We start from the raw sequence: 72,089 nt of genomic DNA on the forward strand, positions 1-72,089 counted from the left end.
AAAGTTCAGAGACCAACTGTCTGATCATGCACTGTACATTGAGGACGCTCTGTTAGCTAGATTTCTAAACGCCCCCAATCAACGTTTTTCACAACAATGGTTGGAGGGCTACATAAAGACATTTCTAAAAAACAAGCAGTCCAATGTGCGGCACGCAGCAGCCAACCAGGTCAGAGATCCATACAGGAGTTACCGCGGTGACAACATGGCAGACGCGGAGTGGGAGTGGGCAATTCAAGAGAAAAGCAATCAAGCTGCCATGGGCTCATCATATAGGCAACAATGCGAGGCCCACACAAGACAAACTCCCACGCACTATGGCTCAGGAGGCAAGGGAGCTTGGAAGAATAAATAAATAAGATTATTTGAATTATAACGTCGATCGTTGATTATAAAGATTGTAGTTTATAATTTTGTATTGTTATTGCTACCTTTAAAAAATGTCACTCTCTCTCGACCAACTAGAGAGATGGTCAAGTATCAGGAGCAACATACAGAATTTGATACTTGGCGATGGTTGTTTGAAAACAACCACATCTCTCGCGAGCAATTCGACGCGGTGGTTAGACCACTACAAGCGGTAAGTTTAAACAAGTAATTTTATATCAATTGTTTTGAGCTGTGGATAATTGTTTAATTTGGTTTGGGTTTATGTAGAGTCAAAGTGATCTAACATACGTGCCTCTGGACGACGACGAGGATTAGATAAAGAAATGTTTTGTCTAAACTTTTATAAAGTCCCAATGTGGCACAATGTATATACAACTATTTACTTTTTATTGTAACTTTTTAAAATAGTTGATCTTCTACATTTTTAATTGTCAAGGTAAAGTAAATTCAATTTCAGTTCTTTGGTATTTTTTATACTCTTCCAAATTTGGGTGGCCCAAATGAGCACCTTTATTTTTGAATTGGCGTTTAGCGGTAATATACGCGGTAATAACAGTGACAAAGGTCGCGGTAATAGCAACGGGTATATTGCCGCGACTATTACCGCGCTTATTGTTGAGAAACCACTACCGCATTCATAGCCGCGGTTATTGCCGCCCACGCAAATTTTTCTCTCTTTTGTTTCCTTTGTTTCTCCGCGACAATGAACGCGGTTATAGACAACTCCTCTTATAGTGGGTGGAGTTCAATCGCGACACAACCGCATGCTCCAAGGACCTGGCAAGATTTCAAGACAGTTTTTGCACATAGTTACATGACTTCTATGTTTGAAGTGCGGATTTTGGCAGAGTGGGGCAACTTGAAAATGCTTCCCATTGAAACCATGGATGACTGTAACCAAAGGTTTCTCGACGTGTACCTTCCGATGTCCTTCTTTAGATCTGTTCCATTGGAGGCCCAATGCGAGCGACACACCATTGGACTACCATCACCATTGTAGGAATATTGTCTATCCAAGCAAGTCTCTACCATGCAAGAACTTCTGGACCATGCCGCGGTCGACTACAAACTGATGAAGGGAAAGCTAGAGTTTACCACAGAAGAATCTCCGGCCTCTAACCACAACTCTCGGCAACAACAAACAAATTCTTGAGAGTCTCGTGAAAATCAACCGCAAAGGCCTTGTTTGACGCCTCAACAACGAGACACCTTACAAGAAGGCTGATGCTTTGGATGCTTTTAAATAGGGAATAATCATTCTAATTGTCCCAAACACACTGATAGACCAGAGGAGCCGACGCCTACGCCAACAGTCGACAGAACCCCAGCGCCACCTCCTACTAAGAGAGCTAGACCCGCTATTGGACTAGTTCCTGATATTTATGGCATACGCCTTGAGAGTACAAATGAATTGTGTCGAGCATATGGCAAAGTCAATGGTTTCAAAGCCCTTATTTTCTTTGACCCTGGAGCTACAGAGAACTTCATACATCCAGAATTATGATGCAGAGGGTGGAGAAATTGAAGTTGAGCTAGCCACAGGGAAAACTCAGAAAGTAGTACCGCTCGTTGGTGCTCTTCCATTGACTATTCAAGATTATCATGGAAAAGTTGATTTCCACATCATGAAGTTGGGCAATTGTGACGTTCTATTAGGCATGCCTTGGCATGACAATAATGATGCAACTCTTTAAGTCCGGAATTGAACCATCTCCGTGACGCAGAAGGGCAAGCCAGTCGTCCTCAAAGTTCGCTTGTCCGAACAAAATCCTGAATGAACTCTTTAGTTGTTTTATAATTACATACTTTTGAACTTTGTTTGAGAAAGTATTGTTTGAAACTTTGTTTGAAATGGATGGTATCTATTTTGAGCTTGTCTTGGTGCCAATTTGAAATGTTTGACTCTAGTTTTAATATTGGTTTCATTGATTTGTGACTTTACTCCCGAGTGGAGAAGTGAGAAATACTGTTTTGGTATTGTTTGAACCTTGGAACGACGCAGGCTGATGCCTAAGGAGCGTTTTGTTGTATGCTAGAAAACCTTCGAATGACGCAGGCCGATGCTTGGGGAGTGTTTGGTTGTATGCTTGTAAAATAATTGTTGTTGTGACTTCCGGCCCGAACCTGGATGGTTATGCGAGAGGAGTATTAAGAAGTCTGAGCAGTGGTTACTCTCAGCACTTCCAAACTATGCAGGCTGCGGTCTGGGGGGGCGTTTGGTTGTAAAAGGCCTCTATATCTCCCGACCCGGATCTTTTTAAGTTATGCGAGAGGAGTGATGAGGGAGTCGTTGAATATCTCCCGGCCTGGACCTTGTTAGGTTATGCGGGAGGAGTGTTCATCGGAGGCTTTATGTTTCCATGTCTTGTAACATGCATATGTGAGCATTTGTGTTGCATTGTGATGTGCCAACCACTGAATATTCCTAATTGGATGAGATTACCTGGGTATGTAATTTTAGTGCATCAAGACACCCGTGGAAGATCAGTACGGTGTGGGTGTGATGGCTAATTTTACTACGTCGGAATATCAAGAGTTCCAATCTGGACGAACGGAGAAGGTAATTCCTTCATCAAAACAGTCGAAAGGAGAAGCTAACTCCTTGATTAAAAGAGCAGAAAGGAGAAGCTAACTCCTTGATCAAAACAACCGAAAGGAGAAGCTAACTCCTTAATAAAAAGAGCAAATTGATTGTCCCTCGGAATGTCCCTTGGAAGTTTTTGAGCTAACTTGAGTTGTTTTGCATATATGTTGTAATCGCGGACGATTACTCTCTTTCAAGAAGGGGAGATGTAACAAACTGCTGACGTGTCAAAGCCTAAAGAATGGATCCAACTTACAGATACCGACCGAGGGGCCTAAACGCTAAGAAGAACAAGTAACAGAAGAAGTGTCACAAAGTGATGACGTGGTTGCCCGAGAGCAGAAAACCCTAATTTTGACAACCCTAACCTTAAAACCTACAAACCCTAATTTTGGAAACCCTAACCCTAACCCTAAGGGCACCGTGGTAGAATTTTGAAAATTACACTGGCGATGTGGCAGGCTGTACAGATTTTCGTAAATTATGCTAGCAGCTTTTCAGCTTTGCTTTTGGACCAGAAGCTTTTGAGTTTTAAAGGATTTTTTTTGTAACTGCTTTTCAGGCGAAGGGCCTTTAAATATGAGGCTAGGGCTCATTCTTTGGCATGCTTCCTCGAGAAGGTGCAGAGTCTGGAGTACCGGTTTGTATTATGTTGATGCAATATAAAGAAATACCGAAAGGGGCGCCAAGGTTTGGGGCCAATACTCTCTGGGGTGGAATTCCATCACTCCGTGTCGCGTGCCATCTCTATCTTTTAGTTCACTTGTTATTGAAGTGCTAAAAGTCTATTCAGTCTGTTCTTTTCTATTGGCACGTGGTGCCCGTCGTCTTGTGACAGATAGATATAAAAAGTAGACAAAATTTGAAATGAAATGTTATATTAAGATTTAGGGTTAGGTTAGATTTAAAATTACATTTGAAATCAAGTTAGATTAAGATCTAAGATTAAGTTAGATTACATTTAACTTATATTTAAAATTTATGCTAAATTTAAAATTAGGTTAGACTTAAGATTAGGTTAAGATTTAAATTAAACTTAAGATTAGGTTAGATTACATTTAGGTTTAGGTTAGATTTAAGATTAAATTAGATTTAGGTTTATGTTGAGTTCAATATTATATTAGATTTATATTTATGCTATATTTAAGATTAGAGCAAGATTTAATATTACCTAGGTTAGATTTAAGATAGATTGGATCTAGATTTGAGTTAGATTACATTTAGGTTTAAGATTTAATATTAGATTACATTTAGGTTTATATTAAGTTTAAGATTAGATTAGATTTAGATTTACGTTAGATTTAAGATTAAGATAAGATTTAAGATTAGCTAGGTTAGATTTAAGTTAGATCACATTTAGGTTTATGTTAGATTTAAGATTAGATTAGATTAGATTTAGGTTTATGTTGAGTTTAAGATTAGATTAGATCTAGATTTATGCCAGATTTAAAATTATATTAGATTAGATTTAGGTTAGATTTTAGGGCATGTCAATGAAGACTTTGCCCAAAGAGAAAACACTAGGTACGCAACAATATGTATATTCCCATCAAAATCTGATACCTATTAACTCACCCACTAACCATGTTCAATTAGCTCAGAATCATCATATGTTTAATCAGGTTAGATTTTGGATTTAGTTTTTATATTAAAGTCTATCTTCGGGACTACAAAAAAAAATTAGAGTTAGGCGAACGGTGATCCCTCTCTTCCTCTCTACAGATGCGACCTTAAGTTGGAAAGCTTTCAACGGCATGATACTGAGATTGGAGGCCAACATGTAATGTGCTAAGTAATCCCTTGAACAAGGATCTGCTATGAAGAGATGTTAAGATGTTGTAAATTGATACAGCTAGAGAAGAAGCAAAGGGGTTTTGTCCACTATATGCACTGTCATGTAGACGTGGGTGTGTAGATTTCTCGTACCCATAAATATAGGCATTGACCAACAAAGACGGGATTATAACCCGGTGGTTTTGATCTCCATGCACCTCTAGACCAAGGTGTGCGGGGATCGGACATGACTAGAGAATGTGAGGCAGTTTACAATGTGAACACAGAGAGAGAGAGAGAGAGAGAGAGAGAGAGAGAGAGAGAGAGAGAGAGAGAGAGAGAGAGAGAGAGAGAGAGAGAGATAAAAGACGGAGGATACCAAAAGAAGATTAAGTTTATGTCTAGGTTATAAGGTTTTTATATTCATTATGAGTAGTGACGACGATGTGGGGCCGTCCAACCGAAACACCTATCTCTCAACAAGGATCTTATGTCCTTGTAATCAACGCAAACATGTTGTGTGACGGACAAGACGCGTTTCTTTGCAGCGCGTTCGCGAATTTGGCGAGTTTGATCCATCTATTATAGATCGAGTTGTTGCCAATTATAAGTCGTCGGTCTCTGACACTGGCCAACATGCAGCAATCTTGCAACCCAATAGATGTATTCACAGACGCTTTGGTCAAGCAGTATACGTGAGGCCACAAGATGTAGCCTCTGACAGCTCGGAGGATGATCATGCAGACCACATTTCCAATGAGGCAATGTTTGAGCCCAAGATCGATAATGATCGAGACAATCATTGATTCAGAAAGGCTTATCTATAATGATCTGAAAAGTACAGCTGATACGCCATTGTGTGATGGATCACGTGTGTCTGAGATTGAAGGCGCTCCTGGTTCTTCTCAACATGCAGGCAAAGTTTGGATGGAGCTACATTAGCGTCATAGTGCTTTTCAAGTGATCTATCACTACAAGAGGTTGTGTGCTCTTGTGACGCTGTTAGCGACGGAAATACACTGGGTTTTTATAACCCCCGGCGTCGCTAAAACCGTCGCTACGAGCGTCGCTACGAGAGCGTCGCTATATGCGTCGCTATATAGAGACGCTCATAGCGACGCTCATAGCGACGGTTATAGCGACGTTTACACAGAAGACTATAGCGACGCTCATAGCGATGCTACAGAGCCATAAATAGCGACGGTTATAGCGACGCCCGAGAGATTTTTTTTTTGGTGACAGGGCATTGAATGCCTTGCCACCCATCAACCATATTGTACTTGATTCACTTTTTAAAAAAAGTGCAAGGGTAGATAATAGACCCAAAATAGTCACCCACAAGACGCATTGTTTGCAAAATTGACAAGCGTAAAATTGACAATTGTACACATCATAGGCAAAATGAATTGATTGGCAAATGTAATAATGACAATTGTACAACATCATAGGCATAAAGAATTGATTGGCAAAAGGAACTGCGGTGACAAATGTAATAATATACATGGTTCAAAAAGACGTATAAAATTCGTCTCATGATACATAAGCTATGAGAAACCCTAAACTAATGCTATCTAGCTACGGCTAAACTGACGTCGTCTAGTCAGACGTCTCATCGCGTCCAAGCGGCGTATCTGTCGGATTCTGCAAAAAAAGACAATAAGACAGCTTTCAGTAAGTATAAACATATAACGACATTTATAAAACAATACAAAAAATAGAAAAGAGTAAACCCTAATACTAACCATGCCGCCGCGAAAACTGAGAATGTCCATCAGGGCGTTTAAGCCCTTCTTGCCTGCGTACTCGCGCTCGTACGGTGTGGGATCACGTCCTGTCATTGACCACTGTCAAAACATACAAAGATTTCATTATGTTAGAATTAAAAAACTTATAAACCCTAAACTATCGAACATAAAGAGCAATGCGAAAACACTTACAAAATCGGCCTCAAATGATGCCCATCCACCGCTCCCCAAGTGGTGCGAGCTCCCTGCCTCTACTCGTGCTTTGGCTGCATCCTTTTGTTGCTTCCACTTGTCGGGATTCTCGCGCGCTGCTTTCTTCGCATTCTTCCAATCTTCTTTGGCCAGCCAATCTGGCCTGTTCCACCCATTCTTGATTGCTTTTTGCACTTCGAAACGCTTGTGTTTGTAGTATTCGCGCATTCGAATCTTCATCAGGTCTTCATTGAAGCGCTGATCCCGTGTTGGAACGGGAAACTCATCATGAAGTATGCTGATGACTCTGTTTTTTAAATCACTTGGTACTTCACTCCATTTGTTTAGTATGTAGTGTCTAAACAGCTGAGAGCAAAGACCACGCATGCGCGAGATCACCTTCTTGCCATCATCATCCATGATGATGCCGCTGCTGAAGTCGACGGAGTAAGGCAAGCCCTCTGGCCGGTGACGCGTGAACCTGGGTGTCCCGGCAGGGGTCTCTAGTGGCGTGTCGATGGGGGTACGGACGTCAGGTGTCTCCACCGGCGTCTGGGCCCCGAAGCGAGGAGTGTCGAGTGGGGTGGCTCCTGGCGGAGTAGGTAGAGGTGTGTAGCTACTAGGAACAGTCAGCCGCGCAAAACCTGGCGTAGATGGTGATGCTGTGGCTGGTGTGGGGGAGGGCAAAGAAGGGGAGGGTAAAGAGCCTCGTCGAACACGAGGCGGTGTGGAGGCATCGGTGGCGAAATCCCCACAACAACCGCCACCGCCACCACTAGAGCGCCGGTGTCTAGACGAGTGTGAAGATCGTCTCGTCGACGCCGAAGCTTCGGAGCGCGTTGAGAAAGAGAGGGAGATGTGGATGGAGTAGGAACGCGCGATGATGCGCCAGAGCGATGACGCTCCACGTACCACTGTCTCTGCTGCGGTGACAAAGAAGAAAGAAACTCCTCATCATCCATACCTGCATTAAACACACGAATATTTAAACTTAATATTGAATGAATAGAGTAGACAATGACGCAAAGACCATTAAATACAATGACGTAATGACGCATATAAATACAATGACGCAATGAATTGAGTGATAGAAGAGGCAAGTCGAAAACTTAGAATTTTCAATCAAAAGATGTGAGCGCGAGTAGAAAAGAGCGTTATACACCATGGAAGGTACTTAGAGAGCCAGAGCTTTTACAACACGGAGCAAAATTGTTCAAATACAATATTTGTGGCTTTAAGAGATCTCTCTCTCATCCTCGCATAACTCAGCATAACTTCCTATATCTATATAGAGCTCTCCGTTTAAACACATATCCTCTGTTTCATTTTGTAGCTCCTCTGCATGCACTCCATATAGAGTAGTAGCATCGTGATGCTCGTCTGGCACCACCGCAGCGGCTTCTGATTGAGCATCTTCTCTGATCTCCTCCATTGATGCCGTTGTGATTGGCACATGGTAGCCTTCATACGTCCTTGCACTACGAGGGGCTACCTCTATGACGTACCACCAGTTTGATGTAGACTTTGTAGGATGAAATATTACCTGCCAGAGCCACATAACTTATATGAGAGCCACATAACTTACATAACTTGTAGTACGAAAGTGTCTCTTAGGTCAATCCATTTCTTAGTAGAATCCACCTCAAGAAAACCAGACTCTCCTCTACGCACAGTAGCGTTGCGACCCTCCATGATTATCTTGAACCATTGCACGTCGAACAAGTCGACAAAAAATCCTCTGTAATCGATCCTCAAAATCTCTTGCAGCGTGCCGAAGTAAGTGAGTTCCGCCACCACAGGATCTGCATCAGAGGAACGTCGTCGACTAGACTGTTCAAATTTTGCCATGATTCCACAATCTTGAGTAAAAAGCTTTTTGTCGATCCGTTCCACCCTAAAATGTCGACCTTTACACCATGCTGCTGTGTATGACTTATACTACAACAAACAAAGATTGCAAACTTACCTTGGTCGCGTAACCACGAGAGTACTCCCACTCTTCCTCAGTCACTTCGTCACCGCATTGTTGTGCGCTTTTCAATTGGTTGTGCAACCATCTTAAGCTCATGAAGGTTGGTAGGCTCTCCAGACCCGTCGGATAGTGCATTGGTGGTCGTCTTCCCTGTCTCCACTCGATTCGTGCCCTTTGTCGCTCTTGCTTTGCATCCTCATATTGTGAAATCCACTTTTGCATCACTGGATTGTGAAGCATGCAAAATCGGTTGATTTTAGCATCTAGATCTTCCGTCATCTTCTTCTCAACACCAAGATTGCACATGACAATCCCAGATATGCGCTCATCATCTATGGTTCGCCATAGCGTGTCCCGGGCTTTATCAAATCCGTCTAGCCACTCTCCAATGTACACTAGGGACTCTGATACCAACCAACCTTCTGCCATGCTACCCTCCGGACGTGCCTTTTGACGCACATATCCCTTAAGCGTTTTCATGAAACGTTCTAAGAAGAACATCCATCTGGAATGAACTGTGCCAGCTATTTCCACCTCATCAACTATGTGAACAAAAAGATGCACCTGAATGGTTAGCATGGTAGTAGGAAAATGTTTCTCAAACATGCACACAAGCTCCGCAACATTTAGTTTGGCGAATGGTATGGAGTCTACGTTGATCTCCTTTTGTGAGATCCATTGCACTAGCTTTGCAAGTTTATAGATTGTGTTACGGATGTCGAGAGACAAACATCCCTCAATGGCAACCGGTAAAATAAACTGTAAAGTATGTGCAGCAATGATATTAAAGTCCACATTTTATGCAATGATATTAAAGTCCACTATGAACGTACCTGACACATTTTATGCCAATCATGTGACTTCAAACCAGTAAGCTTTCCGTCTTTAGTAAAACATGTTCGGAGCGAGTGCATTACGCCAGTGGGGGTCCGCAAAGATCGAATGGTCTCTTTTACTTTGCGTTCTTGGGCTCCTGTGAAAATCCATGGTGCTTTAGGGAGTTTTATCAATCCATCAGACGCTGTTTGCGGCCAATATTGCTCCATACGATCCACATTTCTAAGGTCAACTCTGGCTCCCAAAGTATCTTTCTTGCCGGTCAGATGGTCCCATAATCACCCACATTGTTGAATATGTGCATTGGATCGAGCAAGTGATTGATCATGAGTCGGGCCAGTATGGTAACTCGTACCATAGAGATAGTCTCTTCATCCCTGGAGGCAATCCGTCATCGCACATCTCCTTCTGCTCTAACCATGCTTGTGCAGACATCCTTGGTGGCTCTCTTCCCAAAAAGCCGTCGCGTAACACATGATTCTCTGGAAGATACGCTTGATGACCTTCGTAGATTTGCTTCTTCAATGAGGGCGCCCTACGTGCATTCAGTGTAGGTCCACATGTGACACATGCTCTGTATCCGCTTGTTTGAAGCCCTGCATGTATACACATGACAATAGATCAACTATGGGAAAAAACAAGATTTACAGTGTCTGAGTGAGGAGTGTCAATAGATCATCTGAGCATTCTGTTAGCCCGGGATAGTCATGCATAGTCCACATTAGAATGCCTCTGATCAAAGCATTCCGTCGTCCTGTGTGTCGGCTCATATCCACCACCTCTATGCCAATCCACAATTGTTGTAGCTCTTCCAATAATGGACGAAGATACACATCCATATTCTCCACTTTATATCGCCCTGGCACAATCAAGCTTAGCCATAGGTGCCCCTTCTTCGTAGTCAACCACGGGGGAATGTTGTAGTTGACGATGACAACGGGCCATACACTGTAAGATGTTGATCTTTGACCAAATGGATTTACGCCATCCATAGCCAGGCCTAAGCACAAATTTCGAGCTTCCCTGGCAAAATCCGACCATGTTCCATCTATATGTTTCCAGGCTGCGCAATCTGCAGGAATTCGTAGCACACCATCCGAAGATTTATTCTCCTCATGCCATGATGCTAGGGCGGCCATGGACTTACATTCGAAGAAATGCTTGATGCGAGGAAGCAGAGGAAAATGTCGCAAAACCTTTTGTGGAATTTTTGTCCCGTGGAGATCTACTCGATATCTTTCGAATCACATTTCGGACACTTCTCCATGTTATGTATTCCCCTGTGAAAAGAATGCAGTCATTAGGACAAGCGTGGATAGAATTGTAATCCATCCCCAAGTTTCGCAAAATCTTTCTTGCTTCATCTCGGGAATCTGGCATCACATTGTCAGCTGGTAGTATGTGCTCTTTAAGCAATCTACACAACATAAAAATACGATACAGTCGTGTAAAAATCTATCAGATCATTATACATTTAGAGTTTTATTAAAGTAAACTAATTGTAATAGATCACCTGAAAAGCGCTGTGACGCTAGTGTCACTCCATCCAAACTTTGCCTGCATGTTGAGAAGAACCAGGAGTGCTTTCAATCTAGACATACGTGCTCCATTATACAATGGCGTATCGGCTTCACTTTTCATATCATCATAGATAAGCCTTTCTGAATCCATGATCGTCTCGATCATTTCATCAATCTCGGGCTCAAACATTGCCTCGTTGGGAATGTGCTCTGCATGATCATCCCCCGAGCTGTCAGAGGCTACATCTTGTGGCCTCACATATGCTGCTTGACCAAAGCGCCTGCGAACACGTCTATTGGGTTGCAAGATTGCTGCTTGTTGGCCAGCGTCAGAGTCCGACGAGTTATAATTGGCAACAACTCGATCTATAATAGATGGATCGAGCTCGCCAAATTCACGAACGTGCTGCAAAGAAACACGTCTTGTCCGTCGCACAGCATGCTTGCATTGATTACAAGGACATAAGACCCTCGTTGAGAGATAGGTGTTTCGGTTGGACGGTCCCACATCCTCGTCACTACTCATAATGAGGATAAAAATCTTATAACCTGGACAACAAATTTAATATTCTATTGGCATTCTTCGTCTTATCTCTGTCTCTCTCTCTCTCTCTCTCTCTCTCTCTCTCTCTCTCTCTCTCTCTCTCTCTTTACCTCACATTCTCTAGTCATGTCCAATCCCCCCACACCTCGGTCTAGAGGTGCACGGAGATCAGAACCACCGGGTTATAATCTCGTCTTTATTGGTCAATACCTATATTTGTGGGTACAAGAAATCTAGAGACCCACGTCTACATGATACTGCATGTAGTGGACAAAACCCCTTTGCCTCTTCTCTAGCTGTAGCACTTCACAGCATCTTAACATCTTTTCACAGTAGATCTTTTCACTGTTCGTCTAACTCTAAACCCTAAACCGTAAGTAATTCTTGCGTGGACTCGATCTAACGTAAAAAAGCGTAAATCTAAATAAACGTAAATCTAACTAAAAATAAACCTAAATCTAATTTAATGTAAGTCTACATCTAACTTAATCTTTAACGTCTTTTGGGATAGTTTCCTACGACGTTAAAACTCTCTTCTTCTTGTGTGTGTGTGTGTGTGTGTGTGTGTGTGTGTGTGTGTGTGTGTGTGTGTGTGTGTGGGTAAACCTAAATAAACCTAAGTCTAATCTAATATAACATAAATCTAAATCTAACGTAAATTATGTTATATTGAAAACAAAGAACTAAACTAACAGGGATTATAAGAACCTTAAAACTGATTTAACACATAATTTTTCACATAACTCGGCAAGAGTTGGCATTCTCATCACTAAAGATGTGAGAGTTAACTTCCGGCGGTGACGCTGCCTCATCTCCATCCACATCTGACGACGGCAATTGGCCCTTTAGACCGTTCTTGCTCTTGTTACTAACTTTGAAGTTGCTGTTGAATGACTAGAGGTTGTCTAGATGGTCATTGTGTCGGGGATGTAGTGACTCTTGCCGCCCTGAAGATCCACCTTCTTCCCTATCTTCTGAAGACATTTCACCAGTACTTTTGGATCGACGGAGCCCACCATGAGTGAAGGCAACAATACCCTATATTCCATTGAGGGCTTTCTTCACCCGCTTCATGCAGGCATCGCAGTCTATGGAGACCTAAATCTAATCTAATATAACGTAAATCTAAATCTAGCGTAAATAAACATAAATCTAATTAAAAATAAACCTAAATCTAATCTAATTTAACTTAAATAAACCTAAATCTAATTTAACGTAAGTCTACATCTAACCTAATCTTTAACGTCTTTTAGGATAGTTTCCTACGACGTTATAACTCTCTTCTTCTTGTGTGTGTGCGCGTGTGTGCCAATAAAAAGAGATAAATGGTATAACCTTTCTATCACCCATGCCAAGTATGATAGATTGGTTATGCCATTTCCCTCTTGAATAATAGGTCTTGAGTTCAACTCCTCGTCGGCTAGATCTTTAGGTCTTTTAATTTTAATTAGTTTCCTACGGCGTTAAATTAGTTTCTCTCTCTTTCTCTCTCAATGTGTGTGCGTTTTTTGGATCGTATGCATGTTTTCTCTCTCTTTTCCTCTCTCAATGTGTGCGTTTTTTGTTTATGCATGTTCTCTCTCTCTTTTCCTCTCTCAATGCGTGCGTTTTTTGTTTATGCATGCTCTCTCTCTCTTTTCCTCTCTGAATGTGTGTGTGCATTCTTTGTTTATGTATGTGTGTGTGTGCGTTTTTGTTTATGTTTGTACTCTCTCTCTCTCTCTCTCTCTCTCTCTCAAAAACACTATGTGTGTGTGTATGTGTGTGTGTGTGAGAGAGAGAGAGAGGGAGAGAGAAAGAGGGGAAGGGAACATGAGAGTGAGGAGAGGGAAGGAGCATACCTGGCTCTCCTTCCTCTCCTCGTGTGTGTGTGTGTGTGTTTGTGTGTGTGTGTGGAGAAGAAAAGAGAGAGAGAGAGAGAGAGAGAGAGAGGGAGAGCGTTACCTGCTCCTTGCTTGAGGGCGCCGAAAAACTCAGATCTGAGATTTGAGTTTTTGGGCGCGCTCTGTTATTTTTTTAGCCTAGTCGGCGTCGCTATGAGCGTCGCAAATTTCCAAAGAAATTTGCGACGCTCATAGCGACGCCGGGATTTTTTTTTTGAGCGTCGCTAATATGAATAGCCTCTTGTAGTGTATTACAATGTGTTTACTTCAATAAAAACCTCTAGATGTATAATGATCTGATAGATTACTTACACAAGTGTATCATATATTTTTTGTTGTGTAGATTGCTCAAAGAGCACATACTGCCAGCTGATAATGTGATGCCAGATTCTAGAGAGGAAGCAAGAAAGATCTTACAAAACTTGAGGATGGATTAGAGTTCGATTCATGCTTGTCCTAATGACTACATTCTTTTCAAAGGGGAATACATAGACATGGAGAAGTGTTCAAAATGTGATTCCGAGAGATATCGAGTAGATCTCCACGGACCAAAAATTCCCCAAAAGGTTTTGCAACATTTTCCTCTACTTCCTGGTACCAAGAATTTCTTCGAATGTAAGTCCACGGCAGTCCTAGCATCATGACACAAGGAGAAAGATCTTCAGATGGTGTGCTACGGATTCCTGTAGATTGCGCAGCCTGGAAACATATAGATAATACATGGCCGGATTTTGCTAGCGAAGCTCAAAATTTGCGCATATGCCTGGGTATGGATGGCGTAAATCCATTTGGTTAGAGGTCAACATCTTACAATGTATGGCGCATTATCATCGTCAACTACAACATTCCCCTGTGTTTGACCACCAAGAAGGGGCACCTATTTCTAAGCTTGATTGTGCCGAGGCGGTATACAGTGAAGAATATGGATGTGTATCTTTGACCACTATTGGAAGAGCTACAACAATTGTGGATTGGCATAGAAGTGGTGGATATGAGCCGACACACAAGTCGACAGAATGCTTTGATTAGAGGCATTCTAATGTGGAGCATGCATGACTATCCTGGACTAACAGAATGCTTAGGTGATTTACACTCAAACTCAAACACTATAAATCTTGGTTTTTCTCAAGCTTATCTATTGTCATGTGTATACATGAAGGACTTCAAACAAGCGGATACAGAGCATGTGTCGCATGTGGACCTAGACTTAATGCACGTCGGACGTCCTCACTTAAGAAGCAAATCTACGAAGGTCAACAAGCGTATCTTCTAGAGAATCATGAGTTACACGACAGTTTTTTGGGAAGAGAGCCACCGAGGATGTCTGCACAAGCATGGTTAGAGCAGAAGGAGATGTGTGATGATGGTTTGTCCCCAGGGATGAAGAGACTCTCTCTATGGTACGAGTTACCATATTGGCCCAGAGTCATGATCAATCACTTGCTCGATCCAATGCACATATTCAAGAATGTGGGTAATCTGTTGTGGGACCATTTGATCCGCAAGAAAGATACTTTGGCAGCCATAGTTGACCTTAGAAATATGGATCGCATGGAGCAATATTGATCGCAGACAGTACCCTATGGATCGATAAAACTTCCTAAAGCGCCATGGATTCTGACAGGAGCCCAAGAACACAAAGTAAAAGAGACCATTCACGACCTGTGCGGACCCGACGTAATGCACTCGCTTCGAACGTGCTTCAGTAAAGAAGGTAAGTTTGAAGTGGAATATATCATAGGGGGAATTGTGTAACAAATTAATGTGTGGACTTTAATATCATTGCTAGACGTGTTTTATAATTTATTTTACCGGTGGCCATTGAGGGATGTTTGTCTCCTGACGTCCGTAACAAAATATACAAACTTGCGAAGTTGGTGCAATGGATCTCACAAAAGGAGATCAATGTAGACTCCATACCATTCACCAAACTAAACGCTGCGGAGGTTGTGTGCATGTTTGAGAAACACTTTCCTACTACCATGCTAACCATTTAGGTGCATCTTCTTGTTCACATAGTTGATGAGGTGGAAATAGCTGGCACGATACATTCTAGATGGATGTTCTTTTTAGAACGTTTCATGAAAACACTCAAGGGATATGTGCGTCAAAAGGCACATCCGGAGGGTAGAATGGCAGAAGATTGGCTGGTATCTGAGTCCCTAGTTTACATTGGAGAGTGGCTAGATGGATTTGATAAAGCTTGAGACACGCTATGGTGAACCATAGATTGATGAATGCATATATGGGATTGTCATGTGCAATCTCGGTGTTGAGAAGAAGATGATGGACGATCTAGAGGCTAAAATCAACCTATTTTGCATGCTTCACAATCTAGTGATGCAAAAGTGGATTTCACAATATGAGGATGCAAAGCAAGAGCGACAAAGGACACGAATCGAGTGGAGACGAGGAAGACGACCACCGATACATTATCCGGCGGGTCTGGAGAGCCTACCAACATTCATGAGCTTAAGATGGTTGCACAACCAATTAAAAAGTGCACAATAGTGCAGTGAAGAAGTGACTAAGGAGGAGTGGGAGTACTCTCGGGGTTGCGCAACCAAGGTAAGTTTGCAATGTACAACTCGCTACTTTCTAGATTTTTGAACGGCCACACATAATCTTTGTTGGTTGTTGTATAAGTCATACACAACAGCATGGTGTAAAGGTCGATATTTTAGGGTGGAACAGATCAACAAAAAGTATTTTACACAAGATTGTGGAATCATGGAAAAATTTGAACAAGCTAGTCGATGACGGTCCTTTGATGCAGATGTTGTGGTGGCGAAACTCACCTACTTCGGCACGCTACAAGAAATTTTGAGGATCGATTATTGAGGATTTTTTGTGGACTTGTTCGACGTGCAATAGTCAAGATAAACATGGAGGGTCGCAACGCTACTGTGCGCAGAAGAGAGTCTGGTTTCCTTGAGGTGGATTCAACTAAAAAATGGACCGACCTAAGAGACACTTTCGTACTACCCGAGCATTGTGAACAAGTCTGTAAGTATTTAACATCCAATTTTAGAAGTTATGTGCGTGGAAGAACTCACGTAAGCTATGTGGCTATGGCAAGTGATATTTCATCCTACAAAGTCTGCATCAAACTGGTGGTACGTCATAGAGGTAGCCCTTCATAGTGCATGGACGTATGAGGGCTACCATGTGCCAATCATAGCGGCATCAATGGAGGAGATCGGAGAGAATACTCAGTCATAAGCCACTGAGGTGGTGCCAGACGATCATCAAGCTGCTATTCTCTATGGGGTGCATGCAGAGAATCTACAAAATGAAACGGAGAACATCTGCCTAAATGGAGAGCTCTATATAGACATAGGGAGTTATGCTGAGCTATGCGAGGATGAGAGAGAGACCTCTTAAAGCCGTAAACATTGTATTTAAATAATTTTTCTCTATTTTATAATATATATTATATTCACGTGGCTTTTTGTCATTCTTGTCTATATGTTATACTTGAGAAATTTAAATTGTGTTTAATTGTCATTGCTTCCACTCCAAGCCAAAAGAGTCCTCAAAGGACAGGCAGATCTTGTTCTTCTAACGAAGAAGCAGGAAGCGTGCATTGCTACTCGCTAAGGTTTAATTTAAAGCCGGCTTGAACTCCTCTCTATCTCTCTCTCTCTAGACATATATACACACACACACACAAGAATCCCTCCCCCTATTATCTATAGTATAGATTATAATTTGTCCATATTTTCTTTTCCATTCAATGTTAAGATTAAATGTGTGTGTGTTTAATGCAGGTATGGATGATGATGAGTTTCTTTATTCTTTGTCGCCCCAGCAGAGGTGGTGGTACAAGGAGCGTCATCGCTCTGGAGCACCATCATGTCGTTCCACTCCTTCAGTGCTCCCTCTATTTAGGAGCATTCGGTGCGCTTCAAAGCTTTGGTGTCGATGAGACAATCTTCACACTCTTCTAGGCACCGACGCTCTAGTGGTGGCAACGGAAGTTGATGTGGGGATGCCACCGCTGATGCCTCAACAACGTCTCATGTTCAACGAGGCTCTTTACCTTACCCTTCTTTGCCCTCCCCCACACCAGCCACAACATTGCCATCTACGCTAGGTTTTGCACGGCTATCGGCCATTCTTGGCTACACACCACTAGCTACTCCTCCAGGAGTCACCCCAGTCCGACACTCCTCGCTTCGGGGCCCAGACTCCAGTGGAGACACCTGACATTCGTACCCCCATTGAGAAGACGCTAGAGACACCACTCGAGACCCCTACCAAGACACGGAAGTTCATGCGTCATAGGCGAGAGGGCTTGCCGTACTCAGTTGATATCAATGGCAGCATCATCTTGGATGACGATGACAAGAAGGTGATCTCGCGTATGCGCGGTCTTTGCTCTCAGGTGTTTTGACACTACATAATAAACACTTGGAGTGAAGTGCCAAATGAATTAAAAGATAGAGTCATTAGCATGCTGCATGATGAGTTTCCCGTGTCAAGTCGGGATGAGCCTTTCAATGAAGACCCAATGAAGGTTCAAATGCGCGAATATTGCAAGCACAAGTGTTCTGAAGTACAAAAAGAAATAAAGCATGGGTGGAACAGACTAGATTGACTGGCCAAAGAAGATTGGAAGAATGCAAAGCGAGTAGTGTGCAAGAATCTGACAAATGGAAGCAACAAAAGGAGGCAGCCAAAGCGCGAGTAGAGGCAGGGAGCTCACACCACTTGGGCGGATGGGCATTATTTAAGGCCGATTTTGTAAGTGTTTTTGCATTGCTCTTTAGGTTTGGTAGTTACATCTATTTGTACTTTTAAATTCTAACATAATGTATTCTTTGTATGTTTTGAACAGTGGTAAATGACAGGACGTGACCCCACACCATACGAGCGCGAGTACGCAGACAAAAAGGGCTTAAACGCCCTGATGGACATTCTCAGTTCTCGCGGTGGCATGGTTAGTATTTCACTTTACTCTTCTATATTTGTTGTATTTTAATGATAAGATAAGAAAATAGATTGTTTTGTAATTATATGTTTATACTTACAGAAAGTCTTATTGTTTTTTTTACAGAATCCGATAGGTACGCCGCTTGGACGTAATGAGATGTCTGATTAGATGAGGTCAGCCTAGCCATAGCCAGATAGCATTAGTTTTATTTTGTTATAGCATGTATAATGAGATGATGTCTATACGTGTTTTTGCAACTATTGAAAAACGATGTATTTTTCACATAATGACAATTGTGTTGTAACTATTACATTTGCAAAGCTTAACAATCAAGTGATTTTGCCTATGATGTGTATAATTGTTATTGATTTACTTTCATTGATTCACTTTCATCCAATTAATTTTGTAGGTTTTGTCTCTTTATTTTGCAAACAATACTATGCATGATGGAGTTAAAGGTTATATTGTCTTGTGAGTGACTACTTTGGGTCTATACCTTGCACTTTCTTTCAAAGGTGAATCTTGGCTTATCTTGGATTCATTAGGTTTACTTTATTCTGAAAACATTCAATATGGTTGATGGGTGAATGCCCTGCCACCCAAAAAAATTTACTCTCGGGTGTCACTATAAGCGTCTCTATATAAGGGTTTGCAATGTTGTTATAACCGTCGCTACAGAAGGACTACAATCGTTTCTATAGGCATTGCTATATAGTGGCGCGTATAGCCACGCTTATAGCGACGGTCATAGCAACGTTCCTGAAGGATGCTTTTAGCGACGATCTTAGCGACGCCCGGGAGTAAAAAAACCCAATGTTTTTCTGTCGCTAAAAGCGTCACAAGTGCACATAACCTCTTGTAGTGTCAAATGAGTGCCCATTATCTTATTTCAACCAATCAGCATTTTTGGCCTATCAAAAAATGTTTGAAAATACAACTCAATTTTTTTTCTATTTTAGTCAGCAAAAAGAGAAGGCATCTCTATAGCCTTTGCCCTTTGGGCAGGCCAAACAGTTTAAACTCATAAGACTATGGTGTAACAGAGTAACGCTGTAGGGAAGCGGGCAACCACGCCACACACAGACCACACATTGAGAAGGCGAATGCAGCTCAGCCGCCGCATACCATGCATACGATTGGTGTTGCCTTCCACTTTTCCTTCCATGCATGGCTTTGGTGGTGCCACTAATTCCTTTTCTCCTGTCGTGGTCTCCGCCTTATTTTCCCCTTTTTCCACCTTGGCGCACACACATACACACCTACTCCACTTTTCTCTTTCTCGCTCCCGTTTCCAATGGCCATGCACCTACCACCCTCCCCCACTTGCTGCAGTTCATTGCCACCCCTTTCCAGTTGACTCCTAGCGCCGCCCTTCCATGCAAACCTGTCTCGAGTTGTACTCGATGGCCCCTATTTAGACCCTCTCTATTTGCTCCTACACAACCACCACACACACATGCTCCAGCGCAGACCTGCATTATTTTTCCCCCTCACCCCCTTGTCTCCTACTTCCACACACACACACCCTTTCACAATCAGCAGTACGCTTTGAACTCTCTCCCCCTGCGCATTACCAAGATTCCTTCTACAAACGTCGCCAGCTTTGCGCGACTCTCTCTCTCTCTCTCTCTCTCTCTCTCTCTCTCTCTCTCTCTCTATGTCTGTTCTTTAGGGCCTTGGCACTTGAGAATTGGCTGTCCAGGACGAGTATCACCTTGTATACCCTCCCCGCTCTCTTGTAGAAGACTACGCTGCAAAACTATTTATTTAAAAAAAAATATCTCTCTTCATATTCCCAAGTAATTATGGGATTGTTCCTGCGCGGCTGAGTAATATTTCTATGAATTTACAGCTTTTCTTTTTTCGCTTCACCACTATGGTCTCCTTCTCCATCTCTTCCTCAAGCTATGCAACCATCTTCACACTCAGGCATCTCCTTCACGAATTGATGGTTTCTCCCGATTTCATCACCGCTCATTGATGTACGTTGAAGACATCGCCTACTCCATCGAACACTCATCCCCGCAGCTTCCAACAGAGGCAAATTGCTTTGCAACTACTCGCCAAAGCGGCCGTTTTGTCTTGCCTCACCTACGACTATAGTACCGAGAATACCATCACGCAATTTTCACGCACTGCATCATGCCGATCAATGATTCTCTGCTGCTTGACCCACTCTGTACTGATTAGTAGATCGAGCTTCTCCAATAGGATGTTCAAGAGCTCCAAAATCAACTTGCTAAACGCAAAAAACGCGACCACAACACCGAGCTCAGCGACAAGTGCCTTGCCAAAATTCTCAAGGCCAACTTCGACAACCAAGCCGACCACAAAGAACAAAAAATCAGTCGTCGCGCTTTCACTTTTTCCCGCTATGATGGCCACAAAATTGGTAACATCGTTCTTTCTTGGCTTAGTCAATTTGATGATTATTTTGCTGATGAATCATTCTCTGAGAAGGACAAAATTGATTAAGTGTGCTAGGAACCACATGAATGGTAAGGCTTCACTTTGGTGGAACGTCACCTGCAACAGCAAACAACGCCTAGTCACTTGGCTCAAATTTCAAAGCCAAATCAAGCACAACCTTCTCCCATCACAAGTCCACGTGTAGGATTGACGTGCCTGGTCTGCTTTCTCTTGGATAGAAGGCGAGACTATGAGCCAGTACACTGACAAATTTTGGCAAGGCCTGCTGCTCCTGCGCATGATGGAGGATGTTCCTGAAGATACGCTTCAAATGAAGTATGAAAACGAACTTCAACGTGGTATTCAATCCAAGCTCCATTCTTTGAAGTCAGCCACTCTCTACGAAGCTATTTCTTATGCACATGATGCTCAAAAGGAGATCAATTTGATCACACATATGCTGCAAGTTAATCCACCACGACACCAACCACCTTCTTTCAACAATTTCTCGCACTTCAACAATCATTGCAGGTATAACCCCAATAGCTATCAGACACCATGCACTCGCCATTTTGCACCTGCACATGCTTTGACTGGTCCACCTAATACATCACCTCCACGCACTATCTTTAATTCTGGTCCACGACACCCTACATTTAGGCAAACACCTCATAATTTTGCACCTCCAAGGCTGTGCCCACCATTGCACCTCCCACAAACAATCGTTCTTGCATAGTGTATCATCGCTGCCATAGAATTGACCATGTCATGGCCAATTGCCCTCTCAACCGCCAACATCCCAATCAAGTGGCTCAACTACATACTCTTGACACGAATACAAAAACCTACGATGAGTGGACTACCAATCCCTCCCCTATTGATCTCAACTTTGTCGATGCACCAGGTACTCCTATTACTCTACACTCTTTGTTGCGAATCACTGCTTCTATACATGATACAATAGTATCTCTTTTGCACGACGATGGCAGTACACATGATTTTATTTCTAAATGTCTTTCACACAAATTACAATTCCCTAAAGTAAAATCACCCTTTAAAGTGAAGAGTGCATTCCAAGATACACGATTTAATGGTATTTACATGGTTAATGATGTTGAAGTTACTTTAAATGCCTACACCCAAAAGTGTAATTTTCTCGTTGCACCACTGCAATCGACCAACGTAATTTTAGGTATGCCTTTTCATCATGAACATAACCCTAACATTGACTACACGACGCACACGATGTCTTTCACTTTTCAAGGTCAACACATCACTCTCACAGGTAACCCAAAGCTTGAGACACACGGACTCCTTTCCCACACACACTCAAGTTAAACGTGCACCTAGGAAAGAAAACAAAGCGTATATGGTATATGTCACACAGGTTGAGGAAGAGCAGTAGCCCCCTCTCTCTCCTCAACAACAACAGTTTTTGCATGCATATGATGATTGTTTTGCTCACAATTACCCACCTCACTTACCTCCTTCTCTAGGCGATAGAAATCATCCTTGGCAGTCAACCACCGCACCGTGTACCATACGCCACAGTCCCATGCACCAACATGAAATCCAATGCCAAGTCTCTGACATCCTCAAAAAAGACCTTATTAAACCTATCTCTTCTCTTTTTGGTGCTCCCGTTCTACTTGTCCAGAAAAAAGATAAAAAATTTAGGATGTGCATAAACTATAGGTCTCTCAATAAGGTCACTCTGAAGAATCGCTACCCTATTCCCCATGTAGATGACATCCTTGATAAGTTAAAAGGTGCCTCTGTGTTTAGCAAGATAGACCTCAAGTCCGGGTATCATCAAATTCGTATGCACCCAAATGATATTTTTAAAACCGCATTTTGCACACAATTCGGGCATTATGAATTTATTGTACTTCCCTTTGGTCGCACAAATGCACCAACAAAATTTTCTCGCATGATGAACAAAATCTTTTTGGAGCACCAGTATTTTGTTATTGTCTTTTTCGATGATAATTTCATTTTCAATAAGTCACACACTGAACATGAACAACATTTGCAAATTGTCTTTGCGCTTTTTTGTGATCATGATCTCTATGCTAACCCTACTAAGAGTCACTCTTCCAGACAACCATAGAGTACTTAGGTCATATAGTCTCTAGTGATGGTATTCACCTCGGCCCCAAGAAGATAGAGACCATCCAAAATTGGCCAATCCCCAAGACTCTGCCACTAACAAAGCTCCCTTCGAGATTGTTTATGGTAAGAAGATGCTTGTCCCTGTGACCACCCTCACTAGTGATGTTTCTGTGGCTAACCCCCTTGCACAAGATCATGTTTGCATTTTACAAGAAGTCACTACATCTATCCAAAAAGCCCAAGCACGCTACACAGCACAAGCCAACAAAAAGCGTAAGTTCATTGAGTTCAATTTACATGATTATGTTTGGTTGCGTATTGAAAAGTGTCGTTTGAGGAACATTCAAAAACACCCCAAGGTCAAGTTAGACCCTAGATTTTATGGTCCCTTCAAGACCACCAAAGTCATTAACCCCAATGCATACAGGCTTGACATTCCACATCACTGGTGCATCCAAAACTCTGTTCATGTAAGTTTGTTATGCAAATTTAAAGGTACCCCACCTATTGCACCTAATTTTGACGACCCACCCTTACTCGAAGATGATGAAGAATTATTACTTTCAGAATCAATCGTTGACCATGATTTCTCTATTACACGCATCGATACACAATATCATAGATATATTGTTAAATATAAGAATCACTCTATCGAAGAATGTCGATAGCTTCCTGTAGCCACTTTAAGTCCCATGTACCAACACTTGATTTCTGCATACCACAATCACAATAACGCATTTAGGCCTGACGAAGCACCTTTAGGCAATGCATAGCACCAAATTTTGTGGAATGGTTTGATCATTAGTAAATGGAATGTAATACAATGACTGGACTTGATTGGTACATCGATTGGTTTCTATGGACTTGATTCAAACACATGTTAGAGTTCCTACACCTGTGATAGGTAGGTCTCTCCGTTATGCAAGTGATATGAAAATTATTGTTGTTGTCTACATATGTGTTAGAGTTCCTACACATCCGATAGGTAGGTCTCTCCGTTATGCAAGGGATATGGAAATTATTGTTTTTGTCTACATGTGTGTTAGAGTTCCTACACCTCGTGAGGCAGGACTCTCCGTGATATTTACATGTGGAACTGGCCCACCACATCTTACTTTGCTAACACATGTTAGAGTTCCTACGCCTCTAATAGGTAGATTTAAACACATGTTAGAGTTCATACACCTCTGATAGGTAGGTCTCTCCGTTATGCAAGTGATATGGAATTATTGTTGTTGTCTACATGTGTGTTAGAGTTCCTATGCCTCGTGAGGCAGGACTCTCTGTGATATTTACATGTGGAACTGGCCCACCACATCTTACTTTGCTATCGTTATGCACAATTGAGGTCAATTTTTTTTGTTACCCAGGGGTATGTTATGGAATGGATTCTGAGAAGTTGGATACTAACACTTATGGTCATGTGTGCGTGATGTAGCAGGTCAAGCTAGCTAAGTCATGGGCAGGTGGCTGACATCAGATAGCAAGACATGGAATAAGTCAATAAGAATTTAGTTATTTCAATAAAGTCTTTATCCCCAAAGTGGGATTTAAATAGCCTCATTTATGAGCTGTCCCTTTTTGGAAATAATATAAATACATGCCTAGAGGAAGCCAGCTCACTCTAGGCATGGGGGGATGATTGCACCCATTTCCGTTCTCTCTCTCTCTCTCTCTCTCTCTCTCTCTCTCTCTCTCTCTCTCTCTCTCTCTCTCTCTCTCTCTCTCTCTCTCTCTCTCTCTCTCTCTCTCTCTCTCTCTCTCTCTCTCTCTCTCTCTCTCTCTCTCTCTCTCTCTCTCTCTCTCTCTCTCAGCATGGAATCCTCATTCTAGAGGAGCATGCAAAGGCTTATGCAGTGTTTTTCCGGTATCACAACTTCCAACCCCACAACACCCGCGCTCTTCAAGTGGTATCAGAGCACATGCAGAGCGACGGTGGCACTAGCTCCAGCTCCGACTTCTTGCATGCACGATCTTCATGTCAACTCTATGTGTAGAGGTTTAGTGTGCAGAGACTGGTACATCGTGTGGAACTTGAATTCAATTGAACTGTGAATTTCTTCATGGAGTTTGAACTGCACTCAGTGGGATCTTTGAGTTTCCATCCGCATTCACTCTCAAAATCGTGCTCACGCCATGGGTAAACGGAATCCAATACTACTTGCCAGGATCAACTGTTCTCATAGGTTGACACAATCTCACTCTACCTTCTCCGAATCGCACTATGGTTTTCCTTCTTTGCCCAACATCTGAGGGTTCTTGGCATCCGACCACCTTGACAAGCACATTACAATATCACAATAAGAACAAAGAAGAGAACAATTGACAATACGCACGCAATGTGAATTGGAGTGCTGGTTATTATATCTTTTCAGCTTCTACATCTCAAATGTAATTGCCGTCTACTAGGATTTGTCCATATCCCACAATCAATGATCTAATGCTTTTCTTTTGCTAAGCCGCACTATCTGTGCTTCCGTTATCTTTGGCAAATACGCTTCACTATGCTCCATAATTGTGAAGTATCAACCCATGTGGCTACCAAGCAATGCAAGAACACCTGTGTCTCCTTTATATTGCACATCCACATCTTCCTTCTTGGTGTACACGTTCAATATTTGATACAGATAGCAATGTTCACGTTCCATTCCTCTTGCAACGAGAGGACCTGTAAGATATGGACTTACCTCTCAATGGTGTTCCATCTTCTTGCATGGTGTCCTCATCTAGTTTCAACACCACTTCAACAATTGAGGTTTTGTTTTTCTTGAACATGTTAAGAAGAAATGGTCTTATGGTCCTATTAGCATCTTTGCATACTGGTGTCTTGAAAATTGTGACTGTAGTGTATGTTGGCTCCCATCCTGTGGCTCCTTCAAAATCATGGACCATTCAATGTTGGCTACATATGCAAACAAGATCAAATATGCCATTGTCATCTATTGTCAAAAAACTCAGACATGCAACTTTGCCGAATGACCAACATCCATGTTGTCACAAACTTGGCACCCCCAAGTCGGGAATCGGACACGACACACGCAAGAATCAATTAAAATACTTCACAACTTTATCACACTTTAATAATTGAGTTGACATGGTCCGACATTGTTCCGTGCCCAAAGGTATTGGTCCCAAAAGTTGGCGCCCCTTTTGGTATTTATTTTTATATTAATGCTTCAACAAAGTACAACACCCAAGGGTGGTCCTCTGCTCTTACTACTTAGACTTTGTGTCTAGATGCTCTAAAGAGTGAGGCTCCTTGGGTCTATTTATTCTTACAAGGTATGCCCAAAAGAAGAGCCCCAAAAGCAATGACTTACTCAGAAGCAATTGGTCCAAAAGCAACTGGCTCCAAAATCTAGCCCAAAAAGCAGCTTACGCAATTTGCAAAAATTCGTGCAGGCTGCCACGTCAACACTTGTCATTGCAAATCACAGAAAGTTGTATTGTCTGCCATGTCAGCTGTTGTATACCTTGTCCATACAATTTTCTTCGCATCATCAACTATGAGCCCATATTAACTAGGACCATGATTCGTGGAAACGTATTTAGCAATCGCATCTAGATCTATTGCAGATCTTGTTGATATTGGATTGACTAATCCCATATTACAATCATGTCGATAGATTTTTGAGACGGAAATGTTGCACTCATTTGGTCAATCATTCCATCTGCACTCAATCAATATCAGTAATCATTTCCAGGGATCCCAATTTATCAATCACACTGAGTTCATACTTAATGGAGTGGTTCAATCATTCAATTCTAGCTGTGTGGCCATTTGATCTCGCAGGAGCTCTTGATGCGCTCACACGAGTTCCATTGAATCATTCATGATTCAAAATTCATGATTTGTTATTAGGTTCATGTGGGAGCTTTCATTGCTCCAACATCTCATCATGTTCTCTGCTCACAAATAGCAGGATCTTTCATAAAACATTTGTTTCATACTTGAATTAAAATCATCTTCAAAAAGTCCTTTTTCATTTATATATTCATAAAGCAAAATAATGCTAGTTAATCCATAATTTTCTATCTAATATCTGTTCTGGAATGAGTATCTCCTCGCCCCATTGTATTTTCAATATGTCAGTCATCTTGTGCCTTTTTGGGGCACCGTGCAGAGATATGTCCTTGTTCTCCACATTCAAAACATTTTTTGCTTTGAAATATTTGTCTCTCTGTTCTTCTGTTAGTCGAGATCGTGTGTCTCTCTGTCGTCTGCTTCTTTTTTGACTCATTGAAGGTTCATCTGGTGGGTAAGTCACGTTACCCGAATGCATAGCGAATCTCTTCTTAGCATGTCCCCATCAATTGTTCTATGGATTATGACTTCTTCTCAAGACAGTAGTCTCAAATTTCCTTGGGAAGTCCACAACAAAACTGCTCGATTTCCTCTTCAAATTTGATCTTCTTGAAGGATGAAGCAGGTAGATAAGTATCCCAAAATCTCTCACAATAAGTATCCAAAGGTTTTTCCTTGACCATCCGAATGTGATTCCAGTTAGTAATCATGTCTCATTCGTATTCTTGAGTGTGCCATGAAGAAATAAAGAGTTTCTTAAACTTCAACCACTTTGTCGGTGTTTCTTTCCTTAACAAAAGAGTAGACCACCATGTTCGTGCATTACCAATTAAAAAGGATGTTGCCCGTCTAATCTTGAAGTGCTCTGTATAGCAGCCTCCAAAAAATGCTATATCAAACTGTTGGATAAAGGCTAAAGCCTCTTGGGAGCATCTCAAAACCCTAAAAAGTACTCAAACTTTACTGCATGTCCCCCCTCTTTGAATTCCTTGGCCTTTTTTCCCTTGTCGTCGAGAAAATCATACTGATTGGCTCTGTAAAAGTGCTTCCTTTTTTAATACAATGTAAGGCTTTATGTATACATTCCCTAAGATTGGTGATTGAGAGGTCAGGAAAGAAGGGTAAGAGGGAAATACTTCAATAGGTTGATGTGAATGAAGAAGGGTAAGAGGGAAATAATTCAATAGGTCGTACTGTTTGAAATGTGCTCATCACCCTTTGAAACCAATTTTTCCAGTTGGTAATAGGTGAGGATTTTTGCCATTAGTTTTCTATTACCTTAGGTGCCTCATCGAGTTGCAAGGGTGGTAAGGTACTCTCCCAGGATTGAACTTGAAGTGGTTCTCAGGTGATTCTTGAACACTGGGAGGTGTGGATTCCTTTGTAGCTTTATGGAGGTCCACTATTGTAGGTGGAGGCTGTGGAGAAGGTTTTACCTAGAAGCTTCATGGGACTCCCCCCTTCTTGACCTAGGTGGAATAGATTGTTCTTTCTTGGGTACCCAAACTAGCTCTCGAGCGGGTGTGTAATATTCTGTAATTTTTTTCTTTCCATGATCGTAAACTTTTTTTGGAGCTACAGGATTGGGCGCACATGGGTCAGGTAACAGGTAAGAACATAATCTACGTTTTGACACCCAGATGTGATGATTTCCTTGATAGTAGCCTTGGGCTTCCAATAGTCGTTTAGGAATCCAACGCCCCATTTCCTTACATTTCTTGGAGCGAGTGGGAAGTTTCTTACAAGGTGCCAAAAATGTGGGCTTCTGTTTTTTAGCATCAACTATGGTCGCTAAAGAAGATTTAGGGACCCACTTGTATGTTTTCTTTGTTATATGAGGATGAGTCTTGTCAGAATCTATATGCATTGATTCTAGCATATTTAAGGGTACGGGAATTTCATCCCCCTTAGGTGTTACCCAGGTTGCCCCCCTATTTCCCCAAGTGTCTATGGTTGCTGCTAGGTGGACCCAATCCACATTGTCCGACTAGTCATCCCAGGTAGTACATCCATATAAGGAGAATCTTCCCCAACATCAATGCCTGCTTTACACGTGTAACAATACTGCAATGGGGCTGAGTGAACTGTGGTGTCAGATCTATGATCAATTATAAACCTGTTTCCTAGAGGATGTGCTCGACCAGTTACAAGATCCACTCGAATGACAGAATTTTGGAACTGCAAGTAGACATGGTTTTTAGACCAGTCATGCACCATTTTTTCTTCCCTCATGAAAGGACATCCTAAGATCATCTCCGATGCCATAAGTGTGCTTGGAGAAATCCATAACAATGAACGTAACTCTTATTTTATGTCCAATGATCTTGATGTTGAGATCTTCTAGCATCCCAATAGGTTTAACAATAGACCCATTGGCAATCTTCACTACTATGGTTGTGGTCGCAAGGTGACGTCTTCCCATAGTTTCCCATCAATTTTTAGTCACAATGCTAACCCCAGCGCCACCATCAAGGATTCCCTTCACAGTTAATCCCTTAGTAGTGATTGGTATGGTCGCATTGGATTCATCACCCTCAACGTATTGTCCCAACTTTCTATAACAAGGTTCTCATCTAGGTTGAGTTGTGGATCTAAGTGTTCCTACTCTATTGGCATCTCCCCAACTCCATCCATCTGTGCAAATTGTGGTAGCCCAAACTTCAGTTCTCCATTGAGGAAGGCTCGAAGAGCTGAAACTAGCTCAGGGTCTTCATATAGTTTGGACATGATGGTGGTTCTAACTTCTAAAGACATGAAATCCATCAATTTGGCAATGGTTAACGGCACCTTTTGGGCTTCAGTCCCTTGACGTGGGGAAGATGGGATATCCATTTCTTTGATAGGATCAGATAGTCCCTTTGTAAACATTCTTTCCATCAAGAAGTGAGTACGCCCACTTTTCCATGACTTTAAGTCACTTTCTTCTTGGATGACACTAGGTATGGCTAAGGGTCTATGGACTTGGTGAGGTTGTTGTTGCGTAGGGAACACGATGTCTATAATCTGGATCTGCCTAGGTGCTGGTTCTCAATCCCTTTGGGTATCTTCTACCAAACTCCTTAATTGTTTGACTCGCTCGATCTCCTCTGTAGGGTTTGGATAAGTTCCTATCTTCTTCTTAGATCCTGGCCATTGTGGCTCATGCAGATCTTCCTTGTTGGTTTCTATCTTAGTGGTCATTTTGGTCTTCATGGTTTCACCTGAATCAGAATCCTCTTTAACATCGTTCATATATACGGGGTCATCACGAGTCCCTATGTTGGTCTTTGAACTAGGGTTTGACTTCGCTACTTTTTGCGATCTCTTCCTTCGTGTTTTCTTCTTTTTTTGAGATTGGGCAATTGATTCCATGTCTCTTTCCTCAAGAATATAATTTTGTTTTTGGAGCATCGATTGTGTGAGTACATTTACTGGCACAATTGTACTTTGTGATGGCTCCTCGGTAACCTCAATCAAGTTTAATGGCGTGATCTTTGGTGCATTTGGATTATTTGGACATTGGGCAATCAAATAATCTATTCCACATCGATTACACATTAGTATCGGCATTGTAGACGTGCTCACTTGATTGGTTTGCATTAGTGTAGTGTTCTTTTGTAACCTAATAGGACACTTGGTCACACGATGTGGACCTCCACACTCATAGCATTGAAGAGGTGGTTTCTTAGCAGTGTAATTGATATTTTGGCCTCTTGGAGCAAGAGCAGATACTTGATAGACAGGTTTGACTTGTCCCCAATAGTCCTCCATGTAGTATTGTGGACTTTCTTCAAGCGCATCCATCCCATAGGCAATATTAGGGTCTATATCTTCCTCACAACCTTCCAAAAAAGCAATGGATGACTCACAACCCACTTGATTCACATAAGTGATTATTGGATGTGGTGGTTGCGGTCCTAGCACTGGAGGTGGTAAGGATGTCGTTTGAACAACATTTTGGGCCCTAGGGACCATGTGTTGTGACGTTTGTTCAAGAGGTGGGGCCGGCATCAAGGGGCCGGCATCAATGCAGGCACTTGAGGTGTGTCTATCCATGCTACGTTTGGTCTATTGGCCATCACACGCTTAAATATTATGCAATCCTTAGCTTGATGACCATACCGTCCCATTGATTTTACTCTAAAAGTAGGGCATTCACTGGTACTATGCAGTCCATAGCATACTGAGCACCATTGTTGCTCCCTTCTTGGATACATAGGATTGTTTTGCGGAGCGCGATTGTCTCTAAGACTCTCTTGAATGGCCTTGGTGAGATCTGCCAAAGTCATCTCAGATATCTTTGGCTCCTTAGCAACAAGATTGCGGGTCATTGGCTGATGCCCCGATGCTTGCAAGCTAATAGATTTAGGCTCAACAGACACTCTTTCTCCTTCAATCATTAAATTATCCTCCAATTGGATCGCATTGGTGGTGACTGCTTCCCAAGTGGTGATACCTCTAATGACTAGGCCATTGTAGATATCCTCATGTCGTAATCCCCTAATGAATCTATCAAGAAATTGATTATTATTGAAGCGCTCATTTGGATTACAACGAGAATTCAAATGCTTCAAGCAACTAATAAAGTCTCTCAGCGACTCTCCTTCCTCTCGTTGGGCTTTCTGGAGCAGAGAGGCTACACCCCAAAGCACTCCCTCTCGTATGTATTCTTTTAAGAACAGTCTCCTAAGAGTAGGGTAAATTTTTTTATTCTTCCACCTTTAGGGTTCTATACCAATCCCCAGCCTTTCCACTTAAGGTTAGGCTTAAAGTATTACTCTTATGCAGGTCATTGTGTTCTCCTAGAGAATCTCATATTTGTTCAAACACTTTGATATGCTTTCTCACATCCTCATCTCCACTAAATTTTTGTGTGAGCTTGGCTATTTGTACTGCTTTACTTCTAGGTTCTCTATCAGGCGTGTTACGCATATTCTCACCAATAGATCGATCGATAGCTTGAGCAAACGTTGCCAAGTAACCTAAGTGAGCAGGCACCGTGGGTGAAGGTGCTCCAGAGACTACATGTGGAGTAGGTATTGGCATTGGGCTTGGCATGTAGGAAGCCCTTGGGTTCCACGTTTGGTACGGTGTTGTGCCATGTGGCGGCCCAAAGTTCATATGTGTGGCCCTAGGCATAGCAAACGTCGGATGTGACATGCTAACGCTAGCCAGTATGGTCCCATGGAAATAAGAACTTGGGTGTTGTGGTTGCGGAGCATAGGTTGTTGAAACAATGGAAGGGGTAGGAACTACATGCATACGAGGACCCATGGGTGTATACGATTGGTACACACTTGTAGGTACTGTTGTACGCATTGAGCTACCATGTAGTGGTGCTTTACTAACAAATGAGATCCATGGCGTGTTTCTCGGCATGCCCATCATTGGGGTAGGCATGGTAGCCATGGCGTCATCAAGGGAAAGACGAGCTAGACTTGGAAAAGTAAAGCTATCATTGGTGGGCTCAGATTGCACTGAGACCCCTGGCGAAACAACATATGGGGGATCCATCGGACTTACCGGGGCAGTCTCCATTTGCGATAAGGTTGGTTGTTTAGCCTTTCCTGTATCCAAGAATCTCATGTGACCCATTGAAGGCATGTGGATCTCCTTGTTCTGTCTCTCTAGCTCAATAACCCTATGGATGACCTCACAAACTCTTTGTTGTTGATCCTCCATACTAGTAGAACCCGTTGTGGATTGTAGGACATCTAACCAACCCACGTGATAGGTGTGACCTATGTATAGGTCGGTTAGAGTTTTTGTTTGTACTTCGTACTCCCAGTTCTCATTTAAGAACGCTCCATCTAGGTTTGAGGTGCTAGGGGTGTCCTTTGAGCTAGATGCAATGTTGCTCTCTATGGGTTGGCCCTTAGTGGTCGCTAATTCAGGAGAACTCGATTGCTCTCCTAGCAATGATATTGACATAGGAGCTTTTTCTTTTAACTCTCTTTGTTGCTCTACCTTGCGTAAGCTCTCGATTTCCTTTTCGCTAGCCGCAATGATATATCGCTCAACCTCTTGCACTTCAGCAAGGCTTCTACCATCAGGTAATATGACCTTGAAGGGGAATGTCTCTGAAGAGTCAGGGGGTGCAGTGAATGAAGTATTCACGTGCACACTCTCTAAGAGCATAGGGTCTACGTTGGTCATGAATGGCAAATTTACTTCCCCACCCCCCTCATTTACATTGTTAGCTCCGTGTTCGGAGCGAGTGGTTCTACTAAAGGTTTCCTTCAAGCGGCTAAGCTCGCTCGGCCCGGACCATGGACGCATGTCATGCATATCTTGGCTTGAGCTATCGGGATTAGGCATTGTGAAACCCTCCATGACGTCGTAGTCAGAGGAAGAGTCACTAGCCGCTATGTTTGGCTCTTGGTTTGTACTACCTTGGGTCCCTGTCGAGGGCGCGAAACCTAAGATAGGTGGATATTAAGAACTCCCATAAGTCAAAATGCTCTCTAGTTTCTCAGTCTCTAGAACACGACCACAATGCAGATGCAAGTGCCTTTGGCACCCTACAAGCGTCGGTGAAGAACCTCAAAGGTTAACCGCTTACTTTTTTAGGCGTCCGTTTTCACTCGTTTTTTAATGTTTTTTAATGATCGGTTTTTTGAATTAGAGCATGTGATAGCTTGAAACGAGCGTATTTCTTAGGGGGTCATGGTGTGCTTTACAACACAACATTCGGTTACCCGAAGCTTCATTGGTCCTCAAAACGATCAATTTTTACCTACACGTGAGGCTAAAGTACGTAATTTTAAAGGGGCAGTGAGGCATGAGCCTGAGCATGGGCTTGGGTCTGGGCTTGGGTTTGAGGGATATGCCCGATCTCGGTCCTACCTTTAATTTTGTTTATTTATATTTTTTTTGGATAAGGTCGCCGCGGTTGTGCTGTGCGTGCGAGCACAGACACACCTAACCTACCTACTTACAACTAATGCAACTAGTGTTACACACTAACACACTACTACAACTCATTAGCTAACAGAACTACTTACTGTACTTTACACAGAACTAACATTATGAATCTACTACCTTAATCCTAACACCTTATCACAGAGAAAACACCTTAGGAAGAGAAAAAATATAGTACCTTTTAATACCTTATCAACAAAACAATACACAGCAGCAAAACAAACTCCTTCTCAACACACACACCTTCCTTCTCTACTTTTTCTACATATCAAAATGCACCACAAAGTAGCATAGAGTGCTACTCGAGCTTAATGGAGGGCATTTCCCCGACAATGGCACCAAGAATGTGCGCGTCTGTCGCACGTGTCAATGCAAGGGACTTGTTGATACACTATGTGCGAGCCACAAATGGCTCCAAGCACACAACTGGACTAATCTAGCAAGCTCAAGAGAGCAAGGGTGTGTCACTCACCGCCCTACGCTCACCGTCGTGGAGGATTCCTCGGAGAAGGAGCCGCCGCTGCGCTGCACTCAACCTCTTCGTCCCGCCATGCCGTCATGGCAATGCTCAATTTCACTTTCTCTCTCTCTCTCTCTCTCTCTCTCTCACACACACACACACACACACACACACACACACACACACACACACACACACATACACACACACACACACGCATACACACACACACACACACAAGGATATGAAGAAGAAGAAGATGGAGATGGAGCAAGAGCACTCTTCAATTGCACAAATGAGAGAATGAATGAATTTTAGGTTTAGGTGACTTTTATATGAGCTCGCCCCATTCACACTTGGGCACCCATACTTAGCCAACTAACCCTTGAATGTTCCAGTTAGAGTGCACCTCTCATTGGCGATCACACTTTACCTTTTTCCTATTGGACCTACAAGCTCGGTACCTGAATCTACCAAATAAATAATACGGCGCCCGTTGTAGGTGATAGGAATGTGCATGAGGGTTAACACAACTATAGGCTGAAAAGGACACTCTATTGCGTTCAAAGTCGTTACAAGAAGGTCTTTTTTGAAGCATATGGTCCCAGTAGAAGGAGGACAAAGTAGACACTCACTATTGTGGATCCCAATCAATGAAGAATTGTAGCATAATAATGATGTCAAAGAGAGGGAGGAACGTGCACAAAGAGCTGTCCAAGTAGAGACGTCAGAAACACCTACAAAACCTACTTATGCAACAAGAAAATCCCTAGAGTCCGAGAAGGTTGGTGAAGTATCGTATTCTAGAGTAGGTTTTGATTTTAGAGCATTTTGAACGCATCATTTTCAAACTTGGACTTCGCTAATAGTATTTGGTTGCAGACTAGAACTCCAAAAGACATAGGAAAGAAACCCTCTTCAAGCAGTCTAAATAAAAGAAGTGAGTTGCAAATTTCTGGCGTTATTCTAGTTAGAATAGAATCCAAGGATCTTATCTTTGTGACAATTGTTTTGATTGTTCTATACTATAGAGCATGATGGAGTTGAGCCAATTGAGAAAGAGCTCCCAATCGTTGGAGCAATTGTTAGATCAGGAGGGAGATCTGCAGATGGTGACAAGCACTGAGCCAGGTTTTTGTAGGACCAATTTTAATATTTAAATGATGTCGTTTTTGTGGGCGTAGTTACCAACCAACTACTTTAATTTGCTGGTTGTGTTAAGTGTTCAACGAGCAAAATGTGTATCTCCTATTTGGATACATGTATGGAAGAAATGGAGATTGCTAGTTTCATGTTGGCAATTATCAAAGGGCATGTAAAAAAGAACGATTGTGTGTATGTCCAAGATGGGTTTTGGGTGGCTGCCTGGTATCTACTTCAATCATATTTTTGCCACCAAATTGCTTTGTGCACGGCATCCCGTCATCAACTACACAGGAATGGAATGACATGGAGGTTTGTCATTTCCACAAAGTTGCATGTTTGAGTTTTTACACAACAGATGATAATGGCATGTTTTTTGTTGTTTGCAATCCTTGCCAACATTGAATGGTCCTTGATGTGCAGGAGCCATAGACTAGGATCCAACATACACTACAATTACAATTTGCAAGACACCAATATGCAAGGATGCTGATATGACCATAAGATCACTTCTTTTTACCATGTTCAGGAAAAACAAAACCCCAATTGATGAAGTGGTGTTGAAACGAGATGAGGACATGTGGCTAGATACAATCCAAGAAGGTAAATGGACCATGCAAGAAGATAGAACACTATTGAAAGGTAAGTCTAATTCTGCACAGGGTAATTGCTTTTTCTACTTTCCCTCATATCTCACAAGTCCTCTCATTGCAGTAGGAATGGAACATGGACATTGATATCTGTATCAAATGTTGAACGTGTACACCAAGAAGGGAGATGTGAATGTGCAATATGGAGGAGACATAGGTGTTCTTGTATTGCTTGGTAGCCACATGGGTTGATACTTCATGATTATGGAGCATAGTGAAGTGTATTTGGACGAGCTTCCAAAGATAATGGAAGCACATGTAGCACGACTTAGCAAAAGAAAATCATTAGATCATTGATTGTGGGATATGGACAAATACTAGTTGACAACAATTACATTTGAAATGTAGAAGATGAAAAGATATAATAACTAACACTCCCATTCGCATCACATGCGTACTATCAATTGCACTCTCTTTTTTGTTCTTATTGTGATACTGTGATGTAAACCAATATGATAATGTGCTTGTCGTACCATTTTTTGGAAGCTACCTGTGGAAATGTTCTCTTCTTTGTTCTTATTGTGATATTGTAATGTGAACCAATGTGATAATATGCTTGTCACAAAAAATGGCCATTCCTCTCATTGGTGAGCGGTGAGTGGTTCCATTGGCAAACAAAGCACATGCATTGCAAGTTTCTAGAGTATTGAGGAAGCAGGTTTCTATTAGGAAATCCGATCTTGGAAAGTGGTGTTGTGTCCCATCTACCCATGGTGTGAGTAGCACACCATGGATCTGGCTCCGTTTCGATTGTCATAGCACCAAGAGTCGGCGGTCGGCGACGAAAACAGGCAGGAGACGCCTAAAACCCTAAGATGTTGGTCAAAGAGGAAAGAATGCAGTGTTTCAAAGGGAGTAGAGTGAGGTTGAGTCCACCTATGAGGAAAGCCGATCTTGGCAAGTGGTCTTGGATCCCATCTACCCATGGCATGAGCAATATACACAGCTAATATGGATCCGTTTGGATCGCCGTATCTCCGAGAGTCGGCAGTGACGGGAAAACACAACGGATTTCAGAGAAAATGGGCATTCCTCTCATTGACGAGTTATGAGTGGTGAACAAAGCACATAAATTGCATTTTTCCAGAGCGTTGAGTAGGCATGTTTAGTGTCTAGGTGGTCGGAAGTTTAGAACCCTAAGATGTTGGTCAAAGAGGGAAAAATACAGTACGTTTCAGAAGGAGTAGAGTAAGGTTACGTTGGCATATAAGGAAAGTGATCTTGGTAAGTGGTATTGGATCCCACCTACCCATGGCATGAGCAGCACACACATTGATCTAGTTCTTTTTGGATAGCTCCAAAAGTCAGCGTCGACCGAAAAGCGCAATGGATTTTGAAGAAAATGTGCAATCCTCTCATTGGCGAGCCACGAGTGGTTTCCTTGGTGAATGAAGCACATGAATTGCATGTTTCTAGAGTGTTGAGTAGGCATTTTTAGTGTCAAGGTGGTTGGATACCTAGATCCATGGCAGTGTGTTTTAGAGGGAGTAGAGTGAGGTTGCGTCGGCCAATAAGAAAATCCGATCTTGATAAGTGTTGTTGGATCTCGTCTTCCCATGGCATGAGCAACAAACAGTTGATTTGGCTCGGTTTGTTCCAAGAGTCGGCGACGACAGAAAAACGCAGCAGATTTATAATAAAATGGACATTCCTTTCATTGCCAAGCGATGAATGGTTCCTTTGCGAACAAAGAATATGAATTGCATGTTTCCAGAGTGTTGAGTAGGCACGCTTAGTGCCAAGGTGGTCGGACGTCTAGAACCCTTATATGCTAGGCAATGAGGGACAAATGCAGTGCGTTTCAGAGGGGGTTGTGTCAGTCTATAAGGAAAGTTGGTCTTGGCAAGTGGTGTTGGATTTTGTCTACGCATGGCATGAATAGCACACACCGTTGATCTGGCTCTATTTGGATCGTTGTAGCTCCAAGAGTTGGCGGCGATAGAAAAACGCAGCGGAGTTCAGAGAAAATTGGCATTCCGCTCATTGGCAAGGGACGAGTGGTTTCCTTGGCAAACAAAGCACATGAATTGCATGGTTCTAGAGTGTTGAGGAGACATGTTTAGTGTCAAGGTGTTCAGATGCCTAGAACCCTCAGATGTTGGTCAAAGAGGAAAAAATGCACTGTGTTACAGAGGGAGTAGAGTGAGGTTGCATCGGCCTATAAAGAAAACCAATTTTGGCAAATGGTGTTGGATCCCATCTCACCGTTGATCTGGCTCCGTTTGGATCGTTGTAGCTCCAAGAGTCGGTGTCGACAGAAAAACGCAGCAGATTTCAAAGAAAATGTGCATTCCTCTCATTGGCGAGCGACGAGTGGTTCCCTTGGCGAATGAAGCAAATGGATGCATCTTTTTAGAGTGTTTAGTAGGCATGTTTAGTGTTAAGGTGGTTAGACGCCTAGAACCCTAAGATGTTGGGCAAAGAGGGACAGATGTAGTGCGTTTCAGAGGGAGTAGAGTGAGGTTGCATCAGTCTATAAGAAAAGCCAATCTTGGCAAGTGGTTTTGAGCATGAGCAGCACACATCATTGATCTGGCTCCGTTTGGATCGCCATAGATACAAGAATCTGCGGTGATGGAAAAACGTAGCGGATTTTAGAGAAAATGTTCATTCCTCTCATTGGCGAGCGACGAGTGGTCCCTTGACAAACAAAGCACAAGAATTGCATGTTTCCTGGCAGTGAGATCATAATGTATATCAAGCTTCTCACAATCCTCCGATACACGGTAACACCCTTTAATGCTTCTTCCTCATCAACTTGAATCCTTAATTGTTGATTGAAGGGTGTGGAAATAGGCTTACAATTATCGCTGGAAAGGAAGGGTCACTTTCCTTGGATGCTTGTCACTGTCAAACGCACAAGGCAAGCAACATCACCAAAAAAATTACTTTGAAAGCATATCCACCCCATAATTTCTTTGCAAAACCATATGGCATGTTTGGTATGTATTACATCAATCCTCAAAAAATAGTGTAGACACTCAAATATTTTATGCCAAATTATTTCCTCAAAAGAGCCTTAACATGCTCTATATCATCCAAATTATCGCTCCCTAATAACAAGATCATCTACATGGATAATAATGATCACACTCCTGGCATCTATGTTTTTCACATACAATAAATGGTCTGCATTAATGATATAAAAACCAACAGTGATAAGATAGTGAGATATCTTATTATGCCATGCACGGGGGATTTGCTTCAGCCCATACAAAGCTTTTTGAAGCTTACGTACATGATTTGTGTGACAAGTGTCCGCTAACTTGGTCGTTTCTCCTTGCAAGAAGGCATTCTTGGAATCCATTTGATGTAGAAAATTGACATGTTGTAGCATCCACTACAACAATAGCTCTAACATGTTCCATCTTGGCAATGGGAGCAAATATCTTCTCATAATTAGTCCCATACTATTCTCACATATCGTTTGGCTACAAGTCTTGCCTTAGTACCTTCTCAAACTACCATTTCTATTGTGTATAATTTTGTACATCCATCCACATCCAATAGTTTTTTGGCCTTTAGACAGTGACATCAACTCTTATGTTTTACATCCATAGAAGGCATCCATCTCATCATTCATATCCTCTTGCCATTTCACATTTTTAGCCACCCTCATCAAAACATGTAGGCTCAACATCCTATGCCGCTTTTGCCATATGTGCACTATGCATAGCTGCAGAACTATCATGCATCAATCTCTGCATAGGATTCTTGTTTCTTCTAGATCTACTTGGCCTTGGATTGCTACCAAGCATTTTATTTTTTGCATCCGAATCCTCAGACCTAGAGACCTAACCGAGAATATACCAAGCTCTATCATATCTTGTAATAACAGTCGGCATTCTCATGCCTTCACCAACCTTCTCTTTACCTTTTTTAGATACATTTGATTGCAAGACTCATTGTTTCATGCAATACTCCATGCCATGGATTTACAACATGGATGCTACCTTGTGACCGTTGCGGTCCATAACACTTTGTGATTGCGAAGCAAAATTACTAGCAATCAAATTTTTGTTACATCAACCCCCATATAGTCTCTTACATTAGCATACTAGCTTGCTATTTCATCAAACACAACATCTCCATTCACCCTCACTTGATGCATCATATAAATTGTAGCCTTTATAACGTTTTTGCTTAATTGAATAGCTAATAAACCCTTCTCTCTAATCAAGTTTTGTCATCAAATCATTTGACACATGCACATAAGAAATTCATCCAAACACTTTGAAATGTGAAGCATCAAGCTTTCTAACTCTAAACCTCTCCTTAAGTGTTATATCACTACAACAAAAAAAGGTGTCATCGATGTATATATCGACGCTTAACGTCGCTATCTGCGTCCTTGTAAAACTGTCGAAATCTACGTTGATATATGCATGGAAAGGCGACGTAGATATAGACACAGATAGCGACGCAGTTATAGACGCAGATAGCGACGCAGATTCTGACGAAAATATAGACGCAGATATAGACGCATATATCGACGAGCATAACAAAAAAAAAATGCTGGGCAGAGGACAGGTAGCCTGGCCTCTGCCTAGTGAAAAGATGGACACAGTCACCACAACCAGACTTCCTGCCCTCTGCCCAAGAAAGCGAGCAGCACCAAAATCAACCGTGCTCCCGTAAAAATTTTGGCAGAGTTCCCTTCGTTTTTACATAAACTTTTAAAAAAAAACCATATCATGTATACGCCTCCTACATGCTATCCATGTAGGATCTCAGATGAGATTAAGGCCAATGAAAGAAATGAAATGAACTTTGTACAAAACCATAACCGTACCAACTTAAAACCATAACCATAACAAACTTAATTTGTGCAAACCATAACCGGCCATAACCATATTGATCAAAACTATAATGCAGATAACCATAACCATAAACAAAACAATAACCATAAGCATAACCCAAAAGTTAAACATAACCATAAACAAAACAATAACCGTAGAATTAGTTTTCGAAGTTCGTTTGCGTTTTTTCGTAGAAAAACGTAATCGGATCTGACCTACGGCTTGTGTATTTGGTGTTTCTTCTATCCGTTTGACCTACGGCTTGCCATACACGTTCTTGACATTCCTTAAAGACTACCTAATAAACTACGGATGGTTTTAGTAGGCATAGAAGTCATTTCCGAAATCCGTTTGCGTTTTTCCGTAGAAAAACGCAACCGGATTTGACCTACGGCTTGTGTATTTGGCGTTAATTCAAACCCATTGACCTACGGCTTGCCATACACGCTCTTGACATTGATTTAAGACTAATTAATGGACTACGGATGGTTTATGTAGGCATAGAATTCATTTCCGAAGTCCGTTTGCGTTTTTCCGTAGAAAAACGCAACCGGATTTGACCTACGGCTTGTGTATTTAGCGTTTCTTCTATCCGTTTGACCTACGGCTTGCCATATGCACTCTTGACATTGTTTAAAGACTACATAATTGACTACGGATGGTTTCGGTAATCGTAGAATCAGTTTCCATAGTCCGTTTGCATTTTATCGTAAAAAAACGCAACCGGATTTGACCTACGACTTCTGTATTTGGCGTTTCTTCTGTCCGTTTGATCTACGGCTTACCATACACGCTCTTGACATTGCCTTAAAACTACTTAATGGACTACGGATGGTTTCAGTAGGCGTAGAATTAGTTTCTGAAGCCTGTTTGCGTTTTTCCGGTGAAAAACGCAACCGGATTTGACATACGGCTTGTGTATTTGGTGTTTCTTATGTCCGTTTGACCTACGGCTTGCCATACGTGCTCTTGACATTGCCTAAAGACTACCTAATCATCTACGGATGGTTTCAGTGGCATAGAAGCCATTTTTGAAGCCCGTTTGGGTTTTTTCGTAGAAAAACACAACCAGATTTGACCTACGGCTTGTGTAGTTGACGTTTCTTCTGTCCATTTAACCTGCGGCTTGCCATACACGGTCTTGACATTGCCTTAAGACTACTTAATGGACTACGGATGGTTTTGGTAGGCGTAGAATCAGTTTCCGAAGTCCGTCGACATTTTTCCGTATAAAAACGTAATCGAATTTGACCTACGGCTTGTGTATTTGGCGTTTCTTCTATCCGTATGACCTACGGCTTGTCATACGGGCTCTTGACATTGCCTAAAGACTACCTAATGGACTACGGATGGTTTCGGTAGGCATAGAATCAGTTTTTGAAGACCGTCTATGTTTTTTCGTAGAAAAAGGCAACCTGATTTGACCTACGGCTTGTGTATTTGACATTTCTTCTGTCCGTTTGACCTACGGCTTGCCATACACCCTCTTGAAATTGCCTTAAGACTATGAGCAATGAGCCACCATCTTTGCCTTTTGTGTTTTGTTACTCCTCCCTTCCCCTTTTCTTCTTCTATTCTGCTCTCCTACTAGCCGCGGCACTGACGGAGCGTGTGTACGTCCGGGCCGCTGGTTCTTTGCACACACACACACACACACACACACACACAGATTGTGTGTGCAAAGAGAGAGAGATTGTGTGTGCTTTACATGATGTCACTAAGAATGCCGAATGATGGCAGTAAGATGTAAACGTTTTCGTTGGTCATGCAGGGCAAGGCCAAAGTGTGGTTCAAAGCACTGGAAGGCGAGCCAAAGTAAATGTGGCCGGCATTACGCACGAGGTTTCTGCATGACTTTCGCAAGGAAGTGCCCCGCTCGACTTGGACACCAAGGTGAAGGCTTTGAAGCAGGATGTGGGCGAAGATTTCAATGTGTTCTTGGATCATTTCGAAGCTTGTCTTCCTTCTCTCTATTTCTCTTTCTTTCTCTCTTTTTCCCTCTCCCTTTTTTTATGTTTAATTTTGTTTCTACTCTTTTTTTTTTACTACTTTTTGTAAATGTATTTAAAGCTTTTTTATTCTATTTTTAGATATACAAAACCCTAAAACTAATTAACTTTAACCCTAAAATTAATTTCAAGAAACCCTAAAATACAATTAACAATAACAAATTTGAATATAAAATTAAATAACAATAACAAATTAAAATTAAACAACAATAACAATTTGAATTTTAAAATTAAATAACAAATTTAAAATTAAAATTAAACCAAAATTAAAATTAATGTGTGTGTGTGTGTGTGTGTGTGAGAGCAATGAGATTGTGCACTCACATACACTCATATCTGTGCACAAAGCTTCCGGAGTAGCTTCCACATCTGTAAAAAAAAAAAACACACACACACATTGTGTTACACACACACGTACAAAAATAACCAAAAAACAAGGACAATAGGCTTACCTGCAGCAAGTAGAGAAGATGTGATGGTGTTTGTCCAAGCCCGTAGTAGTCCAAAGGTGCAGATCTGGCCGCGAGTTGAGCGAAGAGAGAGAAGGAGTTTTTGGAAACGTGCAGAAAATAAGCCCGCGGTTTCGTTTTTACCAGTCGGCGTCGATACACGCTGTTGGATACGCGTCGGTATACACTGCTGGATACGTGCCGGTATACACACTTCTCTCTCTCTCTCTCTCTCTCTCTCTCTCTCTCTCTCTCTCTCTCTCTCTTTCCTACACACACACACACACGATGTAGAGAGAGAGAGAGAGAGGGGGGGGGGGGGGGGGGGGGGGGAAGAGTGACATAATACCTGCGCAGCAGGTTTCGGCCAAGATATGAGCTCACGCGTTGCAGTCGAAAATGGCCCCTACGCGCGTGTTTCCCCTTTTTCCCCCCAAATTTGTTTGCGTCGCAATGTGCGTCGATATACATGTGGGAATTTTTGTCGATATACACGTGGCAAACAATGCCTTTCCACACGTATATCGACGCACATTATGACACATATATCGACGAATATATAGACAGGCTGCAATTCCGTCGATATACGCGTGGAAAGACATGGCCATCGATATATGATGCGTCGATATCTTCATAATATGTTGTAGTGTATCATGCTCAACTTGCTTTTCAACCATAGCCTTCAAATTTGAAAATGAGTGAACACTTCACTCTTCTCCTTCCAAATATTATACTATATCCAACATGCATCTTTATGCATGAAAAATAGCTCGTATCTCATTACCCCTCCTACATGATGAAGTTTGTTAATAATAAATACTATTTACTCACTTTCTATGTAGAGAGAATTAGAGAATCTTATGAGATAAAAGGTAAAACTTAGCTCTAGGCTTGTTGCACACATAGAAACTTGATCCTCATGATTAATACATCTTTAAGAGTGTTTGTCTAGTTTTGATACCAGTGAAATAGTGCGTATGATGATCAACTTACAATCATCTGTGGGGGCTACACTTGGTAGGTATGTAGGTGTTTTGCATGCTCTCCCATAGGGTATATCATAGTTCATATTGGCTACATATTTATACTTACAAGAGGTGCATTTTAATTCAAATTTTACAAAAAGTAACAAGATGAATAATTTTCCAAAAAATGCTAGCTAATCTATTGGCATAGACTGTGTAAGAGTGTGCTCACCATCAATGTCCAAAAGATAGCCAAACCATTGCAAACTAGAAGCCTTTTGGCACATAACTAGAACCTACCACTCACTCATCTGCTAAACACAACATACCATGTGATTGTAATTAACATGTCAATTCACATTACAATCATCACCACAATATATACGATTTTTTTATAAAAATTACTCAAATACCCATTTACATTACAAGGTAGACACAAATCAAGCTTAACTCCACATTCTTTTGGCAATATAGACAATAAAGAGATTAAACTCAATGGTTAATTACCTTGTAGTCAAGTGTGCTCATGCCAGAACACTAATCATTAGGAAAAGTTTGGACTAAAAAATGGGCCTTGTAAGAATTGTTGATGTGGCATAGCTTTCAAAAAGTGGGGATCGGTAATTTATTTGCAAATAAGATCCAAACTTGTCGGAGGTTGGATATTTAGAATCTACTCTTCAAATGCTATCTATTGATATATAGCATGCATGTATCGGACATTGCCTTCATGTAGATCTAGAAAAAGGTGATTTTAGATTACCGTAAACGGTAACAAAACCTGGCTAATTGAAAAAAAATGGCATAACTTTCATAGAAGTCATCTAAACTTTTTGGACCTTGGCTCTTTAGAATCCATTTTTCAAGAACTTTCCAATGATAGGTCATATCATGGGGTTCTAAGCAATATTTAGAGGGGTCTACCGGGTTGCTTTCTTTTGTACAACTTTGATGATGTGGCACTCTTAAAAGGCCCAAAAATGAGTTCAAAAGTTTTCTAATGCAGGTGGGTGACCTTCTGGGATATTTTCACTTTGCGTGAATTGTTGTCCCTTGCGTGGAATCTACAACACCAATAAAGTCTTTGTAGCCTCATTGCCAAGTATTAAGGAATATGCCTTGGTGACCACCTTAGTTGATTGCCTTGGAGGGAGTCGTGGGGAAATAATTGCAAGCTTGGTGTGCTTTAACCCACCCAAATAGAGAGTGGTTTTCCTCTTATGAGAAGGACTATCAAGGTATAGTCGAATTGGGTGATTCTCAAACACTTGAAATTGTTAGAATTAAAAGACACAAAGCTGGTACTTCCAAGTGGCATGGAATTTTTGCTAAAGAATGTCAGACATGTTCTTATGTTAACTAAGAGTTAAATCTCTAGACAACTAGATGACTTGGGATACCCAACCATGTTTGGAAACAACTCATGGATTGTCAAGAAGGAAAACCTTCTAGTTCTCAAAATTAAAAAACATGGTACTTTGTACTCCATACACGTGTCTTCTAAAAAAACAAAATTTAGTTCTATAATTGAACTATCATCTAATGAGTTGTGGCATAGCGAGCTCGGCAATATGAGCCAGAAGGGAATGAAAACTCTTGCATGTTTTTATTTTAGTGCTGAGTTTTAGAGACTTTTCTATGTGTGAGCATTGCATTAATGGCAAGCAAACTAGGAATATTTATATTCCATTGAATAAAAAATGTGTTGGGCAATCGGAGCTGGTACATGTGACATATGTGTCCTATGCTGACCAAGTCTCTAGGGAGAGCTACTTACTTTGTAGCATTATAGATGATTTTAGTTGGAAGGTGTGGGTTTACCCTTTGAAACATAAGGATGAGCTATTTTTTAGGCTTCAAATGTTTCTTGCACTCGTTGAGAATCACTCAGGACAAAAGCTTAAGGACTTGGGGACATATGATGGTGGGAAAGGAGGGATTTGGTGGTAATTTATTATGCCATACACGGAGTAAGTGAGCTATGAATTGCAATTCAAAAGCATGTGACAACTATGCTTGCCATGAAAAATTTGACAGAAGTATCTTGGGTTGAAGCTATTTTGACAGCGGTTCACATTATTAACAGATTGGCTAGTACACCTTTGAATTACAAGGTTCTAGAGGTCCCATGCAAGAAACCACACTATGATCATTTACGTGTCTTTTGTTACAAGGCATATTATCATGTGCCAAAGGACATTAGAAACACCCATTTCACACAAATGCATCTTTGTTGGATATGTCACGGATAGAGAGATGGGCTATCATCTTTGACACCAAGATATTGTAAGGTTATTCATAGTTCACACATGATCTTCAATAAATAAAATATATCTAAGAACCTTTTCAAAGAGTTTGAGTACATAAGAGTGACATTTGAGGATTTTGCCTTATATTTGATAGGAACATAAAAGTCCAATGAAGAGCCTTCCACTAGCAACACTCTAGAGAGAGTAGAGTGCAATAGTCAGGGTTTGAGATGATTTAGTAGAGCCTCACATACACCTAAGTGGTTTCAGTTAGGTGTGGAATATGTCATGCTGACTAAATGCAAAGAGCCATCTTGCTTCCAAGAAGCCATGTAGATGGATGACAAGTTGTAGTGGGAGCAAGCTATTCAATCAGAATGTGATTCAATCATTAAAAATGAGACTTGGAAATTAGAAAAAGCACCTACGCTGTGACAAAAATGAATATTAGTTCATATACACGATTTTTATTAGTGTGGCGTTCCGAGAAATTCTAAGATGTATACAAAGATAGACAATGTCACTACTACATGTAAGACCGAAACAAAAATCAGTATGGTGAGTGAGAAAAGTTACGAGAACATTGAAAATAGAAATGAAGCTCGCTGTTCTTACCAACACATGTGTTGAAGAAGCCTAATAATCTTACCCAACAATGCTCTTATTCTAAATCTCCAAAATGGTGTGGATGAGAGAGGGGAGTTTGTTTTGGATATAGATGAGGAACAAGGATTGAGGAATTTGTTGATAAAAATAATCAAGAAGCAGCTATTGCTTCAGATCTATAGCTTCATGTAGAGGTTTCAAGGTGAGGTTGAGTGATTAACGTCACCTTCACCCCTAGATGAGGAAGAAGGACCAAGCAAGGTGTCAATGAGGATACTCCAGCAGCAGTCGTGCTACAGATCTGTATCTTTCTATAGAGGTGTGAAGGTGAGGTTGAGTGATCAATGGAGAAGGGAGGTGTTGATGAAGATACCATAGAAGTATCCAATTTTGTAGATCTACTACAACTTACTGTAGAGATGTGAAGGTGAAGTTGAGTGATGAATGGAGAAGGGAGGTTTCAAACCTCTATTGCAAGAGGTATTTAGAGGGAAAAGTGGGCTTGAGGAAGGAGATGTAGGTCTCATTGCTAGAGGGGGGAGAGAGAAAGTAGATGTGGCAGCCTTAGGGAGAGCAAAAGAGGAGAGCGAGAATGTCAGCATGTTTTTTGAAAGACCCCCTTTTAGGGACAGAGGGGGGGAGTCAGTAGCCTCTAGAGAGAGAAATACTGGATTTTTACCCTAGTTTTACGGAAAAAGGTTCAATTTTTTAATATTTCTTCATTTTATTAATAAAGAAAAGACCCCTCCACCTCTATGACTATAAGTTTGACCACTCACGTTTAGTAACTTCCACACCCACCATTTCAACCCACATGGTAGTCCCCATTTGCTCATTCCTTAATCTCATTTTAAATTCCCATGGCTAATAAAGAGGCCCTTCTATACCCCACTCCCTTCCTAATGACAACAAGAGGCTTTCTATCAACCACCTAAATATGGTTTCAACACACCTTTCATATTAGCAAATGAAAGTCTTGGACCAAGATTAATTAGCAAACTCATTGGCAAACTCCTAGTGGTTCCCTTGGGGAACGAAGCACATGGATTGCATGTTTCCAAAGTGTTGAGTAGGCATGTTTAGTGTCAAGCCTAGAACCCTTACATGTTGGTCAAAGAGCGAAAAAAGTAATGTGTTTTAGAGGGAGTGGAGTGAGGTTGTGTCGGCCTATAAGGAAAGTCAATCTTTGCAATCGGTGTTAGATATCGTCTACCCATGGCATGAGCAGTACATACCATTGATCTAGCTCCGTTTGGACCATTGTAGTTCTAAGAGTCAATAGCAATGAAAAAACATAACGGATTTCAAAGAAAATGGGCATTCCTCTCATTGGCGAGTGAGGAGTGGTTCCATTGCCAAACGAGTGGTTCTAGAGTATTGAGTAGGCATGCTTAGTGCCAAGGTGGTCGAACGCCTAGAACCTTAGATGTTGGGCAAAGAGGGATAGATGTAGTGCATTTCAGAGGAAGTACAGTGAGGTTGCGTTAGTCTATAAGGAAAGCCGATCTTGGTGATCTGGTCTACCCATGGCATGAGCAACACACATGGCTCCCCTTGTATCGCTATAGGTCCAAGAGTTGGCGGCGCCAAAAAAATGCAGGCAACTGATTTCACAGAAAATGGGCATTTCTCTCATTGGCAAGCGACAAGTGGTTCATTGGCATTAGGGAAATTTTCAGCTCATTTTTGGGCCTTGTAAGAAATTTATTATGTGGCAAGCTTTCAAAAAGTGGGGACCGATTTTTTTTTTTTTTTGCAAATAAGATCTAAATTTGTCAAAGGTTATCTATTTAGAATCTACTCTTCAAATGCTATCTATTAATATATAGCATGTATGTACATCAGACATTGCCTTTATATAGATCTAGAAAAAGGTGATTTTAGACGGTAATGAAAACCAATTGATTGAAAAAAATGGCATAACTTTCATAAGACTCATCCAAACTTTTCGAAGCTTCGCTCTTTAGAATCTGTTTTTCAAGAGGTTTCCAACGATAGGTCATATCATGGTGTTCTGAGAAATATTTAGAGGGGTTTATCGAGTTTCTCTCTTTTGGGTATCTTTGATGATGTGGCACCATCAAAAGGCCCAAAAATGAGCTCAAAATTTCTTGATTTGAACCACATGGATTGCATGCTTCCAAAGTGTTGAGTAGGCATGTTTAGTGTCAAGGTGGTCGGACGCCTAGAATTCTCAAATGTTGGTAAAAATTTTTATATTGTGGTTCTGTTAGGGGGTACGAGTAGCTTGTAAGTACTTGGCAAGTGGTCTTAAAGTGCTTGTTATATGATTGAAAGTGATTTACAAGTGGTCTTAAAGTGATTTTCAAGTGGTCCTAAAGTGCTTTGTAAGTGTTCTAAAGGTGCTTGTCTAGTGGCCTAAAAGTGTTTCTCAAGTGCTTACCAAGTGGTCAAAAAGTGCTTATTCAATGACCTACAAGTTCTTGTCAAGTGGTCGGAAAGTGCTTGTCAAGTCAGCGAAAAGTGGTTGTCAAGTGGTCTAAAAGTTATCACCAAGTGACTGTCAAGTAGGCTAAATGTACTTCCAAGTGGTTCACAGTGCTCTCCAAGTGGCTTGAAAGCACTCATATGTGGTGCAAACACGGTAGAAACTATAGTCAAAGAGATGGAATGTGTTAGGGGAGTGCTTCAAAGTTAGAACTTACAAGTTCTCTTCTAGATGCATTCTATTATGGATGTGTTCAAATATATTATTCGACAATTCATATACATTAGGGCTCACCTTCCACAAGGCACATCAAAAACCCAATGCATCACACCAGGTGGGAGTAGATAAAAGCAGGGGGCTTGTCATCCAAAAGGACGTAGGTATCATCATGCACATTTACCTTGTTGTAGAAGAGTCCCTCAATGATAAATGAGTCTTTCTGAATAGGGCTATGACATTCATCCCTTTCAGATTTTATGGTCAAGCGCTTGGTTCTAGTGCACTTGAAGAGGTAGAGGTCTTCACCTAGCTCTTCTGCATTCATTGCAAAGTTTTGACCAACCATCAATGCATCGCTCATGTCATCATGGTGGCCAACGTACATGGGCTCTCCTGGTTGACAGTGGGTTGTATCCAGAAGTACTCCCACCCCTTGACGTGATCTTTGTTTACACATCTTCTCTATTGTCCTTTCATCATGCAAGGCAAATGCACGATAGTGGTCTGCACCTTATCTTGTGCATATCTAATTGATTGTATCCATTGACACACTGGAAGGATCAAGATCCTTTGATCCGCATGCAAACCAACTCTTTGTCCCTTTGTACATCATCGAGCTTGAACTCCTAGAACATACAATTGACCCTCTTCCTTGTCAATGGACATTGTTTCCAGACGGTGGCATTGAGGAATGCAACTACATTTGAAGCATTATGGAACACACATCTGTAAGATTTCAATTGCTCCTATGTGAGAGCTCTTTTGAGCACCACATCAGTCCCATCGTGCTTGCCCTTTCCATGGCTAGATGGAAAGAAATTTTACATCATCTCAATACCTATCATACTGAAGTATCTAGCTACAAAATAGAATGGATTCCTTGCTTTGAATTGTGAAGCATCACCATCATAGACCCACCACACCCAGTGTCATTTGACATTGCATCCTTGACCTTTCAGTCACTCATTATGCAGAAGAAAGAAGTGATGCACAAATAAAGTGTCATGGATTTTTCCATCAAAGATATAGAAGTGTGCCATCTTCTGAATGACACCAAGTGCATCACTTAAGTACAAAATGTGAACAAAGATTGTCACTTGCATTTAATACCAATGGAAATCATTGAGTGAATCTCATTCTACACCTTTAAGGAGTAATGCTCTGCAAAGTCCACTACCAATACCACTACATTGTTTGGAAAGTTACCCAAACACTCTTTGAATTGTTGAGTTTTCCAACTGTACTTGTAATTGTGTTGGATGTAGTTTGCCAATTTTCTCTCAAGCAAGGAAGTAAAACTCCTAGGTCTGACTTGGCGAGCTACAAGATCCTTTTTTTGTTTGACCTTTCTCATCCACTTCCTGTGTACAAACATCATCAAAAATCTTGACAGTAATCGTAGAGCTACCATCACTTTTTGTGTGTGGACACAATGAGAGTTGTTTAATGCCACAATGTTTTCATGTTCCCAAAAGCCATTTTCTATGGTGATAAGGAGAGTAAATGGATTTTGGGCACAATACACACTCCCACATGTCTGTTAATCTTGGAAATGTGGAATTAGATGTTGTGCATTGTGTCGTTCCATCATGGGGATTGCAAGCAAGGCATCTGCAACTACATGAGTGGCCATGTATCCCATATGTTCCATGGCGCAATTGATTGAGGGATTCTTTGAAGTATACAAGCTTCACATGGTACTCACAAAAACAAGTGTTTTGGTCCTTCAACTTGTGTACAAAGTATGGCTTTAGACCCTCAAAACATCTGAGGGAGATGCTTATGTCTAGATGAGTCCCCTCGGAACCGCATATAGAAGTCTCTTTATGAAATAGAAGACACATTTAGAGACACTATCAAGCATTATAAATCACTTTTAGGCATTCTATAGCATTGTTAGTCATTATAATGCACTCTCAAGCAGTATCAAGTAGTATAAAGCACTATGAAGCACTAGGCCCCACTAACAAGTACAATTTGGAAAACTTACATTACTTGTACAGCTCTTGGGCACACTTGGATGCACTTCAGAGTACTCGTCAGGACTTGGAAATGCTTGTAAAGATCTACCAAGCCCATTAGAGCATGATTAAGCACTATAAAGCACTATAAAGCACTATAAAGCACTCTCAAGCACTTGGAAGCACTAGGAAGCATTTAAATGCATTTGGAATGACATGGAATGACCTAGAAGCACTAGGAATCACCAGGAAGCGCTATGAATTACTCAAAATTTTTATGAAGGACCTAGAAGCTTTTAGAAGCACTTTGAAGAACTTATTATCATTAAACACTTAGACACACTTAGTGGCACGTAGAAACACTTAGAAGTAATCATAAGTACTTCAAAGCTTTGAGAACCGCTTAGAAGCACTTAGAATTTTTAGAAACACTTAGAAGTACTATAAAGCACTAAGAAGCACTTAGAACCGCTTAGAAGCACTATAAAGCAACTAAGAAGCACTTAGAATCACTAAGCACTTAGAATCACTATGAAGCACTCAGAAGCACTTAGAATCGCTCTTAAGCACTCAAAAACATTTAGAAGCACTATGCGGCACTTGGAAGCACTTCAAAACACCTAAAAGTGCTTAGAATCACTATGAAGAACTCAAAAGCACGTGGAAGAACTCAAAGGCACTCAAAAATATTTAGATGCACTTGGAATGACATGGAATTACGTGGAAGCACTATGAACCACTCAGAAGCACTTGTACTTGTAATCACCTAGAAAAGTATGTCAAGAACTATAGAGCATCGTTAAGTGGTCTAAAAGTTCTTAGAAGCAATAAGATGCACTCAAAATGACATGGAACGTCTTGGAAGCACCATGGAGTACTTGGAAGAATTTGTAATCACTTGGAAACATTTGGAAGCATAGCCAAACACTTAGTAAACCACTATTACACACTATCAACATGTTTGGAGGGATATACTTTGAGGAAAATCGAGTAGATGATCTGGATGTAGCACATGCGTACTCTTGCATATCCTCTTTCAAACAACATCTTTCTTGTTTGGGAAGATCCGAGTTTTCGCCAACCAGAACTGAAACATGATTGAAATTCTTTCACAAAATTGTTCTCGAATGGAGCCCAATCCCATGGAATCTTTCCTTATGCCTTGAGACTCATCCACCATTGGTAGGCTTTTGGCCCCAATGATAGACTCAGGTGTGGTATTTTTTAACCTCTAAAGGTCTTGCCGTTTCTGTAGAAAAATATAGATGGCATCTTTGTTTCTCGTTTTCTTCAACATTAAATTGAGGAGGTTTTATATTTTGAGGACATGATTTTTCCTAGGTCTAGACTGGGTGTCAAGAAAATTATATCAATCTCTTTATATATGGTTCCATCGTCCCTAGACGTGGAAGGCATATTTGATCTGATGGCACAAAAGATTGTGTCACTAATTGCTTTCCTTCTGTATGTACTCAATCAATTTGATCACTTGACCTTTGCTACCATCTAGAGCAGCCATGCAATTCTATAATTTCATTTCAATGTTTTCTACTCTATGTACTCATGTTTCTCACGAGATAACACATCCCACTCGTCCCCTATGTAATCCATCCCATACATATTGTTGATTTCAGATAGTTTTTTATTTTGTTCTTTTTCCATTTTGTAAGTTTTAAAAGAAAAATTTGCACAAATGTACATGGTTTTCCTATTGTTACTTCAAGTGATCATTGATCAAGATGTGGAAGGGGATTGTCTCCTGGTCGATCTTCACACGGATCCTTTTGCTTATAATATAATTGATCTATGATTGCTTCCTCCCTTGGTTGAATCTCCTCCCTAATTTTGACTTTGTTTTGAACCCAATTTACTCACAACCAAGTGTGCTCCATCTTTATCTTACTTTGTGGTGTACAGTCGCGGGTAGCAATAATTTTTACAGGCCTTCATTGGTGGGAACAAGCCCTTATGGGAAGCACAAGTCTAAGAGAAAAAGAAGAGTTGGTAGTGGCTTCGATGACGACTTCCCAGTGGTGGCGAAAGATGTAATGGAAGTATTGCATAGCATGATACTGAGTTTTGCTTCAGAGAGTTACTCAGTATTGTGTATTGCAAGAGCAAGTAGGATTCCGCAAGTGTAACAAAAGATTTCACAGCTTGTTGGCTATGGTGAGAGATAGATAGAACCAAAAGGATTGTGTAGCTTACTGGCTATTGTGAAAGACACAAAGAACTAAAAGGATTGCATAGTTTTGATACCAGTGTAATAGCTATGGCGAACTCAGGCACGAGCTTAGGCTCAACCCCATTGTAATAGCAATGGCGAACTGAGGCACGAGCTTAGGCTCAACCCCACTCTAACACACATGGACCAGCACGGCACCTCCGCTCCCCTCTCATGGCCAATCTTGTGCCGCCCTTGTGAATGGGAAAATTGCCCCCCATTTCAACACATGGCCCTCTTGGCCATTATCAATACTTAAAGGCGGTTCCCACAGTAGGCCATGATCCCCAGTCATGTGTAGAATGCACATGCCCCTAAACTACAGGATACTTCACAGGTGGTCACCTTATTCCCACCTCCAAGGTAAACTTTCACCAATGAAATCCACCAATTTTCTACCCAAAAAATAAGAACTTGCGACTTCTTAGAACACCATGGTTCATCTTCAAGAGAAATCCTACTTTACACACTAAATTATGGGACCAAGAGAAATGTTACCATTTCAAAAGATGCCGCTAGGTAGTGATATTGGGGCATTATGCACCCCCACATCCGCCTTAACCACTAGGCTAGATCCCATTGGAACCTTAAAGAAAAGAAAAACAAAGAAACTTGCTAGCTCATACATTTCTCGGGGGGTTCACGTAGAATAGCACGTGAGTTCAACAAAAGAGGTTGATTTCTCTTATGAACTTACAGAAAATATACATACCGAAGGATGTTTTAAGTTGAAAAGTGAAAATTTTGGCACATAAAGGGCCTTTTTATTAAGAAAATTAATTTATAAGGGGTCTCTATATACCTCAAAAAATGTTGAATAAGGGGTTTTATAAATACCACTTGAACGTGTGCGCTATACTAGATCTCTATATAGTGGACCCCCCTTTTTAGCTATTGATACATGTGCATGGACACTCAACAATAGCCTTGTTGTGATGTTTTGACATTTGCAGCACTAATAGCCAAAATAAACGTGCTTAGCTCATGTATCTGAGCAAACCACAACTCCAAAAACTACAAAACCCACATTATCAAGCAGAATGAGCCTTAAAATGCCCATGAGATTATATATTTGTTGTCATAATAATCAATATATAATTCTCCTAAATGATTTTCTCATGTTAAACTGATCATTTAATATCGGGAAGTGCCAGGGGAGAAAAAGCTATAAATTGGTTAAGCTAGCAGACCGGCCACAGTAGGGATCCAAAGGAGGAAAAATAGGGATCCAAAGGGGGGGCCATCTGCAAGAGATCAATGTGAAACAATGGGCTTCCAAAATGATAAGGTTCCAAAATTCAAAGGTTGTGTCCAAAGGCCAAACACTAGGGAAATTGGATGCTTAGTGTGTGTCACAAAAAGTCTTTGTCAATCCCGTAGGGGATGAGAGAGAAACACACACACACACGCAAGCTCCCTTTACACAAAGGGAATGAGGGACACATGTCAGCTCCCTAGCCCAGATGCCTAGAACGGTGTACCCAATTCCTATTGGATGGCCTTGGAGGTGGACCAATGAGAATTAGGCTAGAGTAAATCTAGTTTATTTTATTTAAAAACACTTAATAAGAGAACCAGTAAGAATTATGCTCTATAGAAGACTATTGGACAGTCTCCCAATGCGACCAATGAGCATTCAACAGCCCAATGGCTTGCCTGATTCCTATATTCCAGGACGAAAAGGGGTCTAATGAGAGTTCAGTTGAATTAAATAATTACCTAAAGCTCTCACAAAAGGGGAAAGGGGGACACATGTCAGAAGGCTATCACTTATGCTGCTTGATTACCATTGGCTAAGCCTAGGGAGGTCCAATAGGATGCTAGCAAGAGAAAAAAGAAGGAGGGGTCGACCAAGAGAGAGAGGGGGATGATTTTTGCAAGGCATTATCACACACACACACACACAATCTCATGTGTGAAGAAAAGAAGACTATCTCTCCTTCTCAAGCTTTAATGGAAAGCTTATCACCTACTCCAAGCTAGTGAGAAGGAAGGCCTACGCCAACAACTCTTGGCTTTGTGATGCAAATTCAACCAAGAGCCAAGCTTCAATGCATGCTCATCTCCTCTACCATGCTAATTACTAAGCTAAGCTATGCTAGCATGAGTGATTATGTGAGGATATGTACATCTTTCTCGTAAGAATACTCCTTCCTCTCAATCTACTCTCATACCCCGCTAGCTCTCACCATCTTCAAAGGTGTGTGAGGTCTTGGGTCTGAGACCATGAGGGAATTGATGTTGTGTCTGATAAGTGTTTTGCGTAGTGCATGAAGTTTCCATCTTCATTGCACTAGCTAGTATTGAAGGAACACAAGAAATTGTATTGGAAAATGTCTCTCTTGATGGGAGAAACCATAATACAAAGCCTTTTGGAGGGGGGACCGGCTCCATGCAAATCCGGTCCTCAACTGTTGTCAATTTATTAATTTCTCTCTCTTTTGAAGTATTGTTCATGCTATCTAACTAGGTGTTATGCTTTTAGTTTCTCTCTCCACCCAAGCACTCTTGTTATTATCATTAGGAAGCTATTCTAATGAAATGCTCACTATGTTCATGCTATTTTCCGCTACACACAAGTTACTAGACCATTAAATGTTACATTGGTATCAGAGCACAAGGTTTCTCTTTTCTTGCTCAAGAAGGGAGGTCCTCAAGCTAGCTATAAATGGTTGGTACTATTAATTTCATTTGAGTAAGTAGAATAGGGATTTTTCATCCTTGCTGTGCGCCTGCCTTTGTGCAGTTAACGGGGCATCACCGTCGAGAGCTATGGTCTTAATAGTGGAGTCCTACGGGGCTTGCCTATGGCTTAACCACTATTGAGCTATTAGAAGCTTGACAGGATCCGGTGTTGTTTTGGTGTTGAACAACTCTCTCTTATATTCCTTGCAATTAATGGTATTCGAGCCACGGGTACAATAGCTTGAGTGCTTTTTCTAAAGGGGTAAAGAGGAGTAGCAACTAGGGCTTGAAGTGCCAAGGTACACCTAAAAAGTTTACACCTAAAAGTTGTTAGAATGGCTGACAATAGTAAAGAGAGTGAAATTAATGTTGATAACTTTGATTTTGCTAATGAGAAAGCTACTAATGATGCCCCGATGCTTGTTAACTATCTACGGTTTCTAGGCTTCAACAAGCCATGGGCAATCCATCCCTCCAAAGTGAAGTGCAATGGTAGCTTCATGCCCATGGGATTCTTCAAGCTCCCCATCATGACGAGAGAACAGCTGGGAAGCCTCCTTGTGAGACTTCCAAAAGAGGTCTCTCTCCGATTCGGGAAGAAGAAGAGGATCCCTATGAAGGGCTCAAAAATTTTCTCCTTGATGACACATCTCCTTCTCAAAGGAGAACTCAAGAGCCTACACCGAAGGAACGAGAAAGAAGTGAGTCTCCCGCCACCTCGGTGGAGATGGCTCCACAAAGACAGCGGGCTAAATGCTCTCCATCACCTCCGAAATGGAGAAGACCATCGCATACTTCTCCACACCGTACTTCAAAGAGGGATGACAAAAAGCAAGAGAAGAAAAAGGCGAGAAAGAGGACAGCCTCTTCTCCATCTTCTTCATCCTCTTCCTCTTATGAAAGTGATGGTGAAGACAAAGAAGATCAAGGAAAGAAAAAGGTGAGAAAGAGGTCACCCTCTTCTCCATCTTCCTCAAATTCTCCATCTTTTGAAGAAAGTGATGGTGCAACCTTTGAACCATCAAAAAGAAGAAGCCATAGGAAATCCTATGCTACATCGAAGAGGTCGTCTAAGCTCAAGAAATTCAAAGAGGGAGGGAAGAGCATCTCTTTCCTTACCTATGATGGCACTTTTGGTTCTACGGACAAAGTCTTGGCCTTTATCCAACAATTCGATGTGGCGTTTGGATATGAGGGCTTCACGGAGTCCTCTAAGCTACACCATGTAGCTATGCACTTTCAAAAGTCCGCCAAACAATGGTGGTCTAGCCTACCGGCCAATGGTGAAGCTCCACAAACATGAAAATCTTTAAGATCCATTATGAAGCAGTTCTTGGCCACCGATGCCAAAGACAAAGTACTCACCGAATGGCGAAGCTTGAAGCTCTCTCCCTATGAATCCATCCACAATTATATAGACAAGTTTTGGGACCTACAACTCAAAGCCACTGTCTTCAAAAAGTTGGATTTGGAGAGCAAAAGCAACAATTTTGTGCGGGCTTAATCGAAGAAATGGCGGAGTATGTCAACTCCCAAAGGCCACACATCATATTGGCGATAATACATCATACTATGGTGGCCTCTTGAAACAATTTCCAAACAAGGGCTAAGAGGAATTCTAAGCCCCCTGAAAACAAGGGTTCCAATGAGCCTAAGGGGAAGGACAATGTCCAAAAGTATCCTGAGGGAAACTCCAACAAAGCTAAAGAGAAGGGAGTTTATAAAGGCAAAAACAAACTCTCTCCTGAAGAGCTTGAGCGTTATCGCAAGGATAACCGATGTTTCAAGTGCGGCAAACAAGGGCATGCGTACCGCGCTTGTCCCCAAAAGAACAACCGCCATGATCCTCCTAGAGCTACCTTGGTCAAAATCCAAGAGGAGGAAACTCACCACAAAGGATCTCCTCTATGCCATGCTTGGGGAAAGGTAAGAGAACATGATGCTTTTATTCTCTTTGACCCCGGTTCTACTCACAATTTTATATCTATAGAGTTGGCCACCAAGCTAGGCATACAAGCTTACGAGATGGGAGATGTCCTACCCGCAAACGGTGCTTTCAAGGGGCAAGAAGCTTCAGCCACTCCCTTGATCGGGAAATTGAGGCTCCATGTCCAAAGCTATGTGGACAAAGAGGACTTATTTATCTCTCCTCTCAAGCATGAGGATGTAATCCTAGGGGCACCATGGTTTGATCGCATGGTTGCCAATGTTAAATTCCCTGAAAGGAGAATCTCCTTTAAGTTCAGGGAAAAAGATATGTATATAGATGCTAAGGATATGGGTAACACTATACCCATTGTACATACACAAGCTTTCAACAAGTCAATAAAGAGCTCTATTTCCGTTTACATGATTTTTGTTAAAGATTCTCAAAATGAACCTAATGTTTTAGCAAAAGAAAATATACACAATCAAAAGGAATTAGAGTTATCCAATTTCCTCAAGGGATTTCAAGATGTCTTTATTGACGACATCCCTTGTGAGCTACCTCCTAAACGAGGCAATGATGACCATGCAATTGAACTTCTTCCAGGAAGTTCACCGCCTAACAAACCTCCTTATAGAGTTTCTCAAGCTCAACAAGAGGAGATTATGCGGCAAGTGCATGAGTTAGTTTTGAGAAGGGCATGGTTAGGCCTAGCTCATCTCCATTTTGTTATCCTATGCTACTAGTGCAAAAGAAAGACGGCACATATCGTATGTGTGTCAACTATAGAGCTCTAATAGGATCACTATCAAAAATAGGTTTCTCGTTCCATGGGTAGAAGACCTATTTGATAAGCTACAAGGCTCCACCTACTTCAGTAGGATTGACCCAAAAAGTGGCTATCATCAAATAAGGATAGTTGATCAAGACATTGTAAAGACCGCCTTTCACACTACGTTTGGTCTTTATGAATACATTGTCATGCCTTTTGGCTTGACCAATGCACCAGCCACATTCAAGCGCTTGATGGAGAAGCTATTCAGGCCTCACCGAGAACTTTCATTGGAGTGTTCTTTGATGATATCATCATCAACTCTAATTTATTAGACAAACACAAGCGACACCTCCAGGTAATATTTCAAGTTCTAAGAGAGAATAAACTTTATGTTAATCGAAAGAAAAGTGAATTTCTCTGACAAGAGATTGAAAAATATTTCTATTGAAAAAATAGAGGGATTGAAAAATCTTTCTATTGGCCTACCATGAAAGCAAACATACAAGAGTATGTTTCTAAATGTGTGGTATGACAAAAGACAAAGTTTGATAGAGGGAAGCAGCTTGGATTTCTTCAATTTATTCCAATCCCTAATTCTCCATGGGAGAGCATATCCATGGATTTTATCTTTGGATTGCCTAAGTCTATCCATGAGAATACGAGAATATGGACGATAGTAGACAGGTTCAGTAAACAAGCTCATTTTATACCTGTCAAAAAGACTATCAAAGCCCATCAAATGGCAACCCTCTTCATTTCACAAATTTTCAAGTACCATGGCTTGCCAATGTCTATAGTGTCGGATAGAGATCCTAGAATGACCAGTAATTTCTGGAAGGGTCTCTTTGAGAATTTAGGAACAAGGCTAAACTTCTCTTCGGCCTATCACCCGCAAACGGATGGCTAAAGTGAAATAGCTAACCTAACAATTCTCGATCTACTAAAAGCCTATGGAACGGAAGTAGATCAAAGATACCAATGGGAGAAGTACTTACCCTTAGTGGAGTATTCCTACAATAACATTGTACATACTTCCACGGGAAAAGCACCTTTTGAGGTAATTGAGGTAAGATCAAAAATTCCCTTGCTACTTAAGGTACACGCGAAGATCTTCGCTGCAGATGAGTATAGCCGAGACCTACAAGAATCTTTCCAAAAGATTGAGGATGCTATCTTTATCTCACAGCAAAGGCAAAAGGCTGCTGCTAATAAGCACAGAAGAGCCCAAGACTTTAAAGAAAATGATTGGGTCTTACTCGAATTTCCCAAGGCTTGATTAAGGCACACGACGGGCAAGAATCCTACGGGACACCAAAAGTACTATGCTAAGTTAGTAAAAAGGTACTATGGTCCCTTACAATTTCTTAGGCCAATCAATGAGATGGCCTATCAACTCAAGTTGCCCAAACATTGGCTCATACACAATGCTTTCCATGTGAGCCTACTAAAGCCTTACAAACGAGAGCCACCATAAGAACCAACAATTGAAGACCCACCGGAGATCGAGGACCAAGAAGAGGTGCTGCAGCCCGGGTCAATTCTCCGACATGAAGACAAGGTACTAAGAGGCGGTAGGACTATCCAACGATATCTTATTAAGTTTAAGAATTATCCTTCTCAAGATGCTAGATGGATGCAAGGCATACCGCATACAGTTAAAGGATAACCTAAACCTTGTCAATGCTTACAATGCTTCCCTAGAGTAAGCAAATGTACAAATGTTAAAAATGAACAAAGTTTTTGTCTTATAAGACTCTCTTATTCTTTATTGTGCACAAAAATGAAGTAGTATGCATGCTTAGATCAAGTTAGCGGACACGACGTCTCCAGAACACCAAGTAGAGCTTGTCACTCTACTATGGAAGATGATAGGACTAATCTGCACACATGCTTGCGGCAGCCTCAGGCTCTCAAGCGCCAAATGGACTAGTCATCCATTGTGGAATGATGTCGTAGGGTAACATAGGGATCATCTACCCGCTAAGAAAGGACTAATGAATATGCTTTATCTTCTCTACCCCATAGTCGAGGACGACTATGATTTCAAGAGAGAGGTAATGTCATAATAATCAATATCTAATTCTCCTAAATGATTTTCTCATGTTAAACTGATCATTTTATATCGGGAAGTGCCAGGGGAGAAAAAGCTAGAAATTGGTTAAGCTAGAAGACCGGCCATAGTAGTGATCCAAAGGGGTAGCCATCTGCAAAAGAGAAATGTGCAACAATGTGCTACACACAAGTTACTAGACCATTAAATGTTACATTTGTGATCAATGTGAGAATCCGAGAAGATTCTCCATAATAAAATATAGAAGTAACCAGTATGCCACTTAAAATATAGAAGTATCTCACACAAATTCAATAAACTTGGCAAGAATAATACATGATGAATAATCTGGTCATGCTTGAGCATCCGATACACTATAGCCAATTCTAAAATCAGAAATATTCCTAAAGTGTAAATAACACAAAACCCAAACACTAAGAATGGGCAAGGCTACATAGAGAAGTGTTCACCTGGTGATTGTCTTCGAAACATACAAGGGGAATATCGATCCCATGATTCCATAGCAAAGCTCAAAACCCCCTTGCTGTGCTAAGGAGAAAAATTTCTATTGAGCCACTTTGATTGGTGAATATTTTCTTAAGCAACCCCAACCAAACTAGTTGGTGCTACTAAATCATCTGCGTAGACTATTCTTTACGCCAAGTTTTGTGGAGTCGTGATGCCCCTAATCATGATGATGGAAAGGCTAGCTTGCTCCATAGAAGGACAATGCCACCAAACTTCCAAGTCACCATAAATAGCCAAGGTGCTAAACAGATACTTGACCATGGCAAGCACCTTGAAACTTGACGAAGAGTTCCCCACATCCAAAAATCGATTTTTGACAAAGCGGGTTGGTTGGTCTAAATTGATTTTCAAGAAAGTGCGTAGAGGATGCATCCACTTGGCATCACGATTCATAATGGACATTGATTAGAGTTCATCGCCCGATGGCAAATGATGGAATTCAACACAAGCATACCTTATTGTCGTTGACTACACCAGCTAGCTTTTTGTGACACTATATAAAGAAGTTAACAATAGAAAAGTGCCCTTTTGTTCTTCCTTGAGCCACAACACATCGTATTCAATGAAACTGGAGAGATGGCTAGGATCCAAGCGCAGGAATCTTGAGGCAAGTGGACGGATGGAAAAAAAGACACAGTCAATGCCCGCCTAGTGAATCGAACCCATAATAAAAACTAATGATTAGAGAGAAAGAGAGAGAGTGTGTAGACTCAAAATGATAACTTGATTAAAAAATGAAGTAACTTATTAGTGTGTACAAATGAGCTACTTAATTAGTAGCATTACATGGCTAGGTGCACCTCTCAAGGGTCACAAAGCACCTGAAGAAAACCAAAAAAATTGACAAATCTATCTTCGGCGTGCCGAAGATGTAGAGAGTCTTGTAATCTATATACAAACACTCACCAAATGTTCTTCTAATGCATGACTATATGGAAAAACAAAGGGACTTTGGCACAATAAATCTTGGTAAAAAACTCTTTTATTGATTTGCCCCACTCGGCGAGGAACTGCAAGTTGGTGAGTACTTCTGATTCTTCTGCTTCTTCTATGGTAGAAGCATGTCTACGTGGCGCAAGTGAAGTGCGCACATGACATCCCCCTATTGAAAGTGAGGCACAACTGCCGAACTTCTATTTGTACTTCTGACGTTGACTCATGAATGCTTCTGATGCTATGGATGCATCACCAAAGGAGAAAAATACCATTATATGGTAAACACAAACAAACATCAGCCAAGAAAAGTAAACTTGGACAACATTTGACGGTGCCTGCTGTTTTTGAATTTCGAGCGTTGCTTGGGCGTCGTCAATCCCACGGCTTGGGCTTCTTTAAAGACCCCCTAGTATCTAGTGCTGACGTTCCTTGAACCCACAAACAAAGAGCACTTGGCATAATAAAAGCCACTAAGGGAATTTTTTTTATTTTGATGGAGCGGTGCTCAGCGCTGGTTACTCTTCCCTGCCTGCTTTTCGCGCGATGCTTTTCTGATCATCCGATATAATAACATCAGCACAAAATTGACCCAGTTTCCGTGTTGCACTTGTTTCTCGACCCCTAATTGCTTTTCGCGCGATGCTTTTCTGATCATCCGATATAATAACATCAGCACAAAATTGACCCAGTTTCTGTGCTGCACTTGTTTCTCGACCCCTAATTGCTTGTCACAAGTAACTCTCTCTCTCTCTCTCTCTCTCTCTCTCTCTCTCTCTCTCTCTCTCTCTCTCTCACACACACACACACACACACACACACACACACAGAGTTCCATATAATGGTATGTTTCGCCTTTGGTGATGCATCCATAGCATCAGAAGCATTCATGAGTCAACGTCAGAAGTACAAATAGAAGTTCGGCAGATGTGCCTCACTTTTAATAGGGGGGATGTCACGTGCGCACTTCACTTGTGCCACGTGGACTTGCTCCTGCCATAGAAGAAGCAAAAGAATCAGAAGTACTCACCAACTTGCAGTTCCTCGCCGAGTGGGGAAAATCAATAAAAGAGTTTTTTACCAAGATTTATTGTGCCAAAGTCCCTTTGTTTTTCCATATAGTCATGCATTAGAAGAACATTTGGTGAGTGTTTGTATATATATTACAAGAATCTCTACATCTTCGGCGCGCCTAAGATAGATTTGTCAATTTTTTTGGTTTTCTTTAGGTGCTTTGTGACCCTTGAGAGGTGCACCTAGCCATGTAATGCTACTAATTAAGTAGCTCATTTGTACACACTAATAAGTTACTTCATTTTTTAATCAAGTTATCATTTTGAGTCTACACACTCTCTCTCTTTCTCTCTAATCATTAGTTTTTATTATGGGTTCGATTCACTAGGCGGGCATTGACTGTGTCTTTTTTTCCATCCGTCCACTTGCCTCAAGATTCCTGCGCTTGGATCCTAGCCATCTCTCCAGTTTCATTGAATACGATGTGTTGTGGCTCAAGGAAGAACAAAAGGGCACTTTTCTATTGTTAACTTCTTTATATAGTGTCACAAAAAGCTAGCTGGTGTAGTCAACGACAATAAGGTATGCTTGTGTTGAATTCCATCATTTGCCATCGGGCGATGAACTCTAATCAATGTCCATTATGAATCGTGATGCCAAGTGGATGCATCCTCTACGCACTTTCTTGAAAATCAATTTAGACCAACCAACCCGCTTTGTCAAAAATCGATTTTTGGATGTGGGGAACTCTTCGTCAAGTTTCAAGGTGCTTGCCATGGTCAAGTATCTGTTTAGCACCTTGGCTATTTATGGTGACTTGGAAGTTTGGTGGCATTGTCCTTCTATGGAGCAAGCTGGCCTTTCCATCATCATGATTAGGGGCATCACGACTCCACAAAACTTGGCGTAAAGAATAGTCTACGCAGATGATTTAGTAGCACCAACTAGTTTGGTTGTGGTTGCTTAAGAAAATATTCACCAATCAAAGTGGCTCAATAGAAAGTTTTCTCCTTAGCATAGCAAGGGGGTTTTGAGCTTCGTGATGGAATCATGGGATCGATATTCCCCTTGTATGTTTTGAAGACAATCACCAGGTGAACACTTCTCTATGTAGCCTTGCCTATTCTTAGTGTTTGGGTTTTGTGTTATTTACACTTTAGGAATATTGCTGATTTTAGAATTGGCTATAGTGTATCAGATGCTCAAGCATGACCAAATTATTCATCATGTATTATTCCCCCAAGTTTATTGAATTTGTGTGAGATACTTCTATATTTTAAGTGGCATACTACTGGTTACTTCTATATTTTATTATGGAGAATCTTCTCGGATTCTCACATTGATCACAAATGTAACATTTAATGGTCTAGTAACTTGTGCGTAGCGGAAAATAGCATGAACATAGTGAGAATTTCATTAGAATAGCTTCCTAATGAGAATAACAAGAGTGCTTGGGTGGAGAGAGCAACTAAAAGCATAACATCTAGTTAGATAGCATGAACAATACTTCAAAAGAGAGAGAAATTAAGCAATTGACAAGAGTTGAGGACCGGATTTTCATGGAACCGGCGGTCCCCCCTCCAAAACGCTTTGTATTATGGTTTCTCCCATCAAGAGAGACATTTTACAAAAGAATTTCTTGTGTCCCTTGAGTACTAGCTAGTGCAATGAAGATGAAAACTTCATGCAGTACGCAAAACACTTATCAAACACAACATCAATTCCCTCATGGTCTCAGACCCAAGACCTCACACACCTTTGAAGATGGTGAGAGCTAGCGGGTATGAGAGTAGATTGAGAGGAAGGAGTATTCTTACGAGAAAGATGTACATCTCCTCACATAATCACTCATATTTTTTGCTCTTACTAGCATCCTCTTGGACCTCCCCATGCTTAGCCAACGGTAATTAAGAAGCATAAGTGATAGCCTTTTGACAGGTGTCCCCCTTTCCCCTTTTGTGAGAGCTTTAGCTAATTATTTAATGCAACTAAACTCTCATTGGACCCCTTTGCCTCTTGGCCAATAGGAATCAGGCAAGCCATTGGGCTGTTGAATGCTCATTGGTCCCCTTGGGAGACTATCCAATAGTCTTCTAGAGAGCTTAATTCTTATTGGTTCTTTTATTAAGTGTTTTTAAATTAATTAAACTAGATTTACTCTAGCCTAATTCTCATTGGTCCACCTCCAAGGCCATCCAATAGGAATTGGGTACACCTTGTGGACATCTAGGCTAGGGAGCTGACATGTGTCCCTCATTCCCTTTGTGTAGAGGGAGCTTGTGTGTGTGTGTTTCTCTCTCATCCCCTACTTGCAAGGCTCGCCCCCTCCTTTGTAGGGATTGACAAAGACTTTATGTGACACAGCAACCAATTTCCCTAGTGTTTGGCCTTTGGACACAACCTTTGTTGGAACGTAGCATTTTGGAAGTCTTAATGGGCTGAACCTTAGGGTCTTTTAAGCCCATTTTTGCACATTGCTCTTTTGCAGATTGCCACCCCTTTGGATCCCTATTTTTCCTCCTTTGGATCCCTACTGTGGCCGGTCTGCTAGCTTAACCAATTTCTAGCTTTTTCTCCCCTGGCACTTCCCGATATTAAATGATCAGTTTAACATGAGAAAATCATTTAGGAGAATTAGATATTGATTATTATGACATTACCTCTCTCTTGAAATCATAGTCGTTGGAGAGAGGTAATGGGGGACACACCCGACACACACGCAACTGCCCCTGTATAGCTCAGGGTATTCACAGCACCCAGGTCCTCTCGAAAACACCTTCAAAAAAAGCAACTCACACTAGCAAGGCCTCGCCTGCACTTCGCCCAACGCACAAACACTCTGCACAATACTCGGATAGCGATCTTGCCCGCTTCTCGCACTTCCACAATTCAACACCTCTCTCTCTTTCTCTTTCACACACACAGGGGGCCCGCGGGACGCACACGCTCACACACACCGGCACCACACAACCTGGAGATGAGCAAAGAAGAAAGGGGGGAAGGGGGGAAAGATGACGCCAAAATCGCTAATGACATCTTCTACTTCAAACCAAAAACACATGTACAGGACCCGTGTGGTTTACTCTTGGCCGCACCATGGCCATCACTATTTCACACAGAGGGGCACACACTTCCCTCAGAGTTCGATTCCGTCGACACACGCCTCGACGAAAAACTTCATTGTTGGCTTTGCTTCGACAGAAGCCGCTTCCTCTTGACAGCCCTCGCTGGCTTATTCTCTATAGAGCTCTCGCTCTCCAGAGCCGCTTCACGAACAATGCATCCCTTCGACCATCGAGTGCGAGCGAATGGAGATCTCCTTCCTCCTTCAACTCCCCTTCTTTGCCCTTTCTTTTTCCAATCCAAACAACTCCAGCCGAAACCTCCCGACTAAGCCCTCCTCCTCCCTTCTTTCTTCCCCCTGGTTTTTTTTAAGGCAAGGAAAAAAAACTTCTTTTCTTGTTTTGCTTCTCACTTCTTCTTTTTTTTTGCTTTTGAAACTCCTTCCACCAAAGTTAATTTTGTTTACACTTATAGCCAAGGAGGCTTTTAGGCATGGACTCTCCACACTGTCGGTGCTAGTGCATGGTTGTACCTGCCATGTAACTTTTCCAATCACACCACATAGGATCTCTACATACCGGCCCCGAAATCCTCGCACTTCTCCACAACTCTGCACCATGGTTTCAGAAAACCCGTTTCAAGAAACAAAAAAAAGACATCTGACCCCTTTTCCCCGTAATCGTTTGCCAACTTAGATTCGGCCCATCTCGATGCACACGACTTCGATCAGCAAGCCGCAATTCTTGACTGACTCCCCACGTTACATGAAATTTTCCAGAATCTTGGCGAGCCCTAAAAACATGCCTGTCGACGAGCCTACCAACGTGGCCCGGTGAGCACGTACCCGACCCCCGGCAAATATTCCCAAGGCCATAACTTGCCTATTTGAGCTTCGAATGGCAAACCGAAAAGACCGGCATGATCGACAGCTTGAGCTTTACACGCGTATCCAATGATCCCATTTTCCGCCACCTGCCTATACGTGCTCTGTCCGTCGAGGTCTGCAAAGCCTTCTAACTTCGGACTGGCATATCTTTCACACCGTGGTCCCGTTTGACGAGTCGTCTGGACGGCTTCTAGAGAATCTTGAACACCACATTTCGGGGCACATTCCACGCATCTCGAACACTTTGACGTGCTGTCCCAATTAGCCCTGGCCTAAAAAAACACTTTAAGCATGCATTTTCGTTGCCACTGTCCTGCTGAGGTCTCCCACACTAGCTTTATCCCTCTACCATGCACCTGTTAGCACCCTTTGCACTGCACAACACACTTTATTATCGTGGACCAACTTTGGCTGCACCATCATTGCCCACCCCCCTGTTGAACATTCATGTTCAACCAAAAGTAGCTTTATTGAACTTGAAACTTGCAACACTCTACAAACACCCAAGCATGCTGGAAAACACACCACCATATGTACAATATGTACAAAATTGTATGTTTGTTACTCTTGAGTCCCTTCAAGTGGGTTGTCCAACCCCCCTGATCACCATTTGATGCACATTGGGCACCACTCCTCTATCAAAGTACAGCTTGAGCCGTACACCATTTACCCTGTGCCTAAGAAGCTTACCATTGGCTCTCACCAGCTGTTGATAGGTCCCATTCGGAAAGGCCTTTTGCACTTTGTACGGACCCGTCCACTTCTCTTTGAGCTTCTTCTGGAAGGTGAAGTCCAAGTAGCTCTCATACTTCATTACTAGATCCCCTTCTTCTATCTTTTTTCCTGGCAGACTCTCATTGACTTTGGCCATTCTCCTTTCCTGCTGCTTCACATAGTAGTCTGCTGCTGCCTCTCTATCCATCTGCAATGCCTCAAGGCCAACAATCATATCTTGTAAGACAGCTTGTGGAGTGTCATTGATGCGCCACATACCTTTCAATGCACCCAGTTGTGCATGCACTGGCAGCACTGCCTCCTTACCATAAACCAACTCAAATGGAGTAAAGTTGGTCGCCACTTTGTAGGACGTTCTATAGGCCCATAGACACTTCTCTAGATTGATCTCCCATTCTATCTCTTGGACTTATCACCCTGGTTTCAAAGTAGATAGGCTTATAGCTCCTTCCTACCTTATGCAGTAGCACTGCCCCAATAGCCATGGTACCTACCGTCATTGACACATAGAAATCATCCTCTTGGTTTGGAGGGCACACAGCTGGCAGCTGACACAAAATTTCTTTCACCTTGTCAAAAGATTCTTGAGCATCTTCATCCCATTCGAAACCATGCACCCGTTGAGCTCTATTTTGGAGAGAATACACATACTGTGACAGCATCCATAAAAAACGCGACAAGTACTCTAGCTTATGTACAAAGGACGCCAAGCCTTGCGCACTAGAGGGAGGCTCCATTAAGACTAGCGCCTTGACCTTCTTCGGATCTGCTTCAATCCCATTTTGTGACACCACATGACCTAGAAACTGTGCTTGAGGTTGTGCTAGCTTGCACTTCTTAGGGTTTAATTGACCTCCTTCTTCGTCCAGCCTTTGAAAACACAGTCGGAGCTTTGACAAATGATCTGCCCTTGAGCTATAACACCCAATGTCATCCATGAAAACCCTAATGAATCTGACCAAGTAGGGACCAAACACCCTATTCATCCAATCTTGGAAGGTGGCGTAGGCATTCACTAAACCAAACGACATCCTGTGATAGGCAAAGCATCCCCATGGAGAGATAAATGTCGTCTTCAGCTGATCTTCAAGAGCAATCCCTATTTGAAAGTACCCTGAAAATCCATCCATAATAGAGTACCTCTCATGTCCTACCACTTGATTGAAGATTTCATCTTGGAACGGCAGCGGGTAGTGGTTTCTCTTGGTCGCCGCATTCAATGGCTTGTAATCGACGCACACCCGCCATTTTCCATTCTTCTTAGGGGTGATAACCACTGGAGAAACCCACTCCGACTCCTTCACGGGGTATATGATACCTGCATCTAACAATTGGTTAATCTCCTGCCAAAGAGCCTCCTTCTGAATCTCCCCTAACCTCCTTAGCTTATGCGCCTTTGGTTTGCATCCTTCTTTGAGAACTATCTTGTGCTCTACACCCTTCGCTCCACGTAAATCCTCGTACTTCGTTGCAAATAAATTCGGAAAAGAGGCACACAACTCAACATAGCCTTCTCTCTCTTTCTTGGTCAAATCTTCGCTTAGCATAGCAGTTACCTCCTCCACACCTATGCCACCAACCTGCAGCTGCACCTTCCCTTTTGCATGGGAGCCTTCAACAGTAACCCCAAACAATTCGGCATCTATCTTTAGCATATCATCCTCACTTTCCTTTTCCTCAGTATTCTGTGTAGCCCTCATCATAGCCTGTCTCGGTCTCATACTCATATAACTTGTCGTATCATCTTTGTCTTTTTCTGCCACAGGGTGAAAATGGCTCTCTTTGGTCTTCAAATCAAGCACCACATGTCTCCCTCTCTCCTTGTTAGGCAAGGTGAACACCCTGCTTCCCAATCCTGCTTAGCCCCTATTACAAGTAGCCATGGCCTACCCAAGATGATTGGATAAGAATTATCACCTGCTTTCATCACAAAGAAATCGATCAGTCACTCAATGCCCATCACTTTCACTCTTACGTCTTGAGCCACGCCCAAACATCTCGCTTTGGTATGGTAAGCCATCCTCATGTGTACATTTGATTTAGCTACTGCTTTGACCCCTGTTTCCTTCTTAGCAGCTTCCGTCATGACACAAGCTTGTGCTCCACCATCTATATAGGCATGAACCTGCATCCTCTTTTCAATGACCGCATCCACTAGAGGAAGGACATCCGTCGGGATACCCACTCTCAATGCCATGTTTTGTATTGCATGCACATTTTCCCTTAGCCTTTGGAAGCCTCGTGCTGACACTTGTAGACCACTGTCTTCGTAGCTTGGGATTTAAAGCCAACAATTGACCAAAGGTAATATTAGGCTTTTGATTTTGAACATCGCTTACCAAGTCATATTCCGGGTAGTCGCGCCCTGGCTGAAAGTCTGCTTGCTTGATTTTGCGACGCCTCCTCTTCTTGCTAGTTTTCGGCTGCTCTTGCCTTCATACACTTTATCTTTACCTTTACGGGCTCTCGTCTCCCGCTCGGTTTCTGTCTCTCTTTCCATCCTTGCTCTCTTGTTGGCCAAAACTTCAACATCCTGCTTATCCACTCCGATGATATTCACCCTAGGGACTTCACCACCATCCTGAGGAGGTGGCAGCACCTGATTCTCGACTACCTGCTCCCTCAGGCCATTGAGCTGTGCTTGGCCTCTACCTCTGCCAAACAGTGGATAAATACCGCCTCTTTCTCTTAGCGGATGAGGGCAATCCGGTGCGTAGTGTCCTTCTTCACCGCAATTGTAACACCGGCCAGGCAGTGGCCTTGCCCTGCCCCTTGCTCCTCTGGGTTGACCTCTATCCATCATGCTTAGCCGCAATTCCTGCATTTGCTCAGACAAATCTTGCACGGTTCGCACCCAATTTTGTGGCACAATGGCTACACCTCGATTTGCTTGGTTTTTCATCATGAACAACATCCTCGGACCACCCTGAGGTTGGACCACCACTTCATAACCCGACACGCCTTGTTCAGTCTTCTTTTATTTTCCTACTTTTTGCCTTTGCGATGACCACTGCACCATTATAGTTTTCTGGGCTCTCAAAATCCACCTTCTCCCTCACTTTAGGATGCAGGCATGCCATGAATTTATCAAGCTTGAAGTAGTCTCCATTGGCCAATTGCATGGCACTCGCTAACTCTGCCCAGCACCATTCGAAACGATCCAAAAACAAACTGAACTCTTCACTTACATCCTGTTTGAGTACCTTCAGTTTGGCATCCATCTCCACTAGGGAGGCCTCTTTGCGGAAATCATGTAGGAAACGCGCCCGCAGAGCCGGCCAAGCATGCATCGGCTCACCTTCCAAAGCTTCATACCATATCTTTGCCTTCCCACGCATCACCAAAGGAAATGTCTACATCTTGTTGTCCTCGTTCGGCATGCGCAGTGATAGCATATACATCTCAAAGTCTGCAACCCACTCATCAGGATTTTCTTCACTTGTAAAAATCGGCCCATAGCTTTGAGACGCCATGTCGACCAACACCAAAAACTGCTTCTCTTCACTTAACTGGGAGCAATCAATGTGCTCCTCCGTGTGGGCACCAGAAGATGGAGAGGGGGAATGGAGGACACACCCGACACACACGCAACTGCTCCTATATAGCTCAGGGTATTCACAGCACCCCGGTCCTCTCGAAAACACCTTCAAAAAAACCAACTCACACTAGCCAGGCCTCACCTGCACTTCGCCCAATGCACAAACACTC

Source organism: Adiantum capillus-veneris, chromosome 2 (genome assembly GCF_014529385.1).
Source record: "Adiantum capillus-veneris isolate H3 chromosome 2, ASM1452938v2, whole genome shotgun sequence".
Lineage (NCBI taxonomy): Eukaryota > Viridiplantae > Streptophyta > Polypodiopsida > Polypodiales > Pteridaceae > Adiantum > Adiantum capillus-veneris.